At 46.2% G+C, this 71370-nt stretch overlaps 4 protein-coding genes, 1 long non-coding RNA gene and 1 pseudogene across 5 annotated transcripts; 1 reads left to right on the top strand and 5 right to left on the bottom strand.

Moving 5' to 3' along the window:
* Positions 1-13664: 13664 nt before the first annotated feature.
* LOC120695827 lies at positions 13665-14101 on the bottom strand. Its single transcript, XR_005683910.1, has 2 exons — positions 14039-14101; positions 13665-13956 (listed from the first exon to the last, which is right to left on the bottom strand). It is a non-coding gene; the product is annotated as an uncharacterized LOC120695827 (long non-coding RNA).
* A 6024-nt stretch (positions 14102-20125) lies between these two features.
* Positions 20126-24138, bottom strand: LOC120659428. The gene is made up of 4 exons (XM_039937570.1): positions 24131-24138; positions 23193-23655; positions 21060-21762; positions 20126-20396 (listed from the first exon to the last, which is right to left on the bottom strand). The coding sequence occupies exons 1-4, from the start codon at positions 24136-24138 to the stop codon at positions 20311-20313; spliced, it is 1260 nt and encodes a 419-aa protein (XP_039793504.1). The 3' UTR covers positions 20126-20310.
* On the top strand, positions 24127-35259 carry LOC120659420. Its single transcript, XM_039937566.1, has 4 exons — positions 24127-25049; positions 25148-25454; positions 34845-34913; positions 35138-35259. Exons 1-4 carry the CDS (start codon positions 24294-24296, stop codon positions 35257-35259), a joined length of 1254 nt encoding a protein of 417 aa, XP_039793500.1. The 5' UTR covers positions 24127-24293.
* Positions 35260-36890: 1631 nt separating this feature from the next.
* Positions 36891-38126, bottom strand: LOC120659416. Its single transcript, XM_039937554.1, has 3 exons — positions 37841-38126; positions 37300-37808; positions 36891-36941 (listed from the first exon to the last, which is right to left on the bottom strand). The coding sequence occupies exons 1-3, from the start codon at positions 38124-38126 to the stop codon at positions 36891-36893; spliced, it is 846 nt and encodes a 281-aa protein (XP_039793488.1).
* Positions 38127-52791: 14665 nt separating this feature from the next.
* Positions 52792-53520, bottom strand: LOC120659400. Its single transcript, XM_039937532.1, has one exon. The coding sequence runs from the start codon at positions 53518-53520 to the stop codon at positions 52792-52794; it is 729 nt and encodes a 242-aa protein (XP_039793466.1).
* A 2175-nt stretch (positions 53521-55695) lies between these two features.
* On the bottom strand, positions 55696-64675 carry LOC120659389 (annotated as a pseudogene).
* Positions 64676-71370: the final 6695 nt, after the last annotated feature.

The raw sequence follows: 71370 nt of genomic DNA, 5'->3' as shown, positions 1-71370 counted from the left end.
GGTTCTAGATCTTTACATGCCTTTTTTAGAGAGAGCTTTAGTCCTTTTCGTTGTGTTTAGTCCTAGTTTTTCTTGTGAGGAGTTTGGTCGATATTTGAACAAGCTTTGCTTTTGCTTGCTTTGAGCCTTACTGTTTATTGTTGAATCATCGAATATTTTTTGGAGAAAGCCTCTTTTGCGAGACTGATTGGAAAAGCCTTTTTAGGGCTTTGATATTCGGTGCTTCCGCTTTCTATTGCACCTTGCTCGAGTAAATAGGTTTTCGCGTGCTTCCGCTTTGCGTCGAGCTTTTCCTAACCGTTCCTATGGTGAACTCGTTACGAGTTGGCTTGTGTCACCTTGACGGTTAGAAGAGAGGTGCGTCGGTTGAATTCGGGACATAGGCTTTGTTTTCTCTTTGAGAATTTTTTAAAGGCTCCCATTCACCCCCCTCTGGTCACCTATCTGGTCCTTCAATTGTCAGAGCCGGTTGGGATCACTCCTTGCCTTAACCGGTTTCTGTGATCCACATGGCGACAACAGGGAAGGCGTTTTTGTTGGCGGATTTGATTTTCGCGATTTGAGCTCATTTTCGCTAACGCTAACCGGTGCTTTGAGCGATGGCACCAAGTTCTTCTCTTTGTGTGTCTTTTTCCTCTGAGTTTGATGGAAGTGCAAATGCGAATGAGGATGACCACAAGTCGAGGAACAACCGAATTGATCGAGAGGCTTTGAAACAAGAACATCGCAAGCTAGCCAAGATCAAGGAGCGTGCCTACGCTATCTCACTCGACGACATCATGTTCGACTCCGACAACGATGATGATGCTCCTTGTCCAAACAAGAATAAAGATGATCTTGATGTGATGGATCTAGTTGAGCTTTTGATGAAGGATGGGCTTCCGACTGGTGATCTCATACCCAAGCTTCTCAAGGTGAGCAAAAATGAACTCGTCAATGGCATGTTGCATTTTGTACTAATAGAAAACGGGCCTTGGGCACCGGCTGAGAAGGGCCAAAGGAACCGGTTTCCCAACCGGTGCCCCGCAACCGTGACCATTGGCCTCGACTTAAGACACCGGGTTTTTCAACTGGTGCCTTAGGCTTCCATTGGTACCGGTTGGAAATACCAGCCGGTACCAAAGAGGCTGCCACGCTGACGTAAGGTGGCAGCCCCTTTGGTACCGGTTGTTATTTCCAACCGGTACCAATGACCTTTTCCCTTTTTTTCCCAAATCCAGTTATGTATGTTATATTTATTACTGTTTATTCTTTTATAATTGCTAAACGCACTCAAGCTCTACAATACTCTACGTTCATTGGTCATTCGTGTTCGTTTTCAGAGAATATTTGAAACTAACTAAAAGTGAAATGCGAGCATATAATTAAGCTAATTAGATGAACTAATATATTTACAAATTTACAAACATCAAGGCATAATGTTTAAAAATATTTACAAATGTACAAGTCATGTTAGCCGTCCAACTACTAGTCCCCTCAGGATGTCGATGGAAGTCCTCTATAGATGTGACTGTCGTGGTAGAACTCGTCTCTAGGATCCAAGATCTCGTTCAAAATGAATCCGGCGAGCTGCTCGCACACGGCGTTGATCCGATCAGTAGAGTAACATTCATCCCCCATTTGAGACATTTATCATTTAGGAAAAAAGCATTAACATTATGTGCGTTAGTACAATTATGAAAATATACTAGTGAACGATTTGGACGTACTCTCGTTTCTTCATCAGTAGCCTTCCCGCATGGAGTCATGATGTGCAAGTAGTCGCATACGTAGTACCCGCACCAATCAGTTCCTTGTTGTTGTCTCGCACACTTAAGGAGAAACAAATAAATTACTCAATTTAGAACAATTTGGGATTATATACTTAACTAGACAAATCTTTATGAATGAACATACCGGATAATCCATGTTAACGTTCAGTTCGGACCTCCATTGACCACGTCCTTTGTTATTTTTCACAGATTTTTTCCAAACCCTGCGCTCAAAGTTAAGTTTGATATTCAAGAATTGTTATTAACAGAAAAAGGATTTGATTGTGCAAACTAAACTTACCTGTTCAAGGGGTCTATGATATGTTGGATTGCGGACTTTGGATTTCTCATTGAGTCAAAGACTATAAGATTGCCGGTCTCTACGGAAAGTATGAGTAAAATCCAATGATAACTGCAGATATAGATAGGATATATACATAAATGTATTAGACAATTTAGTATTTATTTAGTAATATAACAGAGATTTGAGTCGATCAAGGCTTACCCAAAGTTGTATGGTATGAATATATAGGATTTGTAACTTTGCCTAGTCAACGAATCGTACATGTTTTGGCATGTTTCCTTGTAACTTTCGTTGATCAATTTCTGGTTGACTAGCAAAGGAGACATGAAGCCGATCTGATGGTGCCATCCATGTTTTCGGCTTCTTTGGGTCTCCTGTCTAAACGATGCAATAGAAATTTTATAATGCACACATATAATTATGTTCTTGTTAACAAAAAGTATTAATGTAGAGGTAAGTGATACTTACAAAACCCAAATGGTGATGATAGAGGCGTCGAGGGCTTGTCGATGGTAAATGTGATATAAATTTTGGAAGTACACCCAGAAGTCGACCTCCCCGCGGAAGAAATCATGGTCACGATACTTGACTCCAAACATTTTCCCTTCGTCTTTCGCCATTCGCAGGTACCATCTATGCAAATTGAATATCTGCTGTGCCTAGACTTTTCTCCTCTTCCTCAGTGACAAAAGGTTTTCCATGTTGGAATGGAGTAATAGTGCGAGCGACAGGGATTTTTGCCTCCACATGCCCCGTTGCCTCCTCTAGCGTTAATCCAGTTTCAGAAAGAAATATTGCGGCCTGTAGGTCCGCTTGGAGTTGTACGTCCGTCGGGTGTAGGAGTGGCAACCCTGGCACCCGGAGGGGCTCGAGTTCTTTTTGTTGTGTGCCAAGCTGAGGAATGGTCTTGCCACATTTTTTCTTCAGATTTCTCACCTTGTGTGCCTTTGTTAGAGTACGATCATAGTCCGAGGGTAAGCTTTTCGGTTTTGGTGGGTTGTCTAGGTTTGAGAGAAGCTTTTTCCCTAGTTCTAGAGGTACCACTTCCCTCGGCGGGGGGACTTTAGGCTTCAATTGTTCTTTTATATATCGAGCAGTCTCCTCTTCCAACTCCTCAGCGGTTTTCTCGTAGGTTAATTGTCTTTCGACCATTTTCTGCTTCTTCTTTGAGGGTCCAGCCACTGGGAGGGATGCTGTCTTTTTCTTTCCCTTTTCTGGTGCAGGAGGAGTTGGAGTACTCGTGGCCCTTTGCGCCGGCGGAGACGGTGGTGAAGGAGGTGGCAGTGGGGACGGCGGTGAGGTAGGCCGCGGAGATGGGCGATCAGTCTGCACTGGAGCCGTTGTAGTTGCAGTAAGTTTGATGTCGGCCTTGCGCCATAGAACGACCCCGTGCAGTGCATCTCCCAATGACTTCTCTCCATCTCCTCCAACGAAGTCGAGCTCAAGATCCTCATTGTTTCCAACTATCTGCTCAACTGTGACGGAGGTGTAGCCAGGGGGTATCGGCCTTCTATGAATTGTAGTAGAAGGATTCAGGGGCAGGGCTGACCCGTATGCGACATGAATGGATATATTTCTTGCTCGCACATGAAGCTCTTACGGTGTCGGCATGGTGACATCATCCACTGGATACCTCTGGTCATCTACCGCCGTTGGCTCAATCTGGGGTTGCTTTTCCGCTTGTACGTTGGACGCCGCTGTGGATGCACAGCTGCTGCGTCGCTGAGAGGCCGGGCTTATCACAACATCCGGGTGCGACCCAGCAGTGCCCCTTTGGCTCAGAGCTAGCTGCACCGCCTCATTGATCCTGGCGTCCATCTGAGATTCCAAGGACGCAACCTTCTTGTTCATCTTTTCTTCTATGGCACGAAGTTTCTCTTCCTGTTCGGCTCTGCTCTTTCGGTGAGTCTTGTAAGAGGGATCTCCGGCCCAAGCAACTTTCCATGGGACCACACCGATGCCGCGGGCTCGTCCAGGGTGTTCTGGATTCTTTAATGCCCTTGTCAGCACATCATTCTCCCTTTGAGGATGGAATGTTCCTTGTTGAGTCTCATCTATTGCAGCGAGTAGATCGCGGGACACTTCTTGCATATGCTCGGGCACGACCAAACTTCCATCCAACTGGTTTAGTGTCCCTCCATTAGCAAATAACCACCACTTGGATCTATCCGGCCAATCCCAAGTCGTCGGCCTGATGCCTCTATCCATAAGGTCCTGCTCCATCTTCTGCCATTTTTTAACTGACTTCTTGTACCCGGCAGCCCCAAGGTGGTGGTTGTACTTCTTATTTACTACATTCACCTTGGCTTGTTTGGATTTTTTTTGGGCTTCCTCTGATAGTTTATATTGTTTGAACTCCTTCCAGTATGGTTTAACCTAAGGAAGATCGTCCCAGTTTGGCTCCTTATCCTTCTTGAAGTAATTGGTGTACAACTTCTTCTTGAAAGTTGCAAAGGCAAGGGCCATCTTTCTCAAGGCACATTTCTTCACAAGTTCTTGGTCAACTCCTTCAGAAAGAGTGAACATATCCTTGAGTTCTGCCCATAGCATTTCCTTCTGATGTGCAGGCACGGCGTGTTGCTGTTCTTCGGGTTTGGTCGTTTTCCATAGTCTTGTGGTGATCGGAATTCTTGCCCGAACAATAACCCCACATTGGTTGACAAATTTTGTGCTACCATCCTCTGGAGCACTTGGACAGCTCTCTGCGTCCACTTCTGTGACGACCTGTCTTCCCTCCATTTTCTTGGTTGGCCGGCGTCTCCCTTTTAACTGGCTCAACGAAGTCGATGCGGAGGTCGACTAAATTATAGAAAAGATATGTTAATCGCAAAACTAATCTACCGAAGTCACCATGCATATAGTTTTAAGATTCGTATTGGAACATGCTGCTGTTGATTGGGCGGCGGCGCAAAGTCATCATCTTCTTCATCGGCATCTCTAGACATAATTAGGAACGAATCAGCTGTCCGAGCATCTTCTTCAGCGATTCGCTGGGTGGTGTTGGCCCTCGTATCTTCGTTTATTGCGTCCAACATGTATTGCCCGGCGGCCTGCTCATCACCGAAGGGGTCCATCCTTAACTGAAACCGTAAAAATGTGTTAGAGTATCTGTCCATCCTTAAATGAAGTAGGAGAATTCAATTCTTTGAACGAATATGCGTGTTTGAGAGAGAGAGAGTGTGTGTGTATGTTAGAGGGACATAGAAAGAGAGAGAGAGTTAGTGAGTGTGTGTGTGTGTGTCTGTGTGTGTTAGTGTGAGTGTGTGTGTGTGTGTGTTAGAGTGTATTAGACAGAGTGTGTGTGTGTGTGTGTCATGGAACGGGGTCGAGGAACGGGGTCGAGGAACGGGGTTGAGAGTTGAGGGTCGAGGAACTGGGTCGAGGAACGGGGTTGAGGGTCGAGGTCTAGAGTTGAGGGTCGAGCGATGGCGAATGCGTGAGTTAGAGAGCGAATACGAAATTACTCGTCGTCGTTACTCGTCGTCGTTACTCATCATCGTTACACGAGTTACATGATAAATACATGAGTTACAGAAATACATGATAAATACATAAATACAAGCATTATTCACTCTCTATTTAAATACATGATTAAATAAAGTCTCTCTAATAACTAAATTATACACTATATATAAAGGATATAAAGTGGCCAGGAAAGTCCTTATAGGCGTACAGTATTAAAATGCAGTATGAAAATGTATTTAAAGTGATAGGTGTTGTTCATGTTATACTTGTCTTCCTCAAACTGCTCCTGCTGCTCAAACTACTCAGAAGATGGCTGCTCCGGGTACTGGTACTGGGGCTACTCAGATGGATCAACGTCTACTCACGAACACATGGCCAAAAACAACACACAACATAAACATACATGTAAACAATAGCAAAAACTAAGAAACAGTACAACAATACATGAAAACAGCAACCAAAACTATGCTAGAACTATTCTACGCGTTACAACGATCGCGTGGACATAAAGAACGCCTAAAACGGAGCTAGAACGTGAAAACTTCGCTTAAAACAAGATCCAGGGGCTAAACTGTAAGAAAAATAGAGTTTCTGGGGGTTTTCTGCAAAAACCGAGGACCTAAATGTAAATAAACCTTAGATCTAGGGTCTAACCTGCAAAAAGGCAAGGGCTGGACGGCGGGTTCGATTTCTAAGAAGTTCAGGGGGTCCATGCAAAGTTCTGGGCCTAACTGGAAATAGTTTTGAATGCGCTTGGACTGTGGGTTTATTCAGAGAAAACTTAGGGGCTCTTTAACAAAAGTGGCAGCGCGAAGGGGTACGCGCGGATCTGATCCGTTGGATAACGATTCCGCGGCTTAGATTAAAAACGTTCGCGATCTAATCTGGTGCGCTAAACTCAGATCGGGCGGCCCAGGACCAAAGGGCGCGCGGGGGCGGCGGCGCGGCTCGCCGGAGCTCTGCCCCGTGGCGGCGCTCGGCCGAAGTTTGGCGTTTCCGGGGTTCCAGGGCTCGGTTTGAGTCGTGGTTTAGCCCAAGAGGTTCATCACGCCATGCGTGATTCACCTGAGGCAACATCTGGGCACGGGAAGGCTCGGAGCAAGGTGCTCGGCGGCGATGGCGGCGTTGCGGCGTAGGAAACGCCGGCGAGCGTGGCCGGGGCACCTAGGGTGCGCCACAAGCGAAGGTATCTAGCGCAAAAGGAAGGCGGGGGCTTGGGGGGCTTACCGAGGCTCGAAATCGAGCAAGGCGGCCGTGCAGGGGCGGTGGCGTCGAAGGCGAGCAGCGAGGGCGGTGCGGTGCCCGTGGACGAGTCGATGCAGGGGTCCTCCGGGACTCTGGGCTCCACGAGAAGCTTCGGGGTCGAGCTGCGAAGCCGGTGGAGGGGTCAGGGAGGTCGGAATCGCGCCGGCGACGTGGAATGTCACGGGCGGAGCACTTACCGGCGGCGGCAGCCGGGTGGAATTCCAGCGCTACGCGGGCGGAGCTCGGGCCAGGTCGGCTTGGGAAACACCCTGGCGGCACTGCGGAGCTTCTGCGCGACTTGAGGGAGGCTGCGGTGCGGCGGAGAAGCGAGACCACGGCGGAGATGGAGGGCAGCGGCGGCCGACTGGAGGAAGGTGATGAGCAGTAGAGATTTGGGAGGAAGAAGGCAACGGCTTTATACTCGTGGCCAAGGGTACCGGGTCAAAAATCCAACCGGTGCCTTAGGCAGGCCTTAGATACCGGTTGCATCTACAACCGGTGCCTTAGGCGAGGCCTTAGGTACCGGGTCTCTGCACAACCGGTGCCTAAGGGCCCAACGGGCGGGAAATGAAAAGACCCTATGGTACCGGGTGGATATCCAAAACCGGTACCTTAGGCCATTTAAAGTTCACTTTTCAGAAATCTTTGACCCAGTTTGAACGGAATTCTTCAGTATCTCAATGGTAACGCTCGGTAATTTGGGCTCCACGGCCACGGTTCGACTCCCGCGCGACGCCCCACTTTTTTTTTACCCAAATAGGACCCTAAGGTACCGGTTGGATTTTCCAACCGGTACCAAAGGTTCTCTTTTCTTTTCTCATTTCTTTTTCTCTTGTAAATCTATTAATTGCCTCATAATTCATAATAAATCTGATATTTGCATAATAAATCTAATAATTGCCTAGAAAATCTGATAATTATCTAATAATTTAAATAATTGTCTAATAGTTAAAATAATTGTCTAATAAATTTGTTATTTGCTCAATAAATTTATTAACTACCTAGTAAATCATTCAACTAAGAAAATATTAACTATGGTTTTAGGTGCACAATAATAAATCGTTTAAATGTACAATAATTTTAATTACTACATAATAAATCATTTAGGTGCTTAACTAATTATTTTAATTACATAATAAATCAAATAATTGCATAATAAATTATTTAAATGCAAAATAATTCTAAATAATACATGATAAATCATTTAGGTGCATAACTAATCATTTTAATTGCATAATAAATCAAATAATTGCATAATAAATCATTTAATTGTCCAATAAATCAATTCATTGCATAAGAAATCTAATAATGTTCACAGAAAATATTATAAGACATAATCATTCAATTAAGGGAATATTAACGATGGTTCGCTTTACAATCGTCCCTTCATTATGATCATGACGTGCGTACGGAGCCTCCTCTTCGGCTAAAAGAATACTTGTGTCAACCTCCACTGCGAACGGAGTCATATCTTCATCCTTATTGTATTCTTCTTCATCTGTGACATCGTCGACTCCCACAATTTTTCTTTTTCCTGCTAGAACAATATGGCGCTTTGCCTCATCTCCAGCACCTACAAAACTTGATTTATTCCTGAACTTGTCCTTTCTCGTTTTGCTAGACATGTCCTGCACATAGAAAACTTGAGTGACATCTTTAGCTAGGACGAATGGTTCGTCTCGATAGCCAAGCTCTTTGAGGTCTACCGTTGTCATTCCGTACTCGTCGATATCGACACCTTTTCCTGTGAGTTTAACCCATTGACAACGAAATAGAGGTATCTTCAACGGCCCATAGTCGAGTTCCCAGATCTCTTCAATGTAACCAAAATATGAGTTCGTTTGGCCACTAGAGTCGGTGGCATCTATACGGACACCACTATTTTGATTGGTGCTCTTGTTATCTTGGGCTCTTGTATAAAATGTGTAACCATTAATTTCGTATCCTTGGTACATCAGGATTGAATTTGCCGGACCCCTGGCTAGCCAAGCTAGCTGCTCATGAATTTGATTGTTGGCCATGACGTCCTTCTGCAACCAGGTGGCGAATGTATCATTATGATATTTTGTAATACATGTCTCAGACTTCAAAGGGTATATACTTCACACAATTTGCATGTGCTCCTCCATGTATGGAGCCACCAAGGCTGTGAGATGTGCTTTGCTCAATGTGGCATGATCTATGGCATTTACTGATTTTCTTCCAAGTGTGCCCTTTCCAATCAGCCACCCCTCATGACGTGATACTGGAATCCCAATTGGGCAGAGTTCTTCCACATAGTCAACATAAAATTCAATGACCTCCTCTGTGACGTAACCCTTCGCAATGCTTCCTTCTGGACGAGCCCGATTACGAACGTATTTCTTTAGTACTGCAAAGTATCGTTCAAAATGGAACATATTATGAAGGAAAACAGGACCGAGAATACCAATCTCTTTGACCAGGTGAACTAGAAGATGCGTCATAATATTGAAGAATGATGGAGGAAATATCATTTCAAGACTGACTAAACTTTGGACAACATCCTCTTGTAGCCTGCTTAAACTCGATGGATCGATTGCCTTCTGAGAAATTGTGTTGAGAAATGCGCATAGCTTTATGATTGTTGCTCGAACATTAGCTGGTAGAATACCTCTAAGTGCAACTGGAATCAATTGCGTCATCAACACGTGAAAGTCATGGGACTTTACGTGTGCGAATTTCTTCTCTTTCAAGTTCAGTAGCCTCTTTATATTCGAAGAGTAGCCTGATGGGACCTTGATACTGTTCAAACAGTCAAACATACTTTGCTTCTCTTCCTTACTAAGAGTGTAGCACGCAGGACCTAGATAATGACGTCCTTTATCCCTTTTTTCTGGATGTAGGGCGGCCCGTTGTTTCATACGTTGCAGATCTTAGCGCGCTTCCAATGTATCCTTTGGCTTACCGTAGACACCAAGGAAGCCTAGAAGGTTCACACAAAGATTTTTTGTTAGGTGCATCACATCAATTGCGTGGCGGACGTCTAAGACTTCCCAATAAGGTAACTCCCAAGAAATACTCTTCTTCTTCCACATAGGTGCACGTCCGTCATCACTCTGCACTGATCTGCTGTTGGGTCCTTTTCTGAATACTACTTTTATATCTTTGACCATTTCAAACACCATTTTCCCACAACGGTGCCTAGGCTTGGTACGATTATCTGCCTTTCCATCGTAGTGAGCATGCCTCCTCCTTAATGGGTGCTTGATCGGAAGAAATCGACGATTACCCATATACACGATCTTCCTACAGTGCTTGAGGTACATGCTGTCGGTTTCTTCTAAACAATGGGTGCATGCCCTATAACCCTTATTGGATTGTCCGGAGAGGTTACTTAGTGCTGGCCAATCGTTGGTGGTTACGAAAAGCAATGCATGCAGGTTAAAATGATCCTCTGCATGCGCATCCCACATACGAACACCCTCATCTTTCCACAACAATAAAAGATCCTCAATCAGTGGTTTCAGATACACATCTATATCGTTACCGGGTTGCTTCGGGCCGGGGATAAGCACCGGCATCATAATGAATTTCCGCTTCATACACAACCAGGGAGGAAGGTTGTATATACAGAGTGTCACAGGCCAGGTACTATGGCCACTACTATGCTCACCGAAAGGATTCATGCCATCCGTACTTAAGCCGACCCTTATATTCCCCGCTTCATTTGCAAATGTTGGGAATGTTCTGTCCACTTTTCTCCACTGCGACCCATCAGCAGGGTGTCTCAACATATTGTCTTGCTTACATTCTTCTTTGTGCCATCGCATCAATTTAGCATTCATTTTGTTCATGAACAAACGTTTCAAACGTGGTATTAGAGGAAAATACCACATCACCTTGGCAGGCACCCTCTTCTTGACACGCATCCCCTCAACGTCACCTGGATCATCTCGAGGGATCTTATACCGGCATGCGTTGCATACAGGGCATGAATCCAAATTTTCATACTCACCTCGATATAGGATGCAGTCATTAGGACAAGCATGTATCTTCTGTGCCTCTAATCATAAAGGACAAACAACTTTTTTTGCCTCATATGTTGTCTCCGGCAAGGTGTTACCCTCAGGGAGTAACTTTTTTATAAGTTTCAGCAACTCCTCGAATCCCTTGTCAGACAAACCATTTGATGCCTTCCATTGCAATAATTCTAATGTGGTACCCAACTTCTTTTGGTCTTGTTTGCAATCAGGGTACAACAATGTTCTGTAGTCCTCCAACATACGCTTCAGATCTCTCGATTCCTTTTCTATTTCGCAACCTTCCTCAGCTTCGTGCAACATCTGACCAAGATCATCTTCTACAACGTATCCTTCAGTATCTTCTTCAGGCTCACCCATTGCAGTGTCATTGAAAAAGGAATTATAATTGGCTGCAAAGTCAGGAATCCTATCCTCTTCTTCCACATTATTATCCAGCACAATTCCTCTTTCGCCATGCTTGGTCCAAACATAGTAGTTCGGCATGAAACCACTATTGAACAAGTGACTATGGATGGTTCTTGATGATGAGTAATCCTTCTCATTCTTACAGAATTTGCATGGACAACGAACGAAACCGCCATACTTGTGTTTCTCGACCGCTTCTATGAATTCATGCACGCCATCCATGAACTCCTTTGAATGCCGGCCGGCCATGTACATCCATTGCCGACTCATCTGGGTCCACAATACATTTATATACATCATTGTACTGTACAAATAGTTCATTCATACTACCAATTTATAACAATATATTTATATAATTGATAATGCATATAACTATAATAAATAGATGCTATTCACTTATCAAATAAATTGAAAAAACATATAAATACAATAATTTGATAGTATTCAAATATCAAATAAATTGATAACATATATAACTACAATAAGATGATACAAATAAAAATAATTATCACATATATAAACTAAATCAAGTAATAACTGTTTCTAAAAATTAATTGCTAAGTTATAAAGAAAAATAACTAACCTTTTTTTCAAAAAAAAAAGCAAAAATTCACCTCCCCTCACCCCACTCAGCTGCCATGAACAGTGAGTTCATGACAACTTGAGAGGGGGAGGGGCTGGGGTATTTATAGGCTCAGGCCAAAGGCACCAGTTGATTTCAATGACCTGGTGCTAAAATTAATTCAATAGAACCGGGTCAAGGCACCAACCGGTGTCTTAGGCCCGAGCTCCTGGCAGCTGCCACGTTTCATTTCCATAGGAACCGGTTATTCCTATAAACCGGTGCCTTTAGCGCCGCCTTCATTTGGTACCGGGTGGTGGTTCAGAAGAAAAACATGGATTGTTTTTTGATTAAAATGCTTTGTCAAGTCTTTTGTGCTTAACGATGATATTTTTTGTTTGCTTAAGTTGTTACATGATGTCTACCGAAAGAAGTAGACACTTGGTTTCAACGAGCTTTGACATGACTTGTGATGTTTATATGGGTGTTTGTAATGATCTCTTGTTGAGAATGTATCTTCCTTGTATGAGCTCTCATGACCTAGTTTACTTCTTGCTTGAGTAGTTCTTGGCTGGATGGTTGCTCATGTGGTGATACTTTTATAATCTCCTAAAACTTGAATACCTGCATCGCCTTTTGTTCATATCATAATATTCTCGTGTTGGCGACTGCTTTTGCTCCCTATGATCTACCTGCTTATGTATTATTTCACTTCTAGCCTTTGTAAGTGCTTTGTGATATATTTGAGAAGCTTGGTAGAATATACACTCCATGACATGATTTTTGTGCTCTCATGTGAATCTTGATGGTTGCATTGTCATCAAAAGAGAAGTTTTTCATGACATGTTGCATTGGAAGGATTTTCCATTTGAGGGGGAGCATTCATTTCTTTGCTCTTGGGCATGCATTTCTTTGTAACATGCTTTCATAGGGAGTGCTTGTGTTTAGGGGGAGTGTTGCATATGCTTAGGGGGAGCTTGTGAGTTCTGTGCTCTCTTTTGCGGTTTTGTCGACTATGTGTTCTCGTCTCAGTTGTGTTGAACTGTTGCCCATATCTTTGGGGACCGAGACTTTTCTAAGTCGATTTGGCATTTGTGATGCCTCTCATACAAGTGACTTTGATATATTGTCATTTATGCGGCATTTGTTCACATGATATGAGTTTTACTTGCCTTTCGATCACTTGGATGAGATTTTCGACTTTTGCCTCTCAAACCATTTCTTGTGCTTTAATGTTGTCAACACACTCATCAAGGGGGAGATAATGTGGAAATCAAGTTGATATGAGCCTTGATTTCATAGTGATGAGTGTTTGACAAAATTATTGAAATGGGATTGACGGCATTTTGGGAGTTCATGAGCTTTGTGAGCTTTGCGAGTCTCTTTTGCTCTTGTGCGAGTTTGTGAGTTTTATGAGCCTTTATGCGACATTTTTGCTCTTGTGCGAGTTTGTGAGTTTTATGAGACTTTGTGCGACACTTTTGCTCTGGGCGAGTTGATGAGTTTTGTGAGCTTTATATGTCTCTTCTACTCTTGTGCCGGTTGTGTTGAGCTTTTACCTCTTCTCGAGGTGCCGGTTTTTGGATTGAGCTTTCAATTCCACATGATCGGTGTTGAGCCCTTTTTGCCTTTTTTTAGAGGTCATGTGCTTTTGTTTCAGTTCTGTCGAGCCTTTGTGTATGCTTTAGGGACTGAGACTAATGGGGATGTGGGTTCCCGATCTTCCGTCAGGTTCTAGATAACTCTCGTTGTAGGCGGAGCGAGACACACCGATCCGGCTTCAGATCCTAAAACCCGAATCCAGCAATCTTAGCACCACAACTCCTCTGGTTATCAACCGTGTCACAACCCGGTTGACCTCGCCAAGAAGGCTAATCCCTGCAAGCGCAACGAAGAACACAAGCAAGAACTCGAAAGAAACGCAGCTCAAATAGAGTGACTCTGCAGATGATTGATTAATCTCACAAGTTGGGGTTTCACAAACCGATGAACGGCGACAACTGTTCTTGACAGAATGAATCTAAGCAAAACCCAAGTCTCACGATGGCGGCGGCGGCTATTAATAAGGGTTTAGGTCGCGCAAGACCTCCTGGACGCGCCCCTATTGGGCTCCAACACGATACACGGGCCATCGGCCCAAAAACAGTGACGCAGCACCGGGACAGATTCTGGACGCCAACTTCCACAGACGATTCCCTTCGACTCCGGATGAATTTGAGCCTGAGACCAGATCCATTGGAAGCGTCTTGAAATTATATTTCCATACATATCAAGTGCGCCCAAATCCGACTCCGTATGCAACCTGGGCGTCCGTTTTAGTGCGGCCTGTTCCTGGAGTCCGAAACTGAAACGAAGTCGAATCGGTTTGGGCCTCCATCTTGATCCGGACGTCCTTGCTGGTCCTCCACGCCTCCAAGGCCTTCTCCACACCCTTGCTGGTCCTCTCCTTTGTTCCTAAGTACAATTAAGTCATTAGGTAGCAATCTATTCTCAGATTCACAATAAACATTACTTAGGAACGAACTCACCTGTAAGTTCAATTGTCGAGCACGTGCGCGAGTAATAGGACCTTGTATATCATCTTGAGGAGTGTCGTTTGTATCCGTAGGAGTGATGTCCTCATCAGAGACTTTTCATTTCAAGAGATCTTGTGCTTACCTTTTCACTTGGCTTTTGGATCTCTTGGATGCTTGTTTTCATTCTCCTTCTTTAAATCTTGTTCTAAAGATGAATTTGTGCTGGGTGTTGTCAATGCACTCATCAAGGGGGAGATTGAGGACCAATGGTGGTCACCCTTGGATGATGAGTGATTGACAACATTGTGTGGATTTGATGTATCTCTTGGCTCGTGATGTGCAGGTGTAGGATGCGACATGGCGGTCGACGGCGCGTGGTGAAGGTCAGGCGAAAGATTCATGCTAAAGGACCGTGGTGAAGGATGGACGCGAGTAGACTCGGAGAAGTGAAAGGTTCATGCCGAGGGACCAAGACGGTGAAGGGTGAATGCGAGTAGGCCTGGACCGAGGGATCCGAGAAGGTCGTGCGGAGCCATGGGCGGTCCACATGGTGCACGAAAGAGCAAAAGTACATGGTGATGAAGACGGCGTCAGCCAAGTCGGCGAGGACGATGGCGAGCCAACTAGGCGGCCCGTGCGGCGGGCGTGCGCGAACGACTCGAAGGCGTCAAGGCTCGGCGGGAGGTCGGACACACGTCGACATCGGCGGTTTGACCGGTTTGACCTCAAAACTGAGGAGTCAATCACGTCGTGCGGCGGCGTGCGAGAGGGTTTGATCGGTTTGACCTCAAAACCAGAGGAGACGGGTTTGACCGGTTTGGGCCTCAAAACCGGGGGCGGACTTGGCGCGGTCAAGGTCTGGGCGGAGAGCACGTGGCATCAACGCGAAGCTTGCGTCGAGGCGAAGCGAAGTCGTGAAGGCGGCGTGTCTGTCCGGGGCTCCAGTAAAAAGATGGACAAATTTGCCCCTACGTGGGCGGTTATTGTTAGTAATAACGTAGAGGTATTTGTGTCTTCTGGAGGAGACTTGGAGGATAAGAAGCGGGAGATGGGCAACCATACAACTCGGTCGACTAGTTGCAGTCGCCCCCTCCTTTTCCCTATCAATTCCTCTCTTTGGTCCCCTCCCTTTCTCGACCTAGGGTTAAGGATTGAGATGGATTTGTGAGATCTTGTGCTACAGATTCAAGGGAATGGATGCCCTACTCTCCTATGCCCTCTTGGGGTTTTTGATTTGAGGAGATTCGAGTTGTCTTGCTGCTGTTCTTTTTCGTTTCCTTCCTGTTTCTTGGCCCAGGCAGTGGGAGGCGCACGTGGCCAGACGCACGCGCGCGGGCCAGACCGGGGGATCACGGGGCAGCAGGTAGGCGGCGCTTCGCCTGGAGGAGCCAACAGGGTAGCAGGGTTCACCAAACCGGTGGGAACCGGTCCGGTTTGGGCCGGTACCAAATTCAAAATTCAAATTTGAATTTAAAAAAATAAAAAATTCCTAAAAAATTCCTAAAAATACTTCAAGGTGCGACGAATCTAATGGTGTCAAATTTTCTCAAAATTTCGTTCATTTAGTATAGTTTACGGAGATTTGAAGTTAAAAAAACCTACATATAAAAGTATACAAATTCAATGTAAAAGTAGTTCAAAAGAGAGTTGGAGGGTTCATTTAGGCTAAAATATGTTATACAAATATTTATTTAGTATACTTTGCGGGCATTTGAATTTAAACAAAAAAAAATGAATTTGACCGGGGCGCCATCCCCATCGTGCACGTGGCCAGGCGCACGCGCGCGGGCGAGACAGGGCAGGCGGCCCCTGGCAGGTGGGACGCGCGCTCACAGCAGCATCTGCAGGCGGCGGCGCTTGGACTAAGCGCTCGGGGCAGGCCTGGCTTGCGGAATTCGAGGCCAAGGCAGCCAGCAGCAGCTGCTGCTCCCAGCAGTGTCTACGGCAGAAAGATTTGGGAGGCAGGCACACCCTAGGCCACCAGCAAGAGACAAGCACCGCACACAAGGTGTTCGAGAAAATTTCCAACTAGCTCTTTTATTTGCACTTGTGTGTGTTCGTGGTTGTATTGCAGGCCGACAGCAGCGCGTGCGTGCGTGGAGCATCAGCAGGCCTGAATGGAGCAGGCAAAGGTGAGCATGGCAGCAGTTTTGTTTAGTCACTTGTAAACATCGTTTTCATGCTACAGTCACTAATCATTGCTATTGCTAATCTGGATCTTTGTGATGGTGGTAATTCAAATAATTTATTTGCTGCCTGCTTAGCTTGAGTTAATTAGTTTTTGATCTTGCTAATTGGTTCTAGATCTTTACATGCCTTTTTTAGAGAGAGCTTTAGTCCTTTTCGTTGTGTTTAGTCCTAGTTTTTCTTGTGAGGAGTTTGGTCGATATTTGAACAAGCTTTGCTTTTGCTTGCTTTGAGCCTTACTGTTTATTGTTGAATCATCGAATATTTTTTGGAGAAAGCCTCTTTTGCGAGACTGATTGGAAAAGCCTTTTTAGCGCTTTGATATTCGGTGCTGCCGCTTTCTATTGCACCTTGCTCAAGTAAATAGGTTTTCGCATGCTTCCGTTTTGCGTCGAGCTTTTCCTAACCATTCCTATGGTGAACTCGTCACGAGTTGGCTTGTGTCACCTTAACGGTTAAAAGAGAGGTGCGTCGGGTTGAATTCGGGACATATGTCTTGTTCTCTTTGAGAATTTTTTAAAGGCTCCCATTCACCCCCTCTGGTCGCCTGTCCGGTCCTTCAGAGACATTGAAGAATGTATTGATGATGTTAGCATGCAACAAGTGGCTAAGATGGCAAAATCAAATGCAATTAATTGTTTCTCGAGTCAGCCGGAGCTGACGGTTTATGGAATGCTGTGGAGATCCAAACATGGTGGTGCTTCCTTTACAGTGCAAAAGCGAAGTTTTGAAAGAGCAGGTGCGTCGATAACTCACTGCTGGTATATGAACCAAAGAAAATGTGCAAAGAGGTGATAGAGAAGAGAATGTAGTATCATGCAAGGTTATATGTATGGTGAACAGAATTGTTCTTTATTTTTCTCAACAGCTAGCAAATTATGAATTTGAATTGTTAGGCTCTTTGGAATATTTTCCTTAGACGAATTGCCAGGGTCTCCAATAAAAAAAAAAGCAGGGATTCTGAATGACTTGTTCGCCCATGTATCAAACTAAGATGAAGTTTCTCCCAAGGTGTCAGCGCTTGTAACTCCAACCTCTATTGTGTTTTCCTTGCTCATGGAACACACAAAGGTCCTGCTATCCTTTGACAAATGAAACTGTTGTCGGTGCTTAATTTTGTTCACCAACGAGCCAGTTGCGTTGCTAATTGCGAGGATCTTCGGAATTTTCAGATTACATGCAATGCCAGGATATTCTACTTGCTCACCCGTATCAACTATCAGAGATTCGGAGATAGGAGCTTCCAGGGTGTCAGCACTTTTATACACAAATCTGAACATCGTTAGTAGCAAGCTCATTAGCTCTGTATGACAAATATCAGCGTTATACTATCGATCAGCTGACTCTTTGTGCTGCTTTGCGACTCGTTGCTGATAATTGATTCTGGGGCAGTTATTCAGAAGGAAGAAAGCAATGCTCAGCAGATTAATTCTAGAATTATAGAGACAGAATGAAGCAGCAACGCTCCCACAGTCTGAATGGCGCCGTATGTGATCTTTCAACTGATTGAAGTTAAATTTGATCAGTTTTACAGTTTTACCCAGTTATGTCCATGAAAAAACTTTCCAGAAGTAGAAAGTAAGCTGAAGCATCCACATTCATTTCAGACAAAATAACCCCAAAATATTGAGTTAAGATCAGAGTTTTCAACCATCAATATAACACTAACCAACCAAAGTAACATTAACAGACAACCTGAAACTCAGATTTCACTGTCACGATCAATAACCAACCAGAGAGATACAGCATAATGTGTCCTCATAAATTAAACTAACCAACACAACACCAAACAGTTCGAAGCATCAGCTCCAATAAGATGCCAACAGTAGCAGACTCAACTTGATGGAAAGTGGTCAGCTGCTACCAAATTGCTCATCAGTGATTAATTTGTCTTCGGTAGCAATGGCAATTTCCCACAAGCATAATCTGAAAAGTACACCACAAGTGGCTCACTACATACAGTTTTTGGCAAGATAAAAATGTAGAGATATGGGTCCTGTTTAATATTAACAGAGTATCCTGAGAAAAGAGCGTACTAGCAAAAATATTACATCAGCAACTTGCAGTTAATTAAAAAAGAATTAACAAAAATATAAATAATTTGTACTTAACAAGTAGAACGTGACCAAAACTAGATTACATATCAAGTTGCATTGTCATGTAGTATTTAGTTTCCAAAAGCAGAGATGTCATTTATTTCACAACTAACATTTATATATCTGAACTTGTCACCACAAACATAGCAAGTCTCCACTAGCGTGGCAATTTGCTGCTAGTACAATGTGAAATACCAAGCATACAGAGTTCATAGAACTTTAAAGCTTAAATATATACAATTGAACCAACTAGGAATCTAACTTCAAGTAAGTTTGATTGATTTGTAAATTGGCCAGGTACTGCCATCCTTAGGCCTCAGTAGGAAGTAATTTGTCTTCAACTATCAGATATTATGCTGTCTGAATTCTCAATACAGTACAGGATTATAAACAAGCAAAGCTGGAGCAGTACCTGGAGTGAAGAAGCTTATGAAGGGGAAGAAGGCACAGTAATACCTAGACTCGCCTGCCTTCCTCACATGCCCGGACTTCAACTCAATTGTGAAAGCACCAGCTTTTGTGCTCATGCAGAAACCCCCAGCACCCTCAGCAAAACCAAAAGCATTAGCTTTAGGCAATATCTTGAGCTCGAAGACCCTCCGCTGTACCCATCCTGTAACCCCCTCTGGATTCACCATTCTCGACCAAAGGTGAAGTCTGGAGCCACATAAACATGCAAGCCCCAGTGAACCATCCTCGTTTTGCATGAGGACCTTTTCGCAGTACATACTATCCGGCAAGTCAATCATCGATAAGCTACGCTTGACCAAATCATACTTGAGAATTCTAGCACCAAGGTCAACAACGTAGTAGATTTCATCTCCAATAAGGGCAGCACGATTTATGTCGAAAATGAATGGGCACCTGCCCTCAAAGTTAGCAGAATCCGGCGTGCCCCAGGCACGGGCCTCCAATGAGTACACGGACGAGCGTATGGCCTTGGCCGCATCGTCGTTCCCCACACCACTACCGGATTTCCAAACTTTGCCGAGTGTCAGTTACACTCGGCAAAGGACAGATTACACTCGGCAAAGTATTTGCCGAGTGTAACACTCGGCAAACGACACTCGGCAAAGAATTCCACAGCAATGCGGACTTTGCCGAGTGTCGTATCACGGGCACTAGGCAAAGGATTTGTCGAGTGCCGTGGCACTCGGTAAATAAGCCACGTGGCGCCACCCCTGGTCCGGCGCTTTGCCGAGTGTCTAACGGCAGACACTCGGCAAAGTTTGAAGTTTTGCCGAGTGTCCTAGTCCGACACTCGGCAAAGTCCCCGTGCCGGGGGGCCGCCATGTGGCCGCTTTGCCGAGTGCTGGATTCTGGCACTCGGTAAAGTGCCCGCGTCAGGGTGCGGCCACGTGGCTATTGTACCGAGTGCTGGCACTCGGCAAACTTTCAAATCTTTGCCGAGTCCCAGTACTTTAGCACTCGGCAAAGTTGTTGCACTGTTGACCTGGGCAGGCCCCTTTGCCATGTGTTTTGGCTTAAACACTCGGCAAAGTGGTGAATTTTCCTTTTTTGTTTCTGTTTTCTCTGTTTTTCCATACAAATACGACAGAAATATATATGAATGCAGATCATTACAGGCAGTTATAGTCCATCACATATAATTGACAATTACGAGAATGACATCGATACAAATAACACAGTCCATCACATATATCACAAGTCCAATACATAACACGAGTCCGATACATAACACAAGTCCATCACATAGAATATAGTCTGATACGTATAATAAGTCCAATACAGTAGTACTACAAGACACTCACTGCTCAGGTCTGGGGGACCAAGATGGCCACTGGGCCGCCGGCGAGTTCTGGTCCGGAGGAGGATTGTTCGATGCGTTCCACGACTGATTCTGCAAATAGGAACATATAAATTGAAGAAGCATAACAAAAATATAATAATATCTACAAACAGAGCATACTCACGGGGCCACAAATAAAAAGAAGAGACTGTGACTATTTTATGTTCTACTAACCACAAGATACCGTATGCCAACATTAACCCCATTTTTCTTTCTTATCCAACAGAAATCAACATAAACAACTACTGATCGGTGCAAAATGGCAATAAGCTTCAAATATTGGGATGACTGCTTGGATCCAGAGGATATGAGATTAATGTGGCAAGATCCTGTTGTAAGTAAAGAGTGGACCGATGCAGGGGAAGAGCAGGAACAGAAAGTTCATCTCTCACGGGACCCTGATGGTGAGGCATATCTCACACAAACTGAAATGATGGTGAGTGGTCAGTTGATTTCCGTAATCTTGGTAGTGGTAACTCCAGAATAATGGAGATCATACTGGAACCTACTAAATAAATGATCACATACCAGTAGTGGCTACCAAATTTTCACTCAATTTGCTGAAGACAGAAACTATCAACAGTGTGAATTTTGCTGCAGGCTGATTGTTTTCTTTTGCTATATTTAACAAAGTGTTTACTAAGTGTTATTGGTCAGGAGTTTTTACTGAGTGTTATCGATCCAGGATGAGGTGCTTCCGATCTCAATTCTCACCGGACAGGAGCGCGAGGCCGCTCGGGACGCTGGTGTTGAAGTTCAGGGAGGGCGCTGCGCCAAAGATGGTGACCGGGCAGACGGTGATGAGGCTGATGCTGTGCTTCTCCGCGAACCTGGCCGCCGCCTTCTCCAGGAGCACCTTGGACACGCAGTACCCCCACGACGTCGGCTTCTCGGCTCTGAGGTGCTCGACGTCGGACCAGGAGCCCTCGTCCAGGACGTGCCCGTCGCCTTGCAGCTCTGGCCTGATGAAGACCGCCGCTATCGATGAGGTCAGCACCACGCGCCTCACCGTGCCGGCGACGGCGTCGTCGAAGCTGCCTTCCACGTCAAGGTCGGCGCGGAGGACCGTCAGGGGGCCGAGCGCCGGCGCAGGCTGCGTGGACCGGGGCCGCCGGCGTGGAGCGTCGAGGGGGATGGTTATGCGCCGGCCATGGTGAGAGACGGCGCAGGCTGCGTGGAGCGGGCGGCCGGAGGCGTGGCGGCCGCGGCACGGGCCGACGGGCGGCGGCGACGCGGGCTGAAGGGCGATGGCGGCCGGGGGCACGGGCGGACGGGCGGCGGCGGTGCGGGCGGACGGGCGGCAGCGGCGTGAGCGGACGGCCGATGGCGGCGGGGGGCGCGCGGGGACAGCCGGCGGCAGCGCGGGCGGACAGGCGGCGGCGCAGGCGGGCGGGCGACGGTGGACGGGCGGGCGTGCCTGTGTGGTGTGCGGTGTGTGAGCCAGGGAAGGCCGATTTGGATAAGTCTTTGCGGTGCGCGAGGATTTGCCGAGTGCCGGATCAGGTTTGCCGAGTGCCCGAGATCCGGCACTCGTCAAAGCCATTTTCAAAAAAAGGCAAACAACTGATTTGCCGAGTGCTGGCTCAGAGGGCACTCAGACAAAATAATCCTTTGCCGAGTGCCAGGTAAGGGGGCACACGGCAAATAACTTTTTTTAAATCATTTTTTGACTCCCTCTTTTTCTCGTTTCAGCATATTTTCAAAATTTGCTGCAGCATACTTTGGAAATATCTTGTCAAATTTACTCCACAATGCATATTCCAAAAATTACCAAAATTAACCATTATTTCATGTAGTTTTAGCTCCACTTCCATTTATATAAGTGCAGAAAAAATAATAATTATCAAACGGATTCAAAAAATTACCAAATTTTGACATGATATGATCATTGATGTCTATTGGCTATACAAAAATTTTTATAGGCAAACCACAAATCGACTGTCACTTTCACTTCAAATCATACCGCACCATTCTCAACAATTTTGAAACTTCTTAAGAAATGTTCCGGATTGTGAGCATACGTGACAACTTGTGCGAAATGTTGTCAATTTTTTTACCATAGCCTCCACATAGGATATCTTGACATCTTGTCAAATTTCATGATTTTCGGACTTTGTTTGCTTTTTATAGAACTTAAAATCCGCTCAGGCACGCGATCGAGGTAGTGTTTCCTTAACAACATGTTTGAAATTTTTTTTGATTTCATAAATAAGTCCTCAATGTTGGTTGAATAGTACGAATATAAATTTTCTACTAATTTTTTTCATATATTTGAATCACTTGCAGTTCAAATTTGATTTGATTCAAAAAATTGATGAAAATACAATTAATTCATAAAATATATAAAATACATTAAAAAATACACCAAATTTGAACATGGAGTACCACATGTTGTATATATTGGGTAAAAAAATTTTGAGGTCTACAATGGAAAAAATTTGAATATTTGCCGAGTGCCAGAAAAATGCACTCGGCAAAATGAACTTTGCCGAGTGCCAGAAAAAAACACTCGGTGAAGATTAGTTTTTGCTGAGTGCCTGACGACCGGCACTCGGCAAACACTAACGGCCGTCAGCCGGTTTGATGGCTGGCGCCGGCGGCGGCCACGTGCTCAAATTTTGCCGAGTGCCTACCCCGCGGCTCTCGGCAAATGTATTTTATGCCGAGTGTTGGACTTTTGCCGAGTGCTGGAACTCGGCAAAAGTGGAATGTACCGTGTGCGTAATCTTTGCCGAGTGTCTGGGAATCGGCACTCGGCAAATTTGATGTTTGCCGAGTGCCCGTGGTTTGGCACTCGGCAAAGAAACGAGCACTCGGCATATATGTCGTTTCCGGTAGTGCACAGACCATGAGGAACGGACCTCCGTGGCAGTCGCGGTGATCGCAGCCGGCCATAGCGCAGAGCACCGCAGCTGAGCAGAACGTGTACCAGAATTTGAGCGGCGACAGCTCCTCCCGGGAACCGGTGATCGGATCCCACACGGAGAAGTCCAGGTCCAAGTTCCTGAGGAGGATGCGGCCGTGGCGACAGTCGAGGACCAACCAATGGTGGTCGTCATACACCGGCCGGCGCAAGGGGGGCGCTGCTGTCGTGGTGGGGATGAATAGAGGGGAATAGCTCGGGCAACCGACGCTGTAGAAGAAGCCAAGCAGTGGGGCGCCTCGGTGGAAGGCGCGGTAGTGGCGGAGGAAGGCCGGGTCGGAGGCGATGCGGAGCCAGAGCTTGCAGACGAGGGAGGCGCGGAAGAGGTCCGCGGGCTCGCCCGGCGGGAGGCGAGAAATTTCAGGATTTGGGATCAAATACGACTGCCTTTCAGGATTTGGGACTCAATTCGTGTGCCTTTCAGAATTTAACCCCCATAGCACGAATTGATCCAGTTTGGGGGTTTTCCATCTATTTTCTCAATTATGCCTCTTTTTCCTTTTCTTTTTCTTTCATAGCCTAACTGAATTTCCAATCCTACCCCTGCCCCTTTGGCTCTCTCACAATTGAATCTGTTTCCAGCGATACACGATTGGATCTCTTTCACATCGCCTCTTCCGTTCCTCTCTCTTGTCACTCTCGTTCTTGCGCCGCTGCTAGGGTTCCTGGGGAGGAATGCAACCAGCAGATGCGGGCAATCGGAACGGCCTGAATGGACTCCATGGATCCCTCTGATGTGCCTCCCGGGTAAGAACGCACTCCCTAATCACTCTCTTGGTTGGGTTCCATATAGTTTCAGTTTGGTTCGATTTGGGGGAAGGACGCATCCGTGAAGAAAAATGTCGATTAGGATCGAACTTACTGATCCATGTACTTGTTTTTTTGTACACGGTAGGATTGACCTGGATGCTGTGTTTAGATTGTCAGTCCAGATTTCACAATTCTTAGCAAAGATGGATGATGGTAGCTCTGTTGATGTGCCTTGAAAATGCTATGAATGGATTGTAGACTACCGCTGCTACACCATGTTATCTTTAGAAAAAGACTTGGCCGAAAGAGTGACTTGGGGAAGCTCCCAACACCCTGTGATATCTAAATTTGATATGTGTACCGGTGGGGAAAGAAATTTGGGTGATGATGGAGCTTTATCACTAGCATTCTTTGAAAGAATTGCAGAAAAAAAGTTGATGCTTTTTGTTGATGTCGAGGACAAGTCTGGACAAATACTTTGTAAGTCTACTGTTACAGAGGGAGCCATGAGTAATGTAGTGTCTGACAATGTTGGGACACAAGTAGATTCAACGGATCCTCTAGATGTTGCAAATGTGATAGACTGGGACAGCTTAGAGATAGAGCCAATTCCAGAAGAACAGATAGATGCTCCTATCAGATTGATGGACGAAGATGCTATGTATGAATTTGTTGGGCTGAGAGCAGAGGATGAGAGAGCAGAGCAAGCAAGGATTGCAGCTGAAAAGGAAGCTGCAAATGGGTCTGCTCTTTTGAATATGGAACTAGAAGGACCAGAATTACTTGTTGATGATATAATTCCTGGAGAGGAGTCAGTTGTTTATGACATGGAAGATCCTCCAATGAAAGTAGGAACCATCTATGCTTGTATGAATGAATTCAGGGCAGTAGTGAGGCAACATGCTATTGTGGGACAATTTGAGCTGGGAACAGAGAAATCTTGTAATGACAAGTTTAGGGGCTATTGCAAAGCTGCAGGATGTCCATGGGCTATTGTGGCTAGGTTGATGCATGATGAGAAGCAAGTCAGGGTATAATCTGTATTTTTTGTTTATATTTATATTTATATATAGGTATCAAATAAGGAGCCATATTTAGTGTTGTATTTAATATTTATCCAATTTTGCAGATTACTTTAAATAAAGGAGATCATTTTTGTGCATCTACTGCAAGAGTTAGGACTAAGATGGCTTCATACCATTGGGTAGCAGAGAAGGCCGTTCCCTTTCTAAGAAAGGATGCTAACATGGGTGCAAAAAAACTGCAAAAAGAGTTGGAGGAAAAATATAATGTCACGATAGGATATGGAACAATGTGGTTTGGTAGGCAAATTGCAGCAGAAAAGATTTTTGGCATCTGGGAGGAAAGTTTTGCTTTATTGTTCAACTTCAAGGCAGAGGTAGAGCTGAAAATGCCTGGGAGTGTGGTAGAGATATGTAAGCAATGTATATTGCGGGGAATGAATGGATTGATTGATAGAGGTGCACAGGGGTGTACATATATAGGCGGGATACCCTAGATGGTTTATAGAAACACCACCATCAGGGGGATCCCGCCGCCATCTACCAAATCAGGGAGGGGGGCGGCGCCCCCAGCCAGGGAGGCTGGGCGCCGGCCACCCAAGGCCCAATGGGCCAGCCACTCATAACCCTAATTGCCTTGCTAACACGCCCCCCCCCCCCAGTCTGATCGTTGAAGCCCTGAACATTCAGACTGGACCTGAACTCCTAGAAGAGTGAAGTAGGCAACCCCTTGGTGAAGATGTCCGCGTACTGTGCAAATGTCGGGACGTGCATGACACGGACATCACCAAGAGCAACACGCTCCCGCACGAAGTGAAGATCGATCTCGATGTGCTTGGTGCGCTGATGCTGGACGGGGTTGGAGGACATGTAGACAGCGCTGATATTATCACAATATACCAGCGAGGCGCGGCGTGAAGGTGCATGAAGCTCCAGCAGAAGTTGGCGCAACTAGGTGGCCTCGGCCAGGCCATTGGCCACGACACGGTACTCAGCCTCCGCACTGGAATGGGAGACTGTGTTCTACCGCTTGGAGGACCGGGAGACCAGGTTGTCGCCGAGGAAGACCGCATAGCCGGAGGTGGAGCGCCTGGTGTCGGGACAGCCAGCGCAATCAGCGTCGGAGTACACCGTCAAGTTAGAGCTCTGAGAGGGCTGAAGTAGAAGACCCATATGCAGCGTGCCACGAACATAGCGCAGAATGCGCTTGAGGGCAGCAAGATGCGGCTCCCGGGGATCATGCATGAAGAGACAGACCTGCTGGCCGGCATATGCAAGATCCGGATGGGTGAAGGTCAGCCACTGAAGAGCTCCTGCGAGGCTGCGATAATCCGAAGGATTTTGGATGGGCGGCCCATCTGCTGGCAGCTTCGGATTAATGTCGATAGGGGTGGCGCACGACTTGCACTCAGCCATGCCTGCGCGCTCCAGGAGGACCACCATGTACTGGCGCTGAGAAAGGAACAGGTGTGGCAGAACCGCCAAAATTAATCCAATTAAAGTGTGTTAACCATCACTATTATTACTAAAATGGTTAACACACACGTCAAACAGAGAAATTTGACAGTCTGTCGGGTAAAATCCCGATTAAACCACTATACTTCGGATCGAAACAACATACCTCACTCATAGGTGAGTCCAGAGATTACAATAGCCAAGACTTCACAATTCAAACTTTAATAGTAAAGGTCATTACAAACTGAGTTTGGAGGTTTCAAACAAAGTACCTCAGCAGTTTGAAAGTGGATACGTTCTTCAGAGTTTACAAACAGCGGAAAGAAAACGATATCTAGCGACGATATATGACATCATGATGAAGCCCGTACATGACGTCAATCTCACCAAACCTTCAAAGATTACCTGAAAACAAAGTCACAAGCAAGACTGAGTATACTAATACTCAGCAAGGCTGACCCGGTATATCATAGCCCTATAACTAGACATGCAAGGCTTGTGAAGGTTCTGGGTTTTCTTTTGCTGAAAAGCAACAAAGAGTAGGTCCTTAATTTCAAGTTTTAGCTTTCAGGTTCTAGTTGGATTAAGCGTTCTAGGTTTGCACCTATCTATAAAAGCATGGTAGAAAAAAAATTATTTGCATTCAACCATATTACGAATCATAAATGTTCCACTTCTTACTCTATGTGGCAAAGGGATCAAGCAGTCTCAATTTCCGTGAGAAACGGACGATTCTGAATCGAATTTCCAACCTTGCAAGGATAAACCTAACACACACACTTAGAGCACCGACGAGTCACTCCCAAGGAACCGTTTGCTTCTCATTCTGGTTCATGGATCAATGCCACTCTCCCCGACTGCAGCGAGCCCGACCCTCTCTGCAGCCGTAGTGTGTTGCGCAACTTAATTTAATTTCCAACATAATTTAATTTCCTATCTCTAAGAGAGAGTGGGGGATATGTCCACTTACCGGGCTGAGGAGTTACTAGGCTTGCCGCATACCATATTTACGGCATGTGGCTAGTACTTTCAAACGCTTAACCACCGCTACCACACACTGCGGCCTTATCAAGTTCATCAACACAGACGGATTTCAACATGATGCTCGTAACCACATCCGTCCATGGTCCTTATAGTGATTACACGAAAGTAAACAATCAACTCCTATAAAGCTCGCAAGTGACAGGCAATCACTCGACTTTTACCGGTCCTATTAGCATAGCATCTAATCGAACTCTGATTTTAGTGTTCAATCAATAGGTACCTAGAATTATGCATCTAAGGTTTTCATTAAACTCCAATAACTTAAATGCACAAATAAAGAGTAACAATATATTGCATAATTTAAAGTAATAGGATTATGCACCGGGGCTTGCCTTTAGTAGAGTCTATAGAGTCAGTAAGCGTTAGCTCTTCCAAATTAGAGTTCGGGACTTCAATTAATTCGGCGATGTTGTTGGACTTCATGCAGTTCACTTCTCGGACTTTAGGTTCACATTCAGGTCTTCATTATCTTTCGTAATGTTGACTTGGGCTTCGGAAATATCTCATCTGGTTCCTGGATGAGCTCGTACGTTCCGTCTAGTAGCGATATTGTTTCTATATGCAATGCAGTACTCGAAATTAGTGAAGTGCTTAAGTATAGCTTTCCTTCACTAAAAAGTTGTTATCCAATAAAGTAAACATTTAAGACCAAGCTTAAAAGTGTTACTTTACTGGGCAATCGTTTATAAAGTAAAAGTAAACAGAAGGAATTTCATAAAATAACAAGACTAGCTACACTAAGTAGCATGGTTTGAAATCAAAAGAAAGGAAGGGTGATTTTATTCAAGAAATGGGGTGGGTTGAATTTAAATTTAGAATTTGAATTCAAAATAAAATTCAACAATTAAGATTCTAATTCAAACATAAACTCAGAATTCAAAAGAAAGAACATGTATATGAAAAAGAACTAGTATTTATAAATTAATCTTAGAACTCAAGAGTAAATTAAAAACTCAAGCTAGGCAGAGCTATTATTGTTGCCAAAATTACCAAAGCTTACACATGGCTAGTAGAGGCTAGCATAAAAAATTTCAGCTACAAAAACTAACAGGAACAAGTCTTACAAAATAAACATGAATCAAGCATCATATATCAAAATATTTAAGAACTCATGCTCGAGGCTAGTATTGGGTCTACAAAAATTACACAGTGCTACTTATAGTATGGACAACACATGGTTTAAAGATCACAAACAACATAATATTAGAACATGAGATATAAATAAAGCATGAATTTCCAAGCATTTAAAATAAAACTCATGAAATAACAAGCAAAAATCAAGCATTGGGGCCACAAATTTCACACAAGACTATACATGGTAAAAGGATACTAATTTCCAAAAATCAAACATATCAAAGCTATGGTTTAAAAGATATAAATATATTACTCATTTACTAACAATTAAATTAGAGCACACAATATAAACTTTTATACAAACTTTAGTAGCCAAAGTTATACAGCTAGTAAGAGGAACACAACAAAATTTATTTGACATTTTTCTAATTTTTCTACCATTTTCTAGGATTTTTCAAATTTCACAAAGTTTAAAAGAAAAGGGGGCTGACTATTTTGCAGAAAGGACCTTATGGAGATTTCAATTGAAGCAATCAGGTCCCTGGCCATGGTTGGCCGTGGGGGAGCACTGCTCCGGCCGGATTCTGGCGAGGGACGGCCATGGGGGTGAGGGGAAAGATGGGGAAAAGTATGGGGAGGACCAACCGCACCTGTTGGTGTACTTGATTCACGGAAAGATGGTCCGAGGCGACGTGCCCACGGCGAGCAGGGCCAGCGGCCAAAGGGAGCCAAGCTCCGGCGAGCTCGTCGGCAAGGAAGGGGGTTTGAGGGGGCTAGAAGGGTTCCAGGTGAGGTGATGAAGGGCGTGGAGTACTCAATTTGAGCAAGGCTGGGGTGGAGGGGCATGTTGCGCGACGAGCTCAGAGCTCGAGCGGCAATGGCGTGCGGCAGTGGAGGTCTGGGCGGGTTGGGTGAGCGTGGGGGGGGGGTTCTACCCCTTTTATAGGCAAGGAAGGAAGGGATGAGCACGAGAAAAGGGCTCCTGGAGGAGATAGGCTCGTCGAGGCAACTCCGGCGGCGAGCGGCAACTGTCCACGGGCGGCGCTACAGGGGCGTCTGGCGGCGCGGCGTGGCGCGTGCACGGACGGCCAGCAAGGGTGGCTTGGGTGGCGGCGGGAAGGGGCATTCGACGCATGGGGCTCCAAAGGCGGTGCGGGGCAGCCGGCGGCGGGTGAAACAGCAACGGCGGGGCAAAACCGGCGAGGGTGGCGGCGCCCCTGTTTCTGCCAGCAGAGGGAGGAAGAAGATGCAGACAAGGGTGGTTTTGCAATTTTCCAAACATCTAGGGGTCAAATTGTAAAGTAAAAATTTCCCGTTGATCTAGGGCTCAAATAAAAAAGTGCCCAACATAAAAGTTGTGTAACTTTTTAAGATCTACAACTTTCCTGTTGTGCAAATTTTCACTAGATCAAAGGCAACAAATCTTTTAAAAATGCAAAAGAATACAACTTTAGTTTAAAATTGCAAGGGTAGACTTAAGTATAAATACATCTTTTTATGAGGGTAAAAGTGAAAAACAAAATATACATTTTAACCCCTCATAAATTTTTGAAATTTTGACTTTTGCAAAACTATTTTGTAAAAAGGACTTTGCATTTTTCCAAAATAACAAAAATACACTTGCTCTAGAAATCATGGTTTAAATCAACACAAAAATTATATTTTTAACCCCTAAAACCTGGATTGTCACAATAGGCCAGTGCCACGGCGCTGCACATGCATCCCCTGGAAGTGATGGAGCTCACCGAGGTCCTTCATGGCGAACTCAGACTGCAACGAAGTGATGGTGCGCTGAAGGAGTCCAGCAGAAGAGGCCGTGAGCACAATGCCGTCGACGTAGAGCAGCAGGTAGATCATATCATCGCCGTGACGGAAGACAAACAGGGATGTGTCCATCTTGGCCTCCGTGAATCCCAGGGACAGCAGGTATGCAGCAAATCGACTGTACCAAGCACGGGGCGCCTGCTTAAGTCCATAGAGAGACTTGTTCAGGCGGCAGACGTGGTCAGGATGAGCTGTATCCTCGAAGCCAGCAGGCTGAGCACAGTAAACCATCTCAGAGAGAGTCCCGTGCAGGAAGGTGTTCTTCACGTCCAGTTGATGAACAGGCCAGCCGCGAGAGAGTGCCAGAGAGTGCACGGTGCAAACTGTGGCCGGCTTGACAACTGGACCGAAGGTCTCGTCGAAGTCCACGCCTGGGCGCTGGGTGAAGCTGCGGAGGACCTAGTGCGCCTTGTACCGCTCCAGAGTTCCATCAGCATGGAACTTGTGCTTGAAGATCCACTTGCCGGTGATGATGTTGGCGCGAGGTGGGCGAGGAACAAGATCTCAAGTCTTGTTCGCCAGCAGAGCGTCGTGCTCAGCTTCCATAGCAGCCCGCCAATTGGGATCGACGAGGGCACTGCGGAAGGTCTTCGGGATCGGCGACAGTGGAGCGGCATGGAAGAGCGCCGGTTGGCGGAAGCCGGACTTCGCCCTGGTGGTCATGCCGTGCTAGTTCACCATGGGGGGAACGGGCACGGCTCCCTTGGGCAAGGGAGGAGGAGGAGGACCAGCAGGGGGCTGCTGTCGCCGGATGTAGACGTGCTCGAAAGCGGAGAGTGGTCGGTGAAGAGTAGCCAGGCCAGCAGGCGGCCAGCCAAGAGCAGCCTGGCCAGCAGGCGGCCGGCCAGGTGACGGAGCAGTCGGTCGGGGCTGACTGGACGGCGAGGTGGCTGGCTGAGGCCGAGCAGAAGTCGGCGAGGCGCCAGCCATGGCGTCGGGCGACGGAGAAGGTCGGCTGGAGCCGGCAGCTGGCGCCGGAGTTCCCACCGGCAGGGGTGGGAAGCCAAGGGGCAGCCCGGCTCGTCGAGGGAGAGCCGGGGCGCCTGCTGGGGACAACATCGGGGCACCGTGGGCCGCGCGTGGCAGCGCGGGGATGTCGGAGGCCGCGTGTGGTAGCGCAGGCATCGTCGAGGCGCCAGAGGCCACGTGTGGCAACGCGGCTGCGCCAGGGACCGTGTGTGGCAACACGGCGGTGTTGAGGGGAGATCCTATAGAGGAAACAAGGGGTGACGGTCCAATGGAGGTTGGCACGTTAAATCATCCATGAACTCGAAGTCTGCCTCGCTGAGAGGTCGAGATGGCTCAGCAAAGGGAAACGAGGTCTCGTCAAAGGACACATGATGAGAGATGATGACCCGATTCGTGGAGCGATCAAGGCAGTGGTATCCCTTGTGATGAGTAGAGTAGCCGAGAAAAACACACAGCGTGGAACGCAGTGCAAGCTTATGCGCGGCTGTGGCAGCGAGGTTCGGGTAGCATGCACAACCAAAGACCTGAAGGTGGTCATATGTAGGCAGGACCTCGTGAAGGGCGAAGTGCAGTGTAACAAACCCTAGGGCCTTGGTTGGGAGGATGTTGAGCATGTACGTGGCCATGCCAAGAGCCTCAACCCAGTAAGATGGCGGCATGCTAGATTGAACCAAGAGTGAGCGGATAATATCGTTAGTGGTACGAATAACGCGCTCAGCTTTACCATTCTGGGAGGAGGTGTAGGGGCACGACATCCGAAGATGGGCGCCATGGGTTAGGAAGAACGTGCGGGCACTGGAGTTGTCGAACTCGCGGCCATTGTCGCACTGAACTGCCTTGATGGTGGCGCCGTACTGTGTGGTTCACATGAGCAAAGATGTTATCCAAGGTAGAAAACGTGTCAGATTTTAGGCGCAAAGGGAAAGTCCACAAGTAGTGCGAGCAATCGTCGAGAATGACCAAATAATATTTGAAACCTGAGACACTAGAAACTGGTGATGTCCAGAGGTCACAATGAATAAGGTCGAATTTATTGGTCGCACACAAAGTGGATGAAGTGAACGGTAACCGAACATGGCGACCAAGCTGACACGCATGACATAAAGATGAGCTAAGTTCTTTATTACATGAAGGTATGATAGAAGATAACTTGGTCATGACTTCATGACCGGGGTGACCAAGACGACGGTACCACGATGATGGGGCGCCCACAACGAAAGCGGCGGCGGTAGGGAGGCGCAGAGGATATAGTGGGCCAGCACTATTGCACCTGACAAGAACTCTCCGAGACTCCAGATCCTTCACAGAACAGCCAGCGGGATCAAATTCAATAGAACAATTATTGTCAGAAGTAAACTGGCGCATAGAAATCAGGTTCTTAATAAGACTAGGTGAGACTCGAACATTATTAAGTGAAAAGGAACCTGGAACAGTGGCTGTGCCAGTAGAGGTAACCGGAAGTAATGAACCATTACCGATAACAATGGATGAGGGATACCACGAGATAAAATTATGAGTGAGATTGGAAGAATCGGAGGTCATGTGAGAGGTAGCACCTGAGTCGAAGAACCAGTCAGTGGTAGAGGGCTGGTTCAGGGAGACGGTGCTGAAGGCGGAGGCGAGCGACTGCTGATCCCATCCGGCCGGTGAGACGGCCGGAGCCTGGACGCTGGGCGCCCAGGGAAAGTACGCCATCTGGCCCTGCGCCGCCTGTGCCTGGGCAGCCTGCACCTGCTGCAGCGCCTGCGCCTGGGCGGCCTGGAGGGCGTGGGCCTACGCCTGCTGGGCCAGTAAGGCTTGCGCCTAGGCCTGCTGGACCAGCAGGGCGAGCTGCTGCTGCGGTGGTGTCGAGGTGACGGGAAGCGGCATCGAGGGCTGCGGGCCGAGCCACATCTGAATGGCCCCGGCCCACGGGTGGAGGAAGGACGGCCAGGTGGCGCCACCAGCACCGCCTGTGCTGGGCGCGGAGGCCAGCTCGCCTCCCCCGGACGGCCCGCCGCTGAAGGACGACGACTGCTCGCCGGAGCGAGACTTGCCACCCCGTCGGCGACTGTCCTTGGAGCGCCCGCCGAAATTCCCGCCCCCGGAGTTGGAGCCCCCGTTGCGGGAGGGCTGGGGAGGCGAGTGCCTAACTAGGACGGCGGCGGCGGCGGCGCCCTAGATGGGGCGCCCGTCCCAGCGGCGAGGAGGGCCGTGGGGGAGTCGGCGCTTGATGCGCCATGGTGAGCTCCTCCAGGAGCAGCTCGTCGACGGTATTCTTGAACTTGGGGAAGGGGTGGCCGCGGTGAATGTGGCGGCCGGCATCGCGGAAGCGCTCGTTGAGCCCTCGGAGAAGGTTGAGGGTTAGCGTGCGATCCGAGACGGGTTCCCCAAGATCCGCAAGCTGTTGTGCCATGTTCTTGAGGCGCCTGCAAAAGTCCGTGATGGACAGATCACCTTGGACAAGTTTGCGGAACTAGACGTCGAGGTGGAGGGCGCAGGTCTCCCGATTGCCGAGAAACTGGTCCTCCAGGGCGCACCAGACGGTGCGGGCAGTGGCGACGCAGTCGATCACCATCTCAGCGAGGTCGGTGGAGATCGTGCCGGCGATCCAGGACTTGACAACGCAGTCCATGCGTGTCCAGTCTGGGAAGTCGGGCGCGGGTAGGTCGACAAGGACGTGGCTCTCCAGCGAGTACTTGCCGATGACGAGGAGGATCTGATCGCGCCACCGGGTGTAGTTCCCGGTGTTGATGTCGAGGAGGACGTGGACGAGGCTCCGGATGTTCTGCACGCTGATGGCTTGACCGTGCAGATTGACAAGAGTGGCGGCTTCATGGGCCAAGATGGCATGATGAAGTGTGTTCCCGTCGGAGTCGAAAGAGGGGGTGTCCTCCTCCTTCTCCTCGTCGCGGCCGGCGCAGGGGTCGCCCTTGGCGGCGAGGGCCCGTTCCATGGCTGCGCGGGCGAGGGCGTCGCGGGCGCGCTGGGCAGCGGCGTCGCGCTCCAGCGCGGTGGCGGTGGCGGCGGCCTCCTTCTCCGCGGCCTCGCGCTCCTTCTGGGGGTCGGCGGCGGCAGCGGGGTCGGGGGCTCGCGGGGAGGAAGGGGGGGTCCCAACCATGGTGGATACAACGGCAGATCGCCGGCGCACAGGGTTGGGGTGCAGCCGGATCGGCGCGCTATGGCAGCGGAAGGAGCAGGGAAGAAACCCTAACTCGTGATACCATGTAAGCAATGTATATTGCGGGGAATGAATGGATTGATTGATAGAGGTGCACAGGGGTGTACATATATAGGCGGGATACCCTAGATGGTTTATAGAAACACCACCATTAGGGGGATCCCGCCGCCATCTACCAAATCAGGGGGGGCGCCCCCAGCCAGGGAGGCTGGGCGCCGGCCACCCAAGGCCCAATGGGCCAGCTACTCATAACCCTAATTGCCTTGCTAACAGGATAGATGTCATAAATAAAGATGATGGTGTGTACTTCCATAGATTCTTTTGTTGCTTCAAACCAAAAATTGATGGTATAAAATCCACCACACACCAAGCAAGATTGGAATTTCAGGTCGGCTGGGAAAGCAAAAGAAAAGGGAAAAGATGCAAAATTGAGAAAATAGATGAAAAACCCCCCAAACTGAATCAATTCATGCTACGGGGGTTAAATTCTGAAAGGCACACGAATTGGATCCCAAATACTGAAAGGCAGTCATATTTGATCCCAAATCCTGAATTTTCTTGCGGGAGGCAGAGGAGGATCTCGGCGACGACGTCGCCGATGAGCTCCGGCGGCTGCCGCTGCGGCGCCGCGGCAGGCTCGACGAGGGTTTGGGTGGGGATTGGGGGGCAGTGCGCTGTTTCAGCCCATCATAAGACTGGAAGTGGAATTTCTCGGGGCCTCGGCCCAGTTCAGCCCATCACATTAACCTTTAGCCTGGCTGTGCCTGCGCTAGAGAGCCTGGTTTCTACTGCCTGTGCAGTTCACGGTAAAAACAATGCAAAATTTCTATTAACAAAAAAAAACAATGCAAAATTTGTGCATCTTTTTACCTATTCAGACTGCACATGACTACATGAGCTGCCTGAAGCTGAATTTGTAACATTAAGAAATGGTGGGCTAGTTCCGATCAAGCTACTGAAAATTAAAGTAGATGCTTCGCAATCCCACTGAAAAATCAGACCCTTTTAGTTCAAAATGTATTGCTGAGAAAGCTGAAACGACTACAATTGCAGATATGAACCTGAACAAGGCATTCAGATTCATATTTAATTTTTTTTCAGCCAGAATAACCACAATCTATCGTCTTCTGTTCAAGTGGACTTCCAGCTAGCACCAACCAGATTACGATTAATCGTGAGCCTGAAACACGGTATCCCAGTCATGATATCACCAACTAGATAGTGCTTAACCGACCACAGGCACAACACTTTCATCGATTTAACAACCCCAACAGAATGCTAAACATTTTTATGAATCAACCTACTCAACAAGCTTGAAATGTACCTCCACTTCAACTTAGGAGCTGTTTCACAACACTACTAGTATATTTCGAGAACAAGAGGAAAAATATTACACGAGATAACATGCAGATACACATGGTTCTGTTCCATGCAACCTCACCCCCCCCCCAAAAAAAAAAGGTTTCACGATGATAAAATGGAAGGAACAAGGGCTTGAGTATATATAACAATATCGTTGATGTCGCTAACTGAAACTAGTACCAACTCCCTGCCGTGTTAAAAAAAACAGCTGTTTCGCAATTCAGAGATCCCTTGTTAGTCAGTTTGCTGATAGATGAAAGGACTGCACAATCAGGGTACTAGCAAACCTTGCAGATTTCGTACTATGTGGCTGTGCCAACTGCCAACTTTATGCAACCTAAATGCATTTGGCTCTTTTTGATGAACTATAACTTGAGAAAGCAAGTTCTAGGATGCATGCTGAAATAGCAGTCAGGCCATTTTCCTCAGTCAGAGCAAAACCAAGGCAGGCAACATACTAACAAAGAGTGGAGCAACTTTGTAGTCCAACACAATAAAGCTTAAATCAATACATGATACCACTAACGACCATCCTTGCTAACAGAGTCTACTGAATTTTAACAGTTCCATACAGGTGTATTACGGAAAAGCAGAAACAACCATTCTTGTTGCAGAAGTAAAACAAAACAGAACAGAACCAATCAGATCCATTTTTCACAGCGGGGGCCTCCCTCGCTGTTTTCGGTTCAAAAAAAAAACAGATCCATTTTTGAGTAAAATAACTACAATATTTGTTCAGTTCCAAGCAGATTGAACAATGTCTTAACAGCAATGATCATAAACAATAGTGAGGAAGAGTATAAGGTCCATAACTGTTCATGGTGGCTTAAACTACAAGAAATTAAATTATCAACTGTTGAACGGAATACCAAGAGACATTCAAAGCATCAGCCCTGCAACATGTCAAACAGCTGCAGATTCAACTTGATGAATTTGTAAATTGGCCAGGTACTACCGTCAGCTCAGGAGTGGTTAATTTTCTGCTGGCAATGGTAATGAATTGCTAGTAGAACCTGAAAAGTACAAAGCATAAAAAAGTTTAAAAAAATTGTTTCAGATCCAGTATTTTCAGATGATAATATAGTGTCTGTTGTAATATTTACAAACAATACTAGTGAAATAATGTGCAGACACAGAAGGCCACATACAAATTGGCAAATGATTTTGCAGTGGTGAAGTTCCAAAGGTTTTCAATGCAAGGTTGTGTTTTGTAATGTCAGATTCAGATCGGCAAAACAGCAGATATAAAAAATATTATAATCAATAAATAAATTGAGGTTGCAGTTAATAGAAATCAACTATTTTATACTTCCAAGATTCAAAAAATATTATAATCAATAAATAAATTGGCATGACAAAAGCATCCCTGACGCTTGTATCTATTTCTAGTGTCAGGTCCAGGTCGATAACAGATAAGAAATTCTTGCCCAAATCGTACTTCAGAATTTTGGAAGCCTTGCACGTGGGCAGGGTGAACCCGTCAAGACCTCCAAAGACAATCTTGTGCAGGGTGAAGTAGGCATTATCCTCGACGAGGGCACCACGTTTGGCACTGGCAGAGATGTAGTAGCCACCGTTGCCTATGTTTACAGAGACCGGCGTCCCCCAGGCACGAGCCTTGGATGAGTACACGCAGCCGTGCACCGAGCTTCCCTGGGGGTACACGAGGACGACGAGGAAAGGACCACCCAGGCAGTTCCGGTGATGGCAGCCGGCCGCCGCGCAGAGCACCATCATGCTGCTGTGGAAGCGGAACATCCCGTGTGGGATGCGGGGCTCGGGCAGCTCCTCTCGGCCACCGGTGATAGGATCCCAGACAATGAGTTTCCTCGTATCTCTAAGTTGGAGGAGGACGCGGCCGTGGCGGCAGTCGACAGCCCGGCCCATAACCGGCGGCGGTCGTCGAGGGTCAACCAACGGCTGCAATCGAACGCCGACTGGGGGAACGGGCAGGCTGCCATGTTGGGGTAGAATAGGCGGTCACCGCAGTCGGAGTTCTGGAGGAAGCCGAGCAGCGGCGGCGTTTGGTGGAATGCGCGGTAGCGGCGGGTGAAGTCGGGGTCGGAGAGGATGCGGCGCCATAGCTTGCATACCCTGGAGGCGCGGACGAGGTACGCGGATTCGCCTGGCGGGATGCGGAGGAGGATCTGCCCGACGACGTCGTCGATGAGCTCCGGCGGCGTGCGCGGCCGCGCCATGGAGCTTGTGGTGTCGTCCGCGGCGACGGCGAGTCAAGGGTTTGGGCGAGGGAGATGACGGGGATATAGTTGGCCAAACGGGCCGGCACGGCACTACACGGCACGGCCCGGACTGGGCACGGCACTAAGTGGCACGGCAAACATGTCGTGCCGTGCCTGTTAGTGACGCCGTGCCGCATCCCAGGCACTAGCACGACACGGCTAACACTTAGCCGGGTCGTGCTGTGCTGAGGAGCATGATATAGTGCCAGTGCCGGCACTAGCACTATGGTGCCAAAAACCATCTTTCAACTCATAATTTCAAGCACTTTCAAACATTCAAATAAGTGACTGATAAAGATCTGAACTCAGAAAATGAAAATCAAACAAAGTCACCAACCAATACTCAAGACATAACAAAAGATCAATTTTATTAGGAGCTAGTGCAATGGCTGCCTCATTAAAAACCTCTCTAGGTAAAACTCACTCGTGTGAGAAACCCTAGAGAGGGAAAAAGAGTATAGCCAAGCTCCAATAAAGTTCATTACATCACAATTCAATACTTAAAGTTCTAGAGTTCATAAGTTCTAAATATTACAGTCTCATTACATAAATGATCATGAATCAAGATAAAGGTCTTCAAATGCTTGTTCAAGCTCCTTGTCCTCCACATTCTGTTGCATCCTTGCTTCTGCAGCCTCCTAGTCCTTGATGCAGGTCAGCATCTCCACCATTTCAGGCTTTAGATTCCTTCGCCACTCCTCGATAATTCTGCCAGACATGCTAAAAGTGGATTCTGAAGATATGGTAGACACAGGAACAGTTAAGATATCTTTAGCCATGATTGAGAGTACTGGATATGTTAGTTTGTGCTGATGCCACCAGTCCAAGATTTTGAATTCATCAATTAGGTGGTTGATAGTGACACGATCCAAGTAGGACACAAGTTCAGAAGCATTAGAAGCTGATGACCTCACTGCATGCAGCAAAGAAGTTGCAGATGTATCTCTAGACATGTTAAGATTACCAGGCAAGATACCACCACCCAAAACAGCACCACCATCATCATCATCATATATTTCATCCCAAGCAGACCTTGACTTACCAGACAGGACAGGAGGGTCAGTCCTCCTCAACCTAATAGCACCATATTTCTCATCATATTTATTGTAAACATCAGCAAGTCTAGCTCGAGTGCCAACCAAATAAGCAGAATAATCAGTACTGATGAGACCACCCAATCTTCTAAGTACCCTAGTAAAACCTTTCATTTTAGCTCTGGGGTCCAAGATGAATGCAAAAGAGTAAAACAAATGTATGTCCCTCTAGTACTTATTATATTTGTCTATCATAGATTACACCACAGATTTGATGTGCACATCATTAACATAATTTTTTAGGTGCAGAGCAATCTTAACAAGATAATGAATCATAAGTGGAGATGTAGGATAGTACACACCATAAAACAACTCAAGAAATGATAGTACTTTTTGTGCCACCATCCAATGGTCTTCAGTTAACAGCAAGGGCTCACCTTCATCCCTAGGATACTGAGCTTGGATGAAAGTAGTGAAAGGGGACTTATGAGGAAACAAATATTTAAGCATTAAGTAGGTAGAATTCCACCTAACCTCCATGTCCAGTTGAAACTTTCTAGGCCTAACACCAGTTGCAATGCAGTAACTTTTATATGCAGCAATTCTGTGATTAGATGAATTTAAGAATGATATTGCAGTTCTAAATGATTCTATGAAAGTCTTAATTGCAATTAGTGCCTCCTTGACAATCAGATTGAGAATATGACATGCATAATGCTGATGCAAGAACATAGAGTTAACTGCACTAGATGATGCATTGTTTTGACTAGATGATGCATACTCAGGTCCATCAATAACATCAAAACCAAGGTATTTAGACAAGACATGTTTTAGTTTTTGCATGGCTGAAGCATTAGAAGATGCATTGTCTAAAGTAACAGCAAACACCTTTTCAATCAAACCATAATCAGCAAGGACAAATGCTACACGATCAGCAATATTTTGTCCATTGTGAGACACATCAATAAGAACCAGACCAAGCACCCTCTTCTCTAGTTGCCAGTCAGAGTTTACGTAGTGAGCAACAACACTAATGTAGTCCTCTTTGGCATTACCAGACCAAATGTCAGAGGTTAGGCACACACAATTAACTGAAGTACTAAAAGTTTCAACAAGCTTAGCCTTGCAATCAGTGAAGTACTTCAGTATGTCTCTAAAGGTGGTTTGCCTACACACTTTAGCATATGTAGGATTGTGAGCAATTTTAATATACTCTTCAAAAGCCTCAGATTCACCAAGAGAGATAGGAACATCAACTCTAGCAATCAATCGAACAAGTTCAGTACGAGCGCGCATAGGACAGTAGTCCCAAGTACGCATACTACCATCAGGATTAAAAGAGATTTGAGACTGAGACATGCGAGTCTTTTCACGCTTCTTAACGCAAACTGCAATGTGGCGGGAAAGGTGACTAGTGCCATCACTAGAGTAAGTAGAGTACTCCTTAGAGCAGTGAAGGCACCTAGCTCCATACCTGACCGTCTTACCATTGATTGTCTTGGAGAGTTTCTCGTAGTCATCCTAGACCGGAGAGGTTAAGGGGCATGAGCGCTTGGCGCTGTTACCGTCAGCTGCAGTTGGTTCCTCAACCTCTGCGGCGCAGGGGGGACAGGAAAATCAGTGGCCGCGCCGAATAGGGCCTCGCGGTCCTCGTCCATGTTGTCCTCGTCGTCATCTCCGGCCAAGCTGCACAAACGCCGCTCTTAGTTCATTCCCACCTCCACCGTCTCGTTGACCTGGTTCCTCAACAGCTACAACTACAATGCAGTACAAAAAGGAACTGGGATTAGGATTAAATCGTGGAGAAGAAACGAATCAAACAGTACTAGATCTAGGGTTAGGGTTGTACCTTTGTAGCTGGAGCACCAGGTGCACCGGTGACGTGGATGAAGCACGGATCCAGCCCTCCGCCTCCGGCCCTGGTTCCTCAACGAATCTCTACTAAATCTACAGAAATGAGTGAGACAGTGAGAGAGACAGAGAGAAAGAGAGAGGAAGAGGATTCGTTTCACTTACACGAGGGGGAGATCCGGAGCACCAGAGTCCAGCGACGGAGATGACAAGGAGGACGACAAGGAGATGACGACGCTACATCGTCTGTGCGAGATTGAGACGATGGGTCTGGATGGCCGTGCCGTCTGCTAGTGTCGGCCATGCGCCCCGGCCTTCACCCTCTGGGGCTCCGAGCTACTCACCAGAGCTCGGGAAGACTAGAGGAGAGGAAGACCGAGGAGAGGACGAGAGGCGAGAGGGTGAGAGACTGAGAGGCGAGAAGAAGAGAGGCGAGGCGAGCGGCGGCCGGCGGAGGGAGAAATGATTAGGGTTAGGGTTGGGAGGGGGGAAAGGGCGTCGCGCCGGGCCTTATATAGCCCTCCCCAGCCCCCCCCCCCCAACGGGAAGATCCAAGGGTCGACAGGGGGGCGGGGGGAGGCTGCCGCCGGGCCTTATCGGGCCGCCTATGTGCCCAACGGGCCAAGGCCGTGCCACCCCGTGCTGGAGCCTTAGCCGGGCCGTGCCCGTGCTAGTGCCGTGGGCAACGATTGCGGCCCAGGCACGGCCCGGCCTCTGGCACTGGCACGGCACTGGCTCGCGGGGTCACGGGCCGAGCCGGGTTAAGGCCGTGCTTTTTCGGACCGGGCCCGTGCCGGCCCATCGGGCTCGGCCCAGTTGGCCAACTATAGACGGGGAGAGCGAAATTCTGGGGGGTTCTGTTCGACTGACTAGATGTAGTTCAGCGAAATTTTTGGTAGTATTTATATGATTTGGACGATTTGCTCCTAAAAATTTTGTATCATAGCCGCGCGTGATTTAAGAAATCTAATTAGATCTTAATTCAAAAAGATATTGAATTAAGTATAAAATTAAATTAGCATTCAATATAAATTTTCAAACATGTCAAACGGATAATGAACTAACGGTTTGACAATTATTCCATGAGAGGAAATGACATTTTGACTGATAGTCCAACCAGCTTGTAGTACTAACAACTATGGTTTAGATCTCCAGCATGGAGCTCGGATCAGAAGAGGGGATGCTGAAGATAAAGTTTACGCCGCCGGCGGTGAGGGGTCAAGAAGAGGAGAGGAAATACCACGAGGAGGCGGAGGGCACGTGCAAGGTCAGAGACGAAAGCCCCGCGGCCAGCGAGTGAGTGGGCGACAGCGAGGCCCGCGAAGTAGAGCACATGCGCGGCCGCGGCCGTGAAGGCACTGATTTCAGTGAGTCAGTGACCAAGGCGCGGCTGCGCTTGGGTAGGTTAAGGCCCGCGCACTAAGGCTGAAGTTGCGCCTGCATCTCCCGACTACGGCGGCCGGCCGGTCTTCGTTGGCGGAGGTTGATGCGGCCGGTTTGGTTGGATGCAGAGTCAAACAGATTCCATGCTTGAGGACAGCGTCACCGCTGCCTACACCGGAGCTGGACGCGCGGAGGCTGAGGGGATGCGGCGCATGATGAGGAGGTGAACGGACGGCGTGCTCTTCCGGATCCCCGCTCACGGACGGTGCACGAAACGAGGAAAGTCCGAGCTCTTCCATGAGCGCAGACCAGCAGAGTCAGAAAGAGAGAGGGCGGGCTGGCGGGTAGGACTACCGCAGGTGTGAAAAACAATTTCTTTAACTCGTGGTTTCTACAAGTCTGTGCTTGCTCCCACCTCCCTCGACCCCGACAGATGGGTCCAGCGTGAGGGGTAAGATAGGCCCGGTCTAGGTGAAAAACATTTTCAATTGTTTTTAATCTTTATAGTATAGAAGATTCGTGAAGCCATTTGCTGGCAATCACGTCTGAATGATCCATGTATGCACCGCATATTCTCGTAAGAGTACAATGCAAGAATAGCCATTATATTTGTTAACGTGTTTCAGTTTGACCATTGTATTTCGAAAAGTGCAAATTGTGGCCACTAAAGTCGTTTGACTCTATTAATATGATCATTACTTTTGTAGCCATACGTGTTTGGATGATGTGGTGTCCATCGTGTTCTTTTTTGCAAATTACTCCCTCTCATTTGAGTTAAACCTGCATAAAGTGGAGGTTAAACCAGTTAATTTTGACTGCCAAGGGATGCAGGGTGAAGCGATTCATCTCGAGCTACAATTCGAATCAAAATTTCTGAAAACAATAAGCTTCCAAGCTTTAGAAAAATAATAAGTTCATACCTGCACAAATTCAAGGTTGTGTATGCACAAATTATTGAAGAGCTCTCGAATCGAGCTCACCACCCCATGGGATTGGAGCATTACGGTGGCGATGGTGGCAACGCAGGTCAAATCAGGTTGACATTTACATAGCTTCTATTTCAGGTTACATGTCTCAAATGAGAGGGAGCAATTTGCAAAAAAAAAAGAAACTCCACATTGGACGCCATGTTATCAGAGGTAATGACCGTATTAATATTGTCAAACAATTTGCACTTTTCAAAATACAATGACCAAACTAAAACACTCTAACAAGTATAATGGTTATTCTTGCATTTTACTCTTCTGGTAAATACAAATCTGAACAACCACGGCCCCCTGAACTTGTGAAAAACTAGGAAAGAAACGTGAGAGGAAGTTTCAGGAAGCAAGGTTGAACCGAAACCAAATTCAAGCAGGAAGCAACTCAGCCCGTTTGACGTTCTAGGCTTCTAGCTAGCTTGATGACATTACACTGTATTTCAATTTCAAAAACAAAAGACACTTGAATTTAGACACACCACACAATAACTTAAGATGAAGTGGTTGGTCTTGTCATAATATGGTATTTGATATCACCATGTCCCCTTTAATCTCCTCCATATGTCAGGCAAATGAGAACCATCTATCAGTTTTAAATTCTTGTTACAGAAAAGCAGAAACAACCATTCTTGTTGCAAAAGTAACACAAAACAAAACTGAACCAACCAGATCCATTTTTGAGTAAAATAACCACAATATATGTTCAGTTCCAAGCAGATTGAACAATCATTCAACCATCAAAGATCAAACATAGTCTTAACAGTGAGGAAGAGTATAACGTCCATATGACTGTTCATGGTGGCTTAAACTACAAGAAATTAAATTACCAACTGTTGAACAGAATATACTAAGAGACATCCAAAGCATCAGCGCACCCTGCAACATATCAAACAGCAGCAGATTCAACTTGGTGAATTTGTTAATTGGCCAGGTACTATCATCAGCTCAGGAGTGATTGATTTTCTATGCTGGCAATAGTAATGAACTGCTAGTAGAACCTGAAAAGTACAAAGCATAAAAAGTTAAAATTGTTTCAGGTCCAGTCTTTTCAGATGAAATATAGTGTCTGCTATAATATTTACAAACAATACGAGCGAAATAATGTGGAGACACAGAAGCCACATACAAATTAGCAAATGATTCTGCAGTAGTGAAGTACCAAAGGTTCTCGATGCAAGGTCATGTTTTTTTTATTTAGATGATGGGAAAAACCGTCCCGACCTTGACTGAGGTCATGTCACTACCAGAAAACCCATATTTGCCGAGTGCCTAGTGGTTTGCCGAGTACATTCCTTCGGGCACTCGGCAAACACATGCTTTGCCGAGTGTAATACAAAAAAGTGAAAAACTCATGACAAACACAAGACACTCGGCAAACACATGTTTTGCTGAGTGCTAAAACCAGGACACTTGGCAAACACAAGATTTGCCGAGTGCTGAAATCAGGACACTTGGCAAAGAGGGTATTTGCCGAGTGCCCTCTTTTCAGCACTCGGCAAATGAAATAAAAAAAAATTCTCTTCTGAACTCTATTTCAGTTGTCTACACACTATACATGGTACTCCATGTTAAAATTTGATAAATTTCTTGGTTTGTTTGCTATATTTCGTAAATTTATTTCACTAAAAGGATTTTTTGGATAATTCAAATTTGATGCTAGTGCTTCGAATAATGTACTATAATGAATGAAAAAATGATATTCATTTTATCGAGTCCAATTTGAGTCATTGTCGAAGATTTGAAAGGAAAATTCGAAGATCTTGTTCACGAAATAGGACCACGAACGTGTGGCCGAATGGGTTTTAAATTCTATAAAAAGCAAATGAAGTCTGAAAATTATGATATTTGTCATGATATCATGATAACATATGTGGAGGTTGTAATAAAAAATTGAGAAGGTTTTGCAAAAAGTTGTGACCTACGTTGCTTACTTAATGAAGCATCTCCGAAGAAGTTCCATAGACACGAGAAGGATTCGTTTAGATTTTGAGTCACAGTGATGTTCGAATTGGGGTTTCACTTCAAAAGTTTTTGTGTAAGCAATAGACATGATGGATTTTTCCATGTTAAATTTTGGGTATTTTTCGAATCCGTTTGATAATTTTAATTTTTAGTAGAACTCGTGTTGCAAAGGAAATGTAGGAAAAAAAACATATACTTCGCTGAGTGCTAGACGTTAGACACTCGGCCAACTACACCTTTGCCGATTGTTCCCCATCTAGGCACTCGGCATACTATCTCTTTGCCAAGTGTCCTGGATCTGGGCACTCGGCAAAGCCCCCCCCCACCCCCCACTTAAACAGTTCAACACACGCACACTTAGAGCTTGTTCGGTTGCACATGGTTTGATTCCGGACCCGGAATGATAGAAACAATAAGAGATATAACAAGAGACCTAAATTTATTCCGGGTCGAAAACTACTTGCAACAAAATAAGCTCACAATAGATACAACAAGAGACCCGGAGTCAATCCATGAGTCTAGAGATGGGGAATAAATCCGGGTCTTTTGTTGTATCTATTCTGAGCTTATTTTGTTGTAAGTAGTTTTCGACCCGGAATAAATCCGAACCTCTTATTATATCTTTTACTGTTTCTATTATTTCCGGCCTGGAATAAAACCCTATGCAACCGAACAAGCCCTTAGCTCACTCTCATAGCCATGTCCCCGGCGCGCCTCCATCTCGCCGCGCCACCCCACGCCACCTCGTCGTGCCGCCCCCACCCCGCCGTGCCACCCAACCTGGCCGTGCCACCTCAACCTCGCCGCGCCACCCCACCAGGCAGTGCTGCCTCCACCTCGCCGCGCCGCCCCCACCGCCTCTCGCCACGACGCCGCCGCCACCGCGTCGCGCGAGCCGTGCCGCATCGCCCGTCTCCAGCCGCCCTCAGGGGCCCTCGCCGACAGCCCCTGCTGGCGCCAGCACTCGCCTGCGCCCGTGCGGGGGCCCTTCAGCTGGGGCACAAGCTGACCCGCGTCGCGGACGCTGTCACGCCAGCCCGAGCCGCTGGTGCCGACGCTGCCTCTCCTCCGCTAGCTCTCCATGACTCCACGGGGCCGAGCGCTCCGTCGTCCGCGCGTCGCCGCAACGCGCTCGCGTCGGCCTATCGTGCTCGCGTCGGCCTATCGTGCAGCACGGCTGCGCCTCACGGCTTGGGCGGCCAGAGGCTCATCCTTGCGGAGCTTGGTGCTGGACGATGACATAAGTATGTTTCTGAACACCCTTAGCTGCTCGATGAAATGACAAGAACAATTGGTACTAACAGGGAACCAAGGTCATATAGTGTTAACTCCTGATAAACTTGATCTTGTTTAGTTGCTTCAATAGTATAATTTTGACAAGCTGTATTCGTGAGATTGTTCTTCTGCTAATTCCTACAGCAGTGAGTCAATTCCTGCTGGACGATGCATACACCAACAAAGCTATGTTTATAGGGCATGAGTTATCATAGCAAGATAATGCCATTTTACTGATAGTCTGAACTGTAAGACATTAAGTGGGTCAATTATTCCTGAATATTTCATGGTTGGTTGCCTAACTTCTTTGGTTCTATGAATTCAGTTAATTCTTAGAAATACAAAGGTAACTGAACTTATATTAAGTTTTCCCTTTTTTGCCTAGCTCAAGTTTTGAAAGCTGCAACTAGCCAGCTAGTTGATTTGGTTGGTCAGTGAGCCAATTCTTGCTTGCTTACTTTACTTGGAGCATTTCAATCTATCTATTATATTAATAAGGGAGTGTTAGAAGAAGCCACCACGTTCGCCTAGAAGGTCTAGAAATTCCTACGTTAATCTAAAAAAGAGAAGAATTTGCACCGTCGGATTTTATGAAGATCTAACGGTCTAAATTAATTAGAAAAGTCCATATTAAATTTAGGGGTTTGGAGAGAAGGATTTGCACCGTTGGATTTTATGAAGATCTAACGGTTCAAAGTAATCATAAAAATCCAAGTTAAATTCAATAAAGATGCAACGAGAGCTGTCTTCCTTAATCTGGGATGTCGAGGAGACGACGCGCGGGGATGCGTTTCGAGGTGGCCGGGAGGTTGTTTCAATGTTTCGCAGGATGGCTCCCTTGATCTGGTGGGAGGCATGTGCGCATCGCACTGTTTCACACTAGATGCCACAAAACCATGCGAGAGGACGACGGCGTTGCAGCAGCGAGCTGAGGCAGACGGGAACGGGAGGATGCACACGGCATGTGTGCATCATGCATGCATGTGTGCATCTGCACGCTTGCCGCCCTGAAGAACGAGCCCAGTTGCGGCAGCGAGCGGGATTGGATTGATTGCCGAGAGCCCGAGACACACACGGACGGCCGCATGGGTAACAAGAGTGCATGCAGCCGCAGCACAGCAGTAGGCAGTGGCGGTACGGTGGATGCAGCAAAACATTGGAGGGGCCTAATAAGCTCCTCCCTCCTCAATCTCTCCATTTTTTCTTATGGTTGACGTGAAATCCGGTCAACATTGAATACTAGATCATACGGATCACGAACCGATCGAATCACCATGAGGCTGCGCAAACCGGTTCAACAACCCTTTCAGATCGGATTCCTCAGGTTTGGCTTAGATTGATCGTTCGAGAGGGGATAACTACCAAGCTTACATGATGGAGGATGGTTAGATTTACGAGCAAACCAGTAAAGTGATAACCAACACACTTACATGATGGAAAATGACTACAATTATTAAAATATTTCATATGCCATAACATATTATGTACCTATTTGTACTTGGAAAGAGACCTGTCAATAAACAAAATAAAGGTATATGACTCGGAGAGGAAAAGGAGTTCAGCCATGGCAACATAACCTGTCTTGGCTTAACATAATTATTAAAATATTTCATATTCTATAGAATATACATATGTGTACTTAAAAAGGTACCGATCAATAAATAAAGCTATAGGACTCGGACAAGAAAAAGGTTCCAGTCAAGTAAATAAACAGATGACCAACTAGCAAATTTCAAACAACAACATAACCTACGAGGCATTTTGCACATCTTGATCTTATGCGTTCCTGCGCCAGGTTGTTTTGATTTCTATCTCAACCGATACTCCACTTGCCAGGAATTCAAGTCGCTCGCCGCGCATCCCAGCCGGAGCCAGGGCGTGTCCTAGCCGGAGCCGCCATGCTGCTACCACAGCCTTGCGGGCAAACGTCGCGTGGCGCGTCATGGCCGGAGCAGCTGCTCCAATCACACGCCAACAAAAAACATGAGCCTGCAGCCGATAGGATAACCCCGGGAGAACTCGAGCTACGCAGTGAATTTCTCCATGAAGGGCATCCGATGCGGAAGATGCTAATCGATTTCAAATGTATGGACAAAAGAAAATGTTAGAGGGAAAAATCAGCAGAAATAGCGGGAGAAATTAGAAGTCCAAGAAAAATATTAGAGACACCAGCAAAAACACGCCTGGAAATAGCCATTGCCGATATGACACAACTCTAAAGTAGGTTAATTTATGCGATGAGATGAACCAAGAAAAATAAAAGAAAAATCAAAGTGGAAAAAAATCAGGGTTGGCCCAAATAAAAAACGTTATCCATCTAAATTTCTTAAAGAAACATTTATACATTAATATACCCTATATATAAAAAATTTCAAAGAAAAGCTAAATAAAGATTCAAAATATTATAAGGCATAAATTAAAGTCCAACAAACAAGTTAAAAGTTGTAGCATTCTGCAACATCACTACCACATTTATATAAATATATTTAATAAGTACATATAAAAACTTTGTAAAAGAAAAATTATGTATTCAAGGTGACCACATCTTACAATTAACCATCGGACTTACATGCTAAAAAAATGCACCGATATTCAAGACGATTCAATATTAAAATCAAACTCCAAATTTAGACATTAAAAGGTATATGAGAATATGCCAACGTGACATAGAAAAATTGAAAATTCAATATCATTCCTCAAGTAAAAATATAAAAAACTAGCTACCCGTGCTATTAGCGCGGGCCACCTTGCTAGTTAGTTAATATTTGGTTGGTCAGCTCACGGAGCAAGCAGCCAGCAGGTTTTTGGGATAGCAGCAGATCGTGTAAGCCGGCGGCTTAAATTTGATTTGCTCCTGTGCAAGCCTATGTGCTGTTAATTTGATTTGCTCCAGTTGCAGGTCCAGGTCATGCAGGTATAATTACATCTAAATATATACCTAATTAGTTTGAGGACACCTCCGAGCACGCACGCAGCAGGCCAGCAATAGCGCTGCCATGTTCTGCTACCTGCTTTGCAATCCCATATGTATGCCACTCTATGAACTAATGAGCTTGATAGTGTTCTGCTCTACCTTTCGCATTTTGGCAATCTAATGACTATTTCCTTGGTTGATAAAAGACTCAATGAGAGAAGGAAGCAGATAGTTCGAGAAGACCTGACCAAAGGAGGCAATATATCCTGATAATATTTGTTTTTCTACAGTTTCTATTTATTAGAATCAGTAATTTGTACTCTGAGCTAATATTAATTGTATAATTTGACATGCTGTGATCTGATTTTGCTCAAGAGTTTGGATTCAGTGTGCTCTAGAATTAGAATAAGTTCAGCAATCTAGGTAAAATAATCAGTTTGGATTTAGTGTGCTCTAGAATTAGAATAAGTTCAGCAATCTAGGTAAAATAATCTTAATGTTCTATTATTTCAAAAGATGGAATTGAGATGTGTTGGCACTCCCTCACACACACAACACCCTCTTGCTTGCAGGTGGAGGAAGAAGAAGGACTCAGGAAGAGCACACGAAGTGGAGCTGCTTAATCCTGTGAGCTGCAGCTGCTCTCCTTTTTATAGACACAACCAGTCAATGTACAGGATATGGCTGCCATATAGTAACTTGCAGCCACTACTATATGCTACAGCCATCTGCCGCCCAAGTCAAAAAACCAGGCATGGCAAGCACAGGAGCAGGAGCTCCCACTACTGTTCAAGCATGATGACAAGCGAGAGCAAGGGTAATTATCTAACAATCCTTCCCCTAATTGCACTGCTCTTGCTTGATTTCCTCAACTCCAATCTTGATCCTCAACTCTGTGAGTCGAACGCGCCCAAGTGGCTTGGTGAGGATGTCCCCAAGCTGTCGAGCAGTCTCGACGTGCTCGAGCTTGATCTGTCCACCATCGACGCAGTCACGGATGAAGTGAAACTTGGTGTCGATGTGCTTGCTTCGGTCATGGTGGACGGGGTTCTTTGCCAAAGCAATGGCGGACTGGTTGTCCACCATCAGGACAGGTGCCCGAGCTTCTTCTCCGGTGAGCTCTGCCAGCAGCCGCCCCAGCCAAACTCCCTGGCAACATGCCGTCGCCGCCGCAATGTACTCTACCTCGCAAGTACTCAGCGCGACGACCTTCTGTTTCATCGATTGTCAGGAGATTGGGCATGCTCCAAGGAAGAAGAGCACACCAGTCGTGCTCCTTCGTCCATCAACATCGCCCGCCATGTCGCTGTCACTGAACCCGATCAGCTCCAGCTCTCCTCTGCTCCTCCTTGGGTAGACGAGCCCGTAGTCGCGCGTCCCTGCCACATAGCAGAGCAGATGCTTGACCGCGGCGAGGTGATCCTCCCGCGGCTCCGCCATGAACCGGATCACGTACCCCACGGCGAACCCAATGTCCGGCCGCGTGTGCGTGAGGTAACGCAGTGCGCCGACGATGCTCCGGTAGCTCGTGGCGTCCACCAAGGGGGCAGTGATGTCCTTTGACAGCTTCACCTTCTCCTCCATGGGCGTCTGGCATGCCCTGCACTCACGAGCCGGATTCCTATCCCAAGTCAAAGCCGCCGGCTCCTCCTCCTCTTTCCGTCATCTCTCTCATTATCTCCCTCTCTCTCTCTTGGCCTCATCCTCGCGACCTCGACGACAGCGATTCGGGCGGCAGTGATTTTTTTGTGAATCTAGATGACTTTTTTTGCCGTGGTTTGCACAGGTTTTCACGAAGGTTGTGATTTCCACCAGATATGTTCCCAATACTAAGAGACATCCAAAGCATCAGCCCTGCAACATGTCAACAGCAGCAGATTCAACTTGATGAATTTGTAAATAATATGCCAGGTACTACCGTCAGCTCAGGAGTGGTTAATTTTCTCTGCTGGCAATGGTAACCAATTGCTAGTAGTAGAACCTGAAAAGTACAAAGCATAAAAAGTTAAAAAAAAATTGTTTCAATCCAGTCTTTTCTGATGAAATATAGTGTCTGCTGTGTAATATTTAAGGTCGTGTTTTGTAATGTCAGATTCAGATTGGCAAAAGAACAAATATCAAAAATATTATATTCAATAAATAAATTGAGGTTGCAGTTAACAGAAATCAACTATTCTATACTTCCAAGATTCAAAATTTGTCCATTAATTACAACTAGAAAAGTGACCCAAGCAAGTATGATACTGCACTGCACCGTCATATATTCAGTTTTTTTCTTCACAGCAGGTATCGTTTCTTTCCATTGAACCAAATATCTGCACATCATAAAAAGCAAAGGACAAATGTGGTGTCACCGTACCTGGAGTATAGAAGCTCATGAAGGGCAGGACTGTTTTAAAGAGTTGAAACTTGTTTACTTTCCTCACCTGCTCTGACTTCAACTCAATCATGAACAAGGTTCTAAATCTCCGGCTATAGCGGCCGCTATAGCCGGAGATCTCCGCTGGACGGAGCTGCAACTAAGAGATTTCACTTTTAGCGCGAAGTGACCTAAGACGCTAATAGCCCGATATAGCGGGCGAAATCCGCTAAACAAGGTGTAATTTAGCGCCGCTTATCGGCCATCCACCGAAGGGCTGCAAGTGCTGGCCCAGACCTTCCCCGGTGCCGTCTGCAATGCAGAGCAGAGGCTGCGTTGCAGCAGTGACTAGTGAGAGAGAGTGCGGGGCTGCAGGCAGGAGTCGAGGCGGACAGAGATAACATGTGGAGCAGAGTTGACTAGTTGAGGATCAAGTATGAAGAGGTGGCCTGGGTGGTGTCCGCGTACTCTGTCTTAGCGGCGATATAACGGGAGATTAGCGGCTATAGCGAATCGGAGAGGGTGCCGCTAAACTGTATCTCCGGAGATTTAAAACACTGATCATGAAGAGGCTAGTGCCTATTCTCACAAACGCAACACCCACACCCTCAGCAAAACCAACCACTTCAGCATTGTTACAGAAGATGTTACCAGGGAGCAATTTCTCAAGGTCGATAACCCTGCTTGATTCCCATCGTACAACTCCCCAGCGTTTCACCGTCCACCGCCACATGTAGAGGCTTGAATCCCTAATGCCGGCGAATCCAAGAGAACCATCCTCCATTGGCATCACAAAAGCATCCCTGACGCACGTATCTAGTGCCGGGTCCACGTCGATAAAAGATAAGAAATTCTTGCCCAAATCTTACTTGAGAATTTTGGCATAGTGCTCGTTATGAGCTCCAAGGACACGCTTGCGCAGGGTGAAGTAGGAATTATCCCCAACAAGGGCACCACGCTTGGCACTGTCACAGAAGTCGTAGTAGCCACCGTTGCCTATGTTTACAGAGACCGGCGTCCCCCAGGCACGAGCCTTGGACGAGTACACGGAGCCGTGCACCGAGCTGCCGTCGCTGCGCACCAAGACGACGAGGAAAGGGCCACCCTGCAGGCAGTTCCGGTGATCGCAGCCGGCCGCCGCGCAGAGCACCATAAACGCACTGTAGCGGAGCGACGTGTGTGCAAGTGCAACGCGGGGCTCCGGCAGCTCCTCTCGGCCACCGGTGATCGGATCCCAGACGACGAGGTTCCTCGCGGCGTTATGTCGGAGGAGGACGCGGCCGTGGCGGCAGTCGACAGCCCATAACCGGCGGCGGTCGTCGAGGGTGCAATCGAACGCCGACTGGGGGAACGGGCAGGCTGCCATGGTGGGGAAGAATCGGCTGGAGTAGTCGTTGAGGAAGCCGAGCAGTGGCGGCGTTCGGTGGAACGCGTGGTAGCGGCGGGTGAAGTCGGGGTCGGAGAGGATGCGGCGCCACAGCTTGCATACCCTGGAGGCGCGGGCGAGGTACGCGGATTCGTCCGGCAGGATGCGCAGGAGGATCTCTCCGACGACGTCGCCGATGAGCTCCGGCGACGTGCGCGGCCTCGCCATGGAGCGTGACGTCCGCGGCGACGGCGAGTCAAGGTTTTTTTTTTGGGTGAGGGGAGGCGAGAGAGATTGACGAGGAGAGCGAAATTCTGGGGGTTCTGTTCAACTGACTAGATGTGGTTCAGCGAAATTTTTGGTAGTATATATATGATTTGGATGATTTGTTCCGTGAAACGTGAGAGGAAGTTTCAGGCAGCAAGTTGAATCAAAACCAAATTCAAGCCCGTTCGAGGTTCTAGGCTTCTAGCTAGCTCGATGACATTACACTGTATTTCAATTTCAAACACAAAAGGCTCTGAATTTAGACAGACCGCACAACTTAAGATGAAGTAGTAGGTCATGTCATTACGCATGATGAATCGTCCAAGACAGCAGGCTTTTATATCTCCGTTTACAATTGCTACCTGCTCAACAGCTAGGATGCAGAGAGCGAGGATAGAGTTGAAGAGGAATAATGGTATTTCATAATATGGAGATGTCACAAAAATGAGAACCATCTATCAGTTTCAAAATCTTGTTACAATAGTGAAAGGGCAAGATCTCAATCTATTCATATGTGAGGAAAGTTTTGTACTGAAACTGAACTGTGTGCCTGCAATCATATTTCCAAATGTATGTCTAAAAAGTCTGAAGTCTGAACTTCTATTTGAACAACCCTCTGGGCGATGGGAAACCAAAAATGAATGCAGGATTAAATTTTTCAGGAACAGAAAGAAACATATATATGCTCAACACAATTTTAGTGCCAAGTATCTCTGTCAGGAATTAATAACAGAACAGCAACTGAAAAATGCTTCACATTTAGCCTGACATGCAGCTTTTGCTATACCACCAGGATGAATTCAACAAGAATGGTGAAAAACTGACCATAGTGATCATAGCAACACGAATTTAAACTAACTGATAGTAGTAACTCTGCAATAATCAACAGTGAAACACTCAAGATGATGTTCTCGTTATTTTTGCAGGTCTTAATTACTGTTGAACGGCACCTTAGAGATCACTCTATGGGATTTAACAGGATGGGCATGACATTGTATTGGTTAACATTTCAGCTCTATCATCATCGCCACCATTTCCCCTACCTACAATAAAGCAAAAGAAATTCAATATAAATTAGAGGACATATGCGATATCAGACTGCAAGTAGTATATATATTACTGCATAAGTAGTAGGGAAAAAACAAATCTTTTCCCAAGTACGACAGGGAAAATTACTTGGAGCAATCATAAGCAGTAATCTAGCACTGAAGGTTCAAGATCATCTTTACACTTCTCAGTTAAGCACTATTTATGATTACATTTTGATCAGTTGAATGTAATTTTGAAAAGGCTCTTACAAACATTGTGATATTTAATTTGTTGAATAATTTGAGATCGATCATATGGCCTCACAAATCATTATAATTTTATAGCAGGAAGATCAGCAGAGGTAGGTCAATACATGACTAGAGTAGCATAGAGATTATATATTTTACTGAGTGTTCATGTTACTCAATGTTAGGAATAATAAGAATCAAAAGATCAGTTGATGATCAATTACATGCATACAATATTACTGCTTATGTTGTTGGGCAGGCAAAAAGTAACCACAGCCATATTTTTGTACTAGGTCTCAAGCAGCTTAATTATATACCAAAAAGCAAAACAAAAAGAAACAATTGGCTCACTACCTGAAACTGTAGAAACTTGTATATGGAAAACAAGTACTCAAACTTCTTTCTTCAAAAAGACGGATACACTGATTTGACTCAAGGTCGATCATGAAGTCACCGATATAAGGCATTCCAAAAATCATAGTGTTATTATCCTCATCAGACCCTAGTATCTCATTGCTAGCAGGGCGGCCCTCCCACCACTTCACCGCCTCCGGCGGCATCAGCGAAAGAAGCTGCTCCAATTTAAAGGTTTTCTTCAGCACCCATTCGGCAGCACCATGACCACGAGAATCGACCTTCCTCGCCCACAACCTGATGCGCAGCTCCGACAAAACCGCAAGGCCAAGCTCACCGTCTTGCGTCCGTGCGATTTCGAAGCTCGCAGTGTCGTCGCCGGTTGCACAGGCTTGTTCCGGGCTCTGAATTGCAGCTAGGTTCTGGGTATCCATGTCGAACTCGAGTACCGTCGGCCAGAGCTGCCAGTAGAACGCGTTGCCGGCCATGACGCTGGTGCTGGGGGTCACTTTTTTTTTTGAAGAAACGTGCTGGTGATCGCCGTGGAGGTGATGCTTCCGCATGTCCCGGCCTCCGACTGGTAGAGGCACGCCGACACCCGCGTGCAGTCGCTGTTGACGCGCACCAGGACCAGGCTGAAGCGGCAGTCTCGGCCGAGCACGGCGCCGGCGGCGGCGCCGGCGCACGCCACCGCGCCGTCGCAGACGAGGCCGTAGACCCCGCGGTCGCGCGCGAACTCCCGCGGGTACGGCACGGCGCGCTCGAGGCCGGTGGCGGGGTCCCAGACGACGGCCTCGCGCCGCGACCGGTTGGCGAACAGCGCGAGGCCGTGGCGGCAGCCGAGGAGGCTCCAGCGCTCCCCGGCGAGGCGCGGCGGCGGGGAGAGGCGCACGGTGCGGCGTTCTTCGCCGGGCGGTTGGTGGGCCGGGGTGAAGACGAGCTCCCCCTCCCCGCGGTTCTCGGTGAGGAAGCCGAGCAGCGGGGGCGGGGGCATCCGGGCGCGGAAGCGGCGGAGGAAGGCCGGCTCGGCGACGAGGCGGCGCCAGCGCCTGCAGACGAGCGCGACGCGCGGGAGCGCGTAGTGGCGCGGGGCGAGGCGGAGGAGGATCTCGGTGAGGAGGTCGTCGCTGTCTAGCGGCGGAACCTGCTGGGAGGTGGAGGTGGAGAAGGCGAGGCGCTGGACGGCGGTGATCAAGCTCTCCTCCTCGGCCATCTTGTCGCCGTCGGGGCGCTCGTCGGCGGGCGTCTGGTTCGGTTTGACGAAGGCAGGAAGGATTTGGGTTTGGGTTGGAATTGGATTGGTGGCTTGGTGCTGGGCGCGTTAAAATTCTAGTGTCCATTTAGGAATTTGTGTCGAGCTCGCAATGCAATAAGAGACCCTGTCGAGTTCGAGGTGCCGGGCATTGCAGCCGCAGTGTCTTCCATGGTTAGAGCTTGAGGAATGCAAGGTGGTCCTCCATGGTTTTGTTGCAAACTTATTTGTTGCAAGGGCCTGAATGTCAAATGAGGATGTACTTGCATGAAAAATTAATGAAATCCTAGTTATACCTAGCAAATTATTTAAATCTGTTGTTATTTTTTACATGTGTTTGCTGCACGTATGCAACCGTGTACATGTTCTGTGAGGGCCAGTCACTTTCCAATCAATGATATCATGAAAATTATGAGTATGTGAGAGATTTAACGTTCGATCAGGGGTGAAGCTAGCGGCGAACGAATCTTTAGGATGGTGAATACATAATATCTAAAAACAGTGACGAATCTAAAATTTCTAGTTAAGGTGGTCCAATAAAAGATTTTCTTTAGAAGTTTAGATATATAAGAGTGCTTCCGGCCCACCCTTACATATGGCTAGAGTTGGTAATGAGCTATGGTCCTAGTATTATTTTCACAATTCAAATTAGTTTTCTTATACTTTTAGCTTAAAACTATATAAAATTAGTGCCCGATCTTTAGATAGTTTAAATCAAATTTTAAAACTCTACCATCCGCCTCTGTCTGAAAAGAGTCGTAAACAACCTCTTGATGTTTTTTATGTAAACAAATGGGATATCCCCTTCAATTGTATGGAATCTTTTTAAAAAAATACTAATTGTACGAAATCTTATAAGTTGGGCCGGATGGCTTTATAGCTCGCTGAGCCTCGCGAGGGGAAAAGTTTTGACGCGTTGACTGGTCGCTCTCCTTTGACCCCGGCCGGCCGTCCGCGAGGGCAACGTCACGCGCGAGCGAGGCGGCGGCTGCTGCGCGACGCCATGATGAGCTCGCCCATACTCGGTGAGTCCTCGCCCGATTCTCGTTGGGTTTTGGTCGGATTCTGCCGCCTCGACGATCCCGTCGAATCTGAGTGGAATCCGGTCTGCTGTGTCGCGGATTCGCGTCGTGTTCTTCGCAGATTATTCGAGGCGGAATGCTAGGGTTTTAGCTAGGGGGAATGGGTGAGGGGATTGTGGCTGGTTTCTCTCGGCCGCGGATTTCTTTTCTTTTAGGTGATTTAGGACTAGAAAAGGTTTCGGGGAGTCCATGTCTTGCCCCAAGAGTCTGCTGGCAAGTGGTAACACGAGAGCTTATTTCATTTCAGGGGAATCCGAACGATAGGACTTGAAAGCTAGGTTTGCTAGGTTCTAGTTTGTTGCTTGTCATTTCAAGCATCCATCTCAACGTCTAGTAACCAATCTGCATATATTGTCTAAAACGTAGTATTTCAAGGAATTGAGGACATGGCGCAGCGGTAGCACAGCAGAGGTGCAAACTGTAGGTCCTGAGTTCGACTCCCCGTTCTCACCACGAAAAAAAAAATCTTCTCGATGGCAAAAGCCGGGGTTTAGGGAGTTTCCTCAAAGCCCGGCTTTATCTGCCTCCGCTGCGACATTTCAGGGTCACCCTCGAGATATGGCAGTTTTACAAATATACCTTATCAACCTTGGTGTATCTTAATATAATATACCACCGAAATTTTGGGCTATTTAAATATACCACCGAAATTTTGGGCTATTTAAAGATATGCCAACCTGTTTCCTTTTCTGTCAACCCATCCTGCTGTTTTATTTCGAGTGACAATCGACTGAGTGCCTCCTCCTCCGTGCTGGCTGTTTTTGCCAATAGACGCCGCCGCGATATGCCAGGGTCGCCGCCGCCATGCGACTCCAAAGGTTTGTCTCGAAACCGCGCCATGCCCGCTCCGATCCGTCTCTTCTTGTCATTGCCCCTCTTCCCCTCTCCTAGCACCAGGAGTGCAGGATCCATCTGGTCTTGGATTAGTTCCTTCTTTTCTTGGTTACTGAGCAAACAAAACCAGATCTGTGTTGTTTTTCCAATTGAATCTGTCCCCCCTGCGCAACGATTTTGCTTGTTTGGTGGAGTGCCGACATGCTTTGCGTACAATTTGCTATCTTGTTGCTTGCTCTATTCGGGGTTGGGAGGAGTTCAATCCAGTACAGATCTGCAGCATGTAGGTGATTTGGGCAACGTGGAGTTTTATCTGTTGCAGTTAACTGAGGGAGGCAATTCGGACAAGAGGAGATCCTTTCGTTCTGAGGAAGACAGCTCCAAAATTTTGGTGTGGTGCAAAGTGCAGCTGCGATTCATGCTGTGGTGCGGCATGCGTCGGTGACCTGGGCACCAGGTGGAGCTGAGCTAGGGCATGACAGCTTCAGGTGGAGGCAGGCCCTGTACTGTGGCTTCGAGTAGAGGTGGGCTGTGATGCAAAGGCTTCAGATGCAGGTGTTGGGTTGCGGCGGTGTGCGAACGGGACGCAGAGGCCAGAGGTGATATAGGTAGAAAGATGGAGAAGACTGCAATAGGGAAGATGGTAGTTGGATTGAAAAATTTTAACTTAAAACAGCACGATCTCTCGATGTGCAGAACTATTTTTTCTCGTATTTTATCACAGAACACTACTAGAAAACGGGTCATCGGTCCAGGCCAAAGGTACCAGCTGCTGTTGCAGCCGGTACCGATGGTACCCATCGGTACCGGCTGCAACAGCAGCTGGTACCTTTGGCCTTGGACCAACCAAGTGGAGGACAATTGGCACCGGGTGGTGGTTCCAACTGGTTCCAATGCGTCAGCATAGGCACCGGTTTGAACCACCACCCGGTACCAAATGAAGGCGGCGCTATAGGCACCAGTTGATGGTAATAACCGGTTCCTATGGTGATGAAACGTGGCAGCTGCCAGGAGCTCGGGCCTAAGGCACCGGTTGGTGCCTTGACCCGGTGCTATTGAACAAAATTTAGCACCGGGTCATTGAAACCAACCGGTGCCTTTGGCCCGAGCTTATAAATACCCCAGCCCCTCCCCCCCCCTCAAGCTGCCGTGAACTCACTGTTCATGGCAGCTGAGTGAGGTGAGGGGAGGGGAATTTTTGCTCTTTTTTTGAAAAAAAAGGTTAGTTATTTTTCTTTATAACTTAGCAATTAATTTTTAGAAACAGTTATTACTTGATTTAGTTTATACATGTGATAATTATTTTTATTTGTAGCATCTTATTGTAGTTATATGCGTTATCAATTTATTTGATATTTGAATACTATCAAATTATTGTATTTATATGTTTTATCCATTTATTTGATAAGTGAATAGTATCTATTTATTATAATTATATGCATTATCAATTATATAAATGTATTGTTATAAATTGGTAGTATGAATGAACTATTTGTACAATACAATGATGTATATAAATGTATTGTGGACCCAGATGAGTCGGCAATGGATGTACATGGCCGACCGGCGTTCAAAGGAGTTCATGGATGGCGTGCATGAATTCATAGAAGCGGCCGAGAAACACAAGTATGGCGGTTTCGTTCGTTGTCCATGCAAATTCTGTAAGAATGAGAAGGATTACTCATCATCAAGAACCATCCATAGTCACTTGTTCAATAGTGGTTTCATGCCGAACTACTATGTTTAGACCAAGCATGGCGAAAGAGGAATTGTGCTGGATAATAATGTAGAAGAAGAGGACAGGATTCCTGACTTTGCAGCCAATTATAATTCCTTTTTCAATGACACTGCAATGGGTGAGCCGGAAGAAGATACTGAAGGATACATTGTAGAAGATGATCTTGGTCAGATGCTGCACGAAGCTGAGGAAGGTTGCGAAACAGAAAAGGAATCGAGAGATCTGAAGCGTATGTTGGAGGACTACAGAACATTGTTGTACCCTGATTGCAAACAAGACCAAAAGAAGTTGGGTACCACATTGGAATTATTGCAATGGAAGGCATCAAATGGTTTGTCTGACAAGGGATTCGAGGAGTTGCTGAAACTTATAAAAAACTTACTCCCTGAGGGTAACACCTTGCCGGAGACAACATACGAGGCAAAAAAAAGTTGTTTGTCCTTTAGGATTAGAGGCACAGAAGATACATGCTTGTCCTAATGACTGCATCCTATATCGAGGTGAGTATGAAAATTTGGATTCATGCCCTGTATGCAACGTATGCCGGTATAAGATCCATCGAGATGATCCAGGTGACGTTGAGGGGATGCGTGTCAAGAAGAGGGTGCCTGCCAAGGTGATGTGGTATTTTCCTCTAATACCACGTTTGAAATGTTTGTTCATGAACAAAACGAATGCTAAATTGATGCGATGGCACAAATAAGAACGTAAGCAAGACAATATGTTGAGGCACCCCGCTGATGGGTCGCAGTGGAGAAAAGTGGACAGAACAATCCCAACATTTGCAAATGATGCGAGGAATATAAGATTCGGCTTAAGTACGGATGGCATGAATCCTTTCGGTGAGCAGAGCAGTGGCCATAGTACCTGGCCTGTGACACTCTGTATATACAACCTTCCTCCCTGGTTGTGTATGAAGCGGAAATTCATTATGATGCCGGTGCTTATCCCCGGCCCGAAGCAACCCGGTAACGATATAGATGTGTATCTGAAACCACTGATTGAGGATCTTTTATTGTTGTGGAAAGGGGAGGGTGTTCGTATGTGGGATGCGCACGCAGAGGATCATTTTAACCTTCGTGCATTGCTTTTCGTAACCACCAACGATTGGCCAGCACTAAGTAACCTCTCTGGACAATCCAATAAGGGTTATAGGGCATGCACCCATTGTTTAGAAGAAACCGACAGCATGTACCTCAAGCACTGTAGGAAGATCGTGTATATGGGTCATCGTCGATTTCTTCCGATCAAGCACCCATTAAGGAGGAGGCATGCTCACTACGATGGAAAGGCAGATCATCGTACCAAGCCTAGGCACCGTTGTGGGAAAATGGTGTTTGAAATGGTCAAAGATATAAAAGTAGTATTCGGAAAAGGACCTAGCAGCAAATCAGTGCAGAGTGATGACGGACGTGCACCTATGTGGAAGAAGAGTATTTTTTGGGAGTTACCTTATTGGGAAGTCTTAGACGTCCGCCACGCAATTGATGTGATGCACCTAACAAAAAATCTGTGTGTGAACCTTCTAGGTTTCCTTGGTGTCTACGGTAAGGCAAAGGATACATTGGAAGCGCGGCAAGATCTTCAACGTATGAAACAACAGGCCGCCCTACATCCAGAAAAAAGGGATAAAGGACGTCATTATCTAGGTCCTGCGTGCTACACTCTTAGTAAGGAAGAGAAGCAAAGTATGTTTGACTGTTTGAACAGTATCAAGGTCCCATCAGGTTACTCTTCGAATATAAAGAGGCTACTGAACTTGAAAGAGAAGAAATTCGCACACGTAAAGTCCCATGACTGTCACGTGTTGATGACGCAATTGATTCCAGTTGCACTTAGAGGTATTCTACCATCTAATGTTCGAGCAACAATCATAAAGCTATGCGCCTTTCTCAACACAATTTCTCAGAAGTCAATCGATCCATCGAGTTTAAGCAGGCTACAAGAGGATGTTGTCCAAAGTTTAGTCAGTCTTGAAATGATATTTCCTCCATCATTCTTCAATATTATGACGCATCTTCTAGTTCACCTGGTCAAAGAGATTGGTATTCTCGGTCCTGTTTTCCTTCATAATATGTTCCCTTTTGAACGATAATTTGCAGTCCTAAAGAAATACGTTCGTAATCGGGCTCGTCCAGAAGGAAGCATTGCGAAGGGTTACGTCACAGAGGAGGTCATTGAGTTTTGTGTTGACTATGTGGAAGAACTCTGCCCAATTGGGATTCCAGTATCACGTCATGAGGGGCGGCTGATTGGAAAGGGCACACTTGGAAGAAAATCAGTAAATGCCACAGATCATGCCACGTTGAGCAAAGCACATCTCACAGTTCTGCAACAATCAGCCTTGGTGGCTCCATACATGGAGGAGCATATGCAAATTGTGCGAAGCATATACCCTTTGAAGTCTGAGACATGGATTACAAAACATCATAACGATACATTCGCCACCTGGTTGCAGAAGGAAGTCATGGCTAACGATCAAATTCATGAGCAGCTAGCATGGCTGGCCAGGGGTCCGGCAAATTCAATCTTGATGTACCAAGGATATGAAATTAATGGTTACACATTTTATACAAGAGCCCAAGATAACAAGAGCACCAATCAAAATAGTGGTGTCCGTATAGATGCCACCGACTCTAGTGGCCAAATGAACTCATATTTTGGTTACATTGAAGAGATCTGGGAACTCGACTATGGGCCGTTGAAAATACCTCTATTTCGTTGTCAATGGGTTAAACTCACAGGAAAAGGTGTTGATATCGACGAGTACGGAATGACAACGGTAGACCTAAAAGGGCTTGGCTATCGAGACGAACCATTCGTCCTAGCTAAAGATGTCACTCAAGTTTTCTATGTGCAGGACATGTCTAGCAAACCGAGAAAGGACAAGTCCAGGAATAAATCAAGTTTTGTAGGTGCCAGAGATGAGCCAAAGCGCCATATTGTTCTGGCAGGAAAAAGAAAAATTGTGGGAGTCGACGATGTCACATATGAAGAAGAATACAATAAGGTTGAAGATATGACTCCGTTCGCAGTGGAGGTTGACACAAGTATTCTTTTAGCCGAAGAGGAGGCTCCGTACGCACGTCATGATCATAATGAAGGGACGATTGTAAAGCGAACCATCGTTAATATTCCCTTAGTTGAATGATTATGTCTTGTAATATTTTCTCTGAACATTATTAGATTTCTTATGCAACGAATTGATTTATTGGACAATTAAATGATTTATTATGAAATTATTTGATTTATTATGATTTATTTTGCAATTAAAATGATTAGTTATTTTCCTAAATGATTTATCATGTAGTAATTAGAATTATTGTGCATTTAAATGATTTATTATGCAATTATTTGATTTATTATGCAATTAAAATAATTAGTTATGCACCTAAATGATTTATTATGTAGTAATTAAAATTATTGTGCATTTAAATGATTTATTATACAATTATTTGATTTATTATGATTTATTATGCAATTAAAATAATTAGTTATTCACCTAAATGATTTATTATGTAGCAATTAAAATTATTGTGCATTTAAATGATTTATTATACAATTATTTGACTTATTATGATTTATTATGCAATTAAAATAATTAGTTATGCACCTAAATGAATTATTATGTAGCAATTAAAATTATTGTGCATTTAAATGATTTATTATGCAATTATTTGATTTATTATGTAATTAAATGATGTACCAAGTATATGAAATTAATGGTTACACATTTTATACAAGAGTCCAAGATAACAAGAGCACCAATCAAAATTAGTTATGCACCTAAATGATTTATTATGTAGCAATTATTTGATTTATTATTATTAGGGAATTAACAGATTTATTAGACAATTAAAAGATTTATTAGTGAATTAACAGATTTATTAGAAAACGAGAAATGGGAAAAGAAAAGAAAGCCTTAGGTACCGGTTAGAATTATCAACCGGTACCTAAGGCAGGCAATTCGAAAAAAAAAGGGTTGGGCGCGGTTTCGAACCGTGGCGGCGGCGTACAAATTACACAAAGTTACCATTGAGCTATCGAGGGATTTTAGATCTCATCCCGCCAGCAATCTACAAAAGCAAATTTCAAAAACCCTAAGGCACCGGTTTTGCTTCTCCACCCGGTGCCAAAGGGAAATTTCATTCCCGCCCGTTGGACATAAGGCACCGGGTGGAATTGCAACCGGTGCCTAAGGCTTCACTAAGGCACCAGGTGGAACTGCAACCAGTACCTAAGGAGCTCTTAGGTACTGGTTGAAATTATCACCCGGTGCCAAAGCCTTAGGGTATTTAAACCCCGGCCCTTCTTCCTCCATTCCCCCTCCTCTCGCGATTGCTGCCGGCCTCCGATCGTCCACCTCACCGCCTCACTCCGCCGTCGGCCTCGACGACGCTCGCGCCCTCTGCTCCGGCCGCCGCGGCATCTCCTCGACCCGCCACCACGACCTCCACGCGTGCCCTAGACGCCTCGACGCCCCCTCGACCGCCGTGTACGAGAGGCGCCGCCGCCCACCGGCCTCGACGCCGCTCCGGTCTACCTCAACCCGAATAGAGCTCATGGTGAGCTTCCCCATGCCCTCCTCATCCTCTCCGACCCCTTTCCCCTCTCTTTCCGGCGCCGCATTGCCGGGGTGCAGCTGCACCGCCGCGGTTGGCGTCCCGCCGCCGCACGCACATCGCGGGCAGCCCCTATGCGGGGCTGCACGCCGCCGCCGCGCGCCCCGAAGCCACCTTGCCTCCGTGGCCGCGGGCGTGCGCCGCACTCCCGCCGCCCGGCCCTGCGCCGTCCGGAACACCGCCGCCGCCGTGCCATGGCGTGCGCGAGCTGGGGCTGGGCTGGGCTTCTCACTGACCAGTGGGGCCCAGCTGTCAGCCCCTGTTTAGGGTTTAGGGTTTTCCAAAATTATTTAATTCGGCTGAGATTTTGTAAAATGCATAACAAATCACAGAAAAATGGTAAAAATACAAAATCAACTTTGTTAGTTTAGTTGCATCTAGATCTTCGAAGGAAAAATACTCGTGCATGTTAGATGTCAGTGCTATCTGTGTTAATTTAGTTGTAGATATAGTGTTGCCATTATTATATATTGACTAGAATTTAATTATAGAGATATTTTTATATTTAATTATTATATATTTCCATTATTTATAATTTAATTAAAGGGTGGGCGTGGGTTTCGAAACCGGGCCGTGGCGCACAAAATATTTCGGGTTGCCACTGGGATACTCGGTGAATTCAATCCTTTTGGCGGCAAAATACCTAAAATATTGTCATTATTTTTTTTCCATTATTTGATATTACCTAGAATTAAGTTATTTCATATATAGAAGGAAATGAAGAGAATTTTGAGAGAGAATTGTGTCATTCAAAGATTTTATTTAATCATGTATTTAATGGTTAAACGACGACAACATGTATTTCACTGTATAATGTAATGACGACGACGAGCAATGACGACGACAATGAGTAATGACGACGACGAGTAATGACGAGTAACGACGATGAGTAATAATTTTATGTACAATTCTTGATTACATGTATTGCATTTGTAATTTAGATTGATTTAAATTAATTCTCGAGCTCGAACCCGTTCGTATTCGCTCTCTAACTCACTCATGCATTCGCCGTCCCTCAACCCTCGACCCCGACTCTCAACCCCGTCCCTCGACTCTCGACCTTGACCCTCAACCCTAGACCTCGACCCTCAACCCCAGTTCCTCGACCCTGTTCCACGACACACACACACATTCCCACTACACACACACAGTCTAATACACTCTAACACACACACACACTCTCACTAACACACACACAGACACACACACACACATACACACACTGTCTAATACACTCTAACACACACACACACACACACTCTCTCTCACTAACACACACACTCTCTCTCTAACACACACAAACACACCCTAACACACACTCTCACTAACACACACACAGACACACACACACACTCTCTCTCTCAAACGCGCATATTCGTTCAAAGAATTGAATTCTCCTGCTTCATTTAAGGATGGACACATACTCTAACACATTTTTACGATTTCAGTTAAGGATGGACCCCTTCGGTGATGACGAGGTCGCCAAGCAATACATGTTGGATGCAATAAACGAAGATACGAGGGCTAACACCACCCGACCAATCGCTGAAGAAGATGCTCAGACAGCTGATTCGTTCCTGAATATTTCTGGAGATGCCGATGAAGAAGATGATGACTTTGCGCCGCCGCCCAATCAACAGCAGCATGTTCCAGTACGAATCTTAAAACTATATGCATGGTGACTTCGTTAGATTAGTTTTGCGATTAATATATCTTTTCTGTAATTTAGTCGACCTCCGCATCGACTTCGTTGAGCCAGTCAAAAGGGAGACGCCGGCCAACCAAGAAAATGGAGGGAAGATAGGTCATCACAGAAAGTGGACGCCGAGGGCTGTCCAAGTGCTCCAGAGGCTGCTAAAACAAAATTTGTCAACCAATGTGGGGTTATTGTTCGGGCAAGAATTCCGATCACCACAAGACTATGGAAAACGAGCAAACCCGAAGAACATCAACACGCCGTGCCTGCACATCAGAAGGAAATGCTATGGGCAGAACTCAAGGATATGTTCACTCTTCCTGAAGGAGTTGACCAAGAACTTGTGAAGAAATGTGCCTTGAAAAAGAAGGCCCTTGCTTTTGCAACTTTCAAGAAAGTTGTACATCAATTACATCAAGAAGGATAAGGAGCCGAACTGGGACGATCTTCCTCAAGTTAAACCATACTGGGAGGAGTTCAAATGAAAGGACCTTAATCGTGTGATGTCGCCTAGAGGGGGGGTGAATAGGTGTTTAAAATTAATCCTGCAGATTAAAGCACTTAACACAATTGTCAGCAACCAACCAGTCAGACCGGTCTGGCAGACCGGTCAAACCGGTACTAGGCTTAGAAACAGGATTCAAACACTCAGACCGGTCAGACCGGTTGAGCAGACCTGTCAGACCGGTCCTACGCAGAACCTGCACAAAAGTGTTAACCCTCCCCTTTACGAGCTCTAGCACAAATGTAGCTTGGTATGCTGCTTCTTTAGATGCTTACAAATGTATTTCTTAACCCTGCACACACAGAAACAACAAAACCAAGTAGATCGAAGCGGAAGCACAAATAAAGCTAGAGTACAAAGTGTGAGGCAAACTAAATGAAGATAATGCAAGGAGACACAGAGATTTGTTTCACCGAAGTTCGGATTCACCACGTTCACCACGTGTGAATCCTAGTCTCCGTTGAGGAAGCTTATCGCGACCACAAGGTCAAGCTATCTCCTCATTTCCACTATTTGACCATGTGCCCTTGTGGCACACCTTTGCTGCTGCAACAAACTTGCCGCTGCTCACCACAAGTTTGGGAGCTAGCCAGCGACGCCTAGCCGTCTAGGAGGCTTCTCCTCCAAGAGTAACAAATGCTTCAATTAAGTTGGCGACGCAACCACAAGTGCTCAAGCTAGGGCTTATGCTCTCACTGCTCAAATGCTCTCTTAGTAAAAGTTTCACTCAACCCAACTCAAAGGATTCAACTCTAATCACTCAAATCTCACAAAGAGAGGTTGGGGAGGACTTCTCAAGTGCTCTCACGACTCAGAGATGGGTCTGGAAAGTAATGGCATCAGCACCCACGAATGGGTGAGGGTGTGGGGTATAAATACCCCTCTCTCAAAACTAGCCGTTGCTCTGTCAGACTTAGACCGGTCAGACCGGTCCCCCAGACCGGTCAGACCGGTCAGTTCAAATTAACTAGCCGTTGGACCCCGACCGGTCAGACCGGTCGGCTGGACCGGTCAGACCGGTCCAAGTAGGTTTTCTGCTCCCAATTGTTTCTTTCTGATTTTTCTCACATGGGATAGCTATGAGCACTTTTGGTAATGTCAAACCACTGATGTTGCATCCCTCTTGATAGTACGGCTTCCTATACTCAAGTTCACATAAAATGACATACAAAACACTTGAGCTTTCATGTCTTGATCAAGCCGAACTTCTTCAATCAATATCTTGAGGTTGTCAACATCCTTAATTTCAGTGAGCATGCCTGCTTGAGCTAGTGACTTTGAATCTTCCTTCATATAAGAATGAAATCCGTCTTTGATTCACAAGTCACTCCCATTTTCCAAATAATGACACTCTTCAACATAGAGCTCTCCATGACTCTAGGATCTCCAGTATTTTGACCCGTATCGGTTTCCTTGCTCCCCCCAAGCCAACACTTGCGTAGCCTCTTGAAACACGCCTCTCGGTCCTCTACCTTTATCCTAGCCGTCCATCTTGAACTCATATTGATTTGTGTCATGCATGAAATCTTCGTTGTCAATTTGAATTCTCAATTCAATCTTATATAGAAGCCTTCTAATTTGATATAACATATGCACATCAACTCATGTCTCATTCACTTTTCTCTTGCTTGCTTCCCTTGTACAATAATATTCATCTCATGCGACAAGTCTTTCCAATTTGAGACTATGCAACAACATATTGTGTCTCATTCTCATAACCTTTACTTGTTGTACGAATTTTATCATAAGTCGAATAAGCCTTTAATAGATATTTGAGCCTTCATGTCAATCATGAATACTTGCTCACATTTTCCTTTTTCTTGTTTTGCTTGTCATATACATCCGAAACAAGCCTTCGCATATTAGAGCCTTTATATCAACCATGAATACCTTGCTCTATTTTCTTTTACAACTTTTGCTTGCCACTTTGAGTCCCACATAAACTAACAAGCTTCAACACAATATTAGAGCCTTCATACTACACATGAATACCTTGCTCTTCCATTTTTCTTTCTCATTCTAGCTTGTCACATATAATGATTGTCAATGGGACATACACATTTGCTTGTAATACATGAGCTATATCATTCCACAAATTAAATACCTGCTCATAATCTCATGCAAACAAGTTAGTCCTTTAATCGTATTGTCAATCAATACACCAAAACCCACTAGGGGCCTAGATGCTCTTTCAATCTCCCCCTTTTTGGTGATTGATGACAAACCGATTAAAGCTTACAAAAAGATATTCAATAACTCTTTTGAATTCTCAGATTTAATTTGAGTTCCCCCTTAATTTGTGCAAAAGAATAAAACTCAACAAATTTGGCCTCACATGCCAATGTTGCACAAATCAAAGAAATATGGAACTCCCCCTAAATCTCAGCATCCGTGGGGTGAAAAAGTGTATGTGCGCCTACACAAAAATTCTATACGTGATGCATATGACAGGATAACTCAGTTCATCAAAAAGAAAGGAAAGTGACTCTGTCTGGTGCCGACCGGTCAGACCGGTCAGACCGGTCAGACCGGTCTGCCCCAGACAGCCAGCCAAAAACATTACATCAAACAATTTGCATCACACTATCACAATATCACTTAGATAGAATGATTAAGTCTATTACACTCATTAACACACAATACAAATGTCCTCAAGTCCACGAACTAGATAAAGTACGAGATTATTACAAATTTCAGAGCTCCAAAGCACAGACCGGTCAGACCGGTCCGTTAGACCGGTCAGACCGGTCTGTCTAAAACAGAAAGCAAAAACTCTGAATTTTCTCTCTTCTTCTCCTTCAAGATTTAGTCCTTGTTCTTCTCCCCCTTTGTTTTCTGCTTCCTAAGCTTTAATCTCGTTCTTCTCCCCCTTTGTCATCCATCACCATAAAAGGGGCTGGGAGAAGAAACCAGGCTGCTCATCACTGTCCATTTCCTCCATTTCCACCTAAAGAGGAATGATCATCCCAGTGGTGGCCAAACACAGCATCGGATAATCGAGTAGCAAACTGATCTGCTGCAGAAGGTCGAGATGATTCATGTGAAGGTCCTTCTGCTTCATAGAAATGCCCTGAATACGTGCCAAACACTCCTTCTCCAGGAGGTGGTGGAGGTGCATGAGAAGGACCACTGACATCCGGGTAGAAGATATGACCATACTGCTCAAAGTATCCGGAGTCCACATATCCTTGAACTCGGTCCTCAACAGATGGGATTACAGTCTCAGGAGGTGAAGGAGAAACGGGTGAGCGAGGCGGCTGTAGATTCATTGCATTATGCATCATCTTAACTGAATCTCTTTCTTTCTTGCTAGCCCTCCACTGCCTCTGCTGCTCAACTTCTATATCTCTCTGGCTCTTACACATCCCCACAAACAAATTAATTAGCTTCTTAATGGGAGAGGTGGAGCCGTGCCTGTGTCTGTGCTGCTCAGGCCGAGACCGGTCAGACCGATCTTGGGCACCGGTCAGACCGGTCCCAGTCAGTCCACCAGGAGACGGCTGCTGCTGCTGCTAAGCGTGCTGTCCTCCCTCTTCTTCTACAACTATATCATCCTCAGGCTCTGAGTATCTGTGAGGTGATGGCTCCCTTCTATACTTGGGCATCTTAGGACGAAAAGACTCATGTTTTACATCGGTTTGATATGTAGTCTTTGTCGCCTTTTCAATTAATTCCATCAAGTATGGCGCATATGCACAGATCTTCAATGGGTTTTCTGAGATGTATTTAATTTCCTCCCATATATAATCAGCCACACTGAATTCTTCTCTATTTGGCCCAAAGCATGCCAGCAAATTTCTTGCATGAAGAGATATGTCTGATGGATTTCCACCTCTCTGAGATATGGTGTTTCTGAGCAACCGGTTTAGAATGGAGTAATAGGTGTAGAGTCCGGTTGCTTTCCCTGCATTTCCTGTCTCACTCCTAGGATACATAAAATTCATTTCCTCATTTGGGAGAGCCACCTGGTTATGAATTTTGGGCCTGTTTGCATCATGCCTGTCAAGTCCAAGCACACGAACAAACTGAGCAAAAGTAACTCTATAGTAGTTTCCCTCAGTCATCCAGAACATGACTCTCTCATTTTTCAAATATCCAAAATGCACAGTGGCATAAAACTGGGCAATAAGCTCCTTGTTCCAATCCTTCTGAAATCCCATGAGATCCTTGACATGTTTGCTCTCACATGCATCTATAATACGCTGAAACAAAGGATCATTAGTCTTTTCCACGCTCCTCCAGTCAACACACTGTACCTCAATGGCAATCTTTCTGTCCCTTAGAATAACTGACTCATAGAAGTCCTGCTGGAACAAGGTGTGAAATCTAGGATCAACTGCGTTCTTTGGCTCGGGATAAGGATCAATGCTTCTCCACCTTTTCACCTCCCTTGTCATTCCCTTTCCATAATAATCAACACATTTTCTGGAGCCAAGTCTGATAGGCCTTTG

This window comes from Panicum virgatum, chromosome 2K (genome assembly GCF_016808335.1).
Source record: "Panicum virgatum strain AP13 chromosome 2K, P.virgatum_v5, whole genome shotgun sequence".
Lineage (NCBI taxonomy): Eukaryota > Viridiplantae > Streptophyta > Magnoliopsida > Poales > Poaceae > Panicum > Panicum virgatum.
The sequence above is the reverse complement of the archived record's forward strand: the minus strand, read 5'-3'. Positions and strand labels throughout refer to the sequence as shown.

Bases quoted from the DNA above. Each gene is read 5' to 3' on its own strand.
- LOC120659428 (XM_039937570.1), bottom strand. The intron at 21,763-23,192 runs GTCTGTGCACTA...CACACCACACAG, and splicing joins ACGGAGGTCCGTTCCTCATG to GCACGCCCGCCCGTCCACCG. The intron at 20,397-21,059 runs GTGAGAATTGAG...TCCTATTTGCAG, and splicing joins CGGCCTCGCGCTCCTGTCCG to AATCAGTCGTGGAACGCATC.
- LOC120659420 (XM_039937566.1), top strand. From the start codon at position 24,294: ATGTTATCTTTAGAAAAAGACTTGGCCGAAAGAGTGACTTGGGGAAGC. The intron at 25,050-25,147 runs GTATAATCTGTA...CCAATTTTGCAG, and splicing joins ATGATGAGAAGCAAGTCAGG to ATTACTTTAAATAAAGGAGA. The intron at 34,914-35,137 runs GTATAAAATCCA...TGCGGGAGGCAG, and splicing joins CTTCAAACCAAAAATTGATG to AGGAGGATCTCGGCGACGAC.
- LOC120659416 (XM_039937554.1), bottom strand. From the start codon at position 38,126: ATGGCGCGGCCGCGCACGCCGCCGGAGCTCATCGACGACGTCGTCGGG. The intron at 37,809-37,840 runs TGACCCTCGACG...CGGTTATGGGCC, and splicing joins GTTCGATTGCAGCCGTTGGT to GGGCTGTCGACTGCCGCCAC. The intron at 36,942-37,299 runs GTCAGGGATGCT...TGTACTTTTCAG, and splicing joins CACTAGAAATAGATACAAGC to GTTCTACTAGCAATTCATTA.
- LOC120659400 (XM_039937532.1), bottom strand. From the start codon at position 53,520: ATGGCGAGGCCGCGCACGTCGCCGGAGCTCATCGGCGACGTCGTCGGA.